At 31.9% G+C, this 60700-nt stretch overlaps 3 protein-coding genes across 4 annotated transcripts; 2 read left to right on the forward strand and 1 right to left on the reverse strand.

Moving 5' to 3' along the window:
* Positions 1-10868: 10868 nt before the first annotated feature.
* On the reverse strand, positions 10869-35618 carry LOC134681620 (PR domain zinc finger protein 14-like). Of its 2 annotated transcripts, none has more exons than XM_063541274.1 (11): positions 35569-35618; positions 25256-25494; positions 24576-24674; positions 22502-22662; positions 20222-20370; positions 19791-19915; positions 15642-15771; positions 14071-14197; positions 12654-12764; positions 11678-11828; positions 10869-11046 (listed from the first exon to the last, which is right to left on the reverse strand). In XM_063541274.1, exons 1-11 carry the CDS (start codon positions 35583-35585, stop codon positions 10985-10987), a joined length of 1371 nt encoding a protein of 456 aa, XP_063397344.1. In that variant the 5' UTR covers positions 35586-35618; the 3' UTR covers positions 10869-10984. The 2 variants fall into 2 exon arrangements, with proteins under 2 accessions (XP_063397344.1, XP_063397343.1); XM_063541273.1 differs by having other exon boundaries at positions 25235-25494.
* A 12402-nt stretch (positions 35619-48020) lies between these two features.
* On the forward strand, positions 48021-49721 carry LOC134681555 (uncharacterized). The gene is made up of 3 exons (XM_063541200.1): positions 48021-48351; positions 49288-49458; positions 49594-49721. The coding sequence occupies exons 1-3, from the start codon at positions 48021-48023 to the stop codon at positions 49719-49721; spliced, it is 630 nt and encodes a 209-aa protein (XP_063397270.1).
* Positions 49722-58528: 8807 nt separating this feature from the next.
* On the forward strand, positions 58529-59859 carry LOC134681556 (complement C1q-like protein 3). Its single transcript, XM_063541201.1, has 2 exons — positions 58529-58793; positions 59393-59859. The coding sequence occupies exons 1-2, from the start codon at positions 58529-58531 to the stop codon at positions 59857-59859; spliced, it is 732 nt and encodes a 243-aa protein (XP_063397271.1).
* Positions 59860-60700: the final 841 nt, after the last annotated feature.

Below are 60700 nucleotides of genomic sequence, written 5' to 3' on the forward strand. Positions count from 1 at the left end.
TGCCCTTTTATCTGTTTATTTTGAAAAGCAAAGAGTACGCTTGACGTTTGTGTAAATAACTATTTACTGCCCCCCCCCCCCCCCCCCCCCAAGATTTTTTTTAAAAATAAAACAACAGTAAAATGATTTTGTGGTCAGAAAGTCATCAATACAATTCAATTAAAAAAATAAAGATTTTGAATCACTAGTCATCTTCATGTTTATATTTATATTTATCTTCTTGCTGTCATTGAAGACTTAATCCTTTATTGTTATTCGTATACTATAGCACTAGTTTTATCTTTAAACAATATAAAAAGGAGGCAGCAGGTGCTACCTGATAAGTCCTGGAAGGTTATTGGTGCTACTGCATGCTTTTATACTGGTCATACATTAAATTTATAAACAGGTTTTGAAAAAATGTAGGGAATCGTATCATGCACCTATTTATCTAGAAAATACAAATTCGTCGAAAATCGATGGCTTTTTTATTGATGGTTGAGTAAGTTGAAATTCTACACACAAAAAACACATCTACATTGCAACAAACAACAACAAAACACATTATTTAACAAGTTTCCGACATGTTGGAAAAGCCCTATAGCATTAAAATGCGTAAACAATATAGATCAAAATCAATCCTTCTACATTTATTCATCATTCGGGAGCATAATAATAAAAAAAAAATAGATACCGAAAATAGAATATAGATGCGTTTATACCGAATTAGCTTAGAGCTTTTGGAAATGCATACTCACGTAAAAAAAAATCGAATCATCCAGATACCATGTGTATGCGTTTTACTTTATATTTTGGTAATCTGATATAAAAAAAAATGCGGGAAAGAGTATGCTCCTTTATAATGTTTTAGGAACAATTTAAAAATCCCCTCCCCAAAAAACAATTACTAAAAACATGAAAGTTTTGCGCATGTTTTTTCACTACCTTAGTGGTATCAAGGATTTGAACTATACAAATCCTTGCTGCCACCTAAAAAAACGCAAAACAAAAAAAGTGTGCAGCACAATATTATTTAGTCTGAAATTTCTACTATTATAATTTAAGAGTAAAATTATCTGAAAATGTAATATTGGCTATACTGGATTTGGCAAACAACAATTTTAAAAACTTTATAGAATAGTTTGTTAGTCTCTAATGGTTTTGACGTCAACTACGTGTACCCCATGTTTTATTGAAATTTAAATTTACTTTGTTGACAAAGCAAGAGGTCAGAGACGACTGTCGTACGAGAATCGAAAACAAAATTTGGTATGTATTGTTGTTCTTATAAATAACTCCTCAAGTATTCATATTTCAAACAATTGAGAGTATTGAAATGAATGACCATGCAACCTTATGATTTGTAAAACATCTTTAAGATATATTCCGGAGGTCATCGGCTAAGATAAGTTTAAATACAAGTAACACCAGTTTTTCAACTAATAATGCATTTCCCTGCTGTGTGCAATATACCATGTTGCCGATGATGCACAGACTACGGGTTGAAAGAAATATTATAACCTTTATTACTACTGTTATGAGGACGGTTTGGGGATACATCATAACCTTAATAACTACATGTGTGGGGACATTTGGAAACTAACTAACCTTTAAGTGGTAAAAAAACCAAACGTGCAGTGGCAACATTTCCTTAAGTGTATAGGTGGTAACGAAATAAACATACAATGGCAACCTTATCTGTAGGTTGTGAAGAAACAAACGTGCAATGGCAACATTATCTGTAGGTGGTAACGAAATAAACATACAATGGCCACCTTATCTATAGGTTGTGAAGAAACAAACGTGCAATGGCAACATTATCTGTAGGTGGCAACGAAATAAACATACAATGGCAACATTACCTGTAGGTTGTAAAGAAATAAACATACAATGGCAACATTGTCTGTAAGTTGTAAAGAAACAAACGTGCAATGACAACATTATCTGTAGGTGGTTAAGAAACAAACATGCAATGGCAACATTATCTGTAGGTGTTAAAGAAACAAACATACAATGGCAACATAACATGTAGGTGGTAAAGAAACAACATGCAATGGCAACATTACCTGTAGGTGGTAACGAAATAAACATACAATGGCAACCTTATCTATAGGTTGTGAAGAAACAAACATACAATGGCAACATTGTCTGTAAGTTGTAAAGAAACAAACATACAATGGCAACATTATCTGTCGGTGGTAACGAAATAAACATACAATGGCAACATTACCTGTAGGTTGTAAAGAAATAAACATACAATGGCAACATTGTCTGTAAGTTGTAAAGTAACAAACATACAATGGCAACATTATCTGTCGGTGGTAACGAAATAAACATACAATGGCAACCTCATCTGTAGGTTGTAAAGAAACAAACGTCCAATGGCAGTATTATTTGTAGGTTGTAAAGAAACAAACGTGCAATGGCAACTTTACCTGTAGGTTGTAAAGAATCAAATGTACAATGGCAACATTACCTGTAGGTGGTAACGAAATAAACATACAATGGCAACATTACCTGTAGGTTGTAAAGAAATAAACATACAATGGCAACATTGTCTGTAAGTTGTAAAGAAACAAACATACAATGGCAACATTATCTGTCGGTGGTAACTAAATAAACATACAATGGCAACCTCATCTGTAGGTTGTAAAGAAACAAACGTCCAATGGCAGTATTATTTGTAGGTTGTTAAGAAACAAACGTGCAATGGCAACTTTACCTGTAGGTTGAAAGAAATAAACGTGCAATGACAACTTTACCTGTAGAATGTAAAGAAACAAACGTGCAATGGCAACATTAGCGGTTGGTGGTCACCAAATAAATGTTTAATGACAACAGAATCTGAAGCAGGTAAAGAAACAAACGTGCAATGGCAACATCACATATAGATGAACAAGAAACAAATGTGCAATTGCGAAATTATTTGGTGGTAGTAAAGAAATATACATGAAATGCAACATTATCTGTAGGATGTAAAGACATAATTTTGCAATGACAACATAATATGTAGGTGGCAACGAAATAGACGTGCAATGACAACATTAACTTAAGTTGGTTACGAAACAAACGTGCAATGGCAACATTATCTGTAGGTTGTAAAGAAATTAAAAGTGCAATGGCAACAATAACTGTAGGTGGTTTCGATACACACATCAAGAGGTTACATTATCTGTAGATTTTTAAGACTCAAACGTGCACTGGCAACATCATATGTAGGCGGTGCAGAAACTAATGACCAATGGCAACATTATATGTAGGTGGTGCAGAAACTAATGACCAATGGCAACATTATATGTAGGTGGTGCAGAAACTAATGACCAATGGCAACATTATATGTAGGTGGTGCAGAAATAGACGTGCAATGACAACAATGCATGTAGGTTATAAAGAAACAAATGAGCAGTGGCAACACTATATGTAAGTGGTGAATAAGCAAATGCGCAAAGGCAACACCACCTCAAAGTAGAAAAGAAATAAATGTGCAATGGCAACAGTTGCACATATTAATGGTATCATTACTTGTAGGTTGTAAAGAAACAAACTTCAAATGGTAGTATTTTCTGTAGGTGGTAACTGCTTATTCGTGTACTAAATATGAACAGTTGCAATTTTGTATTATTCAAATCATGCACAAATCGTTTCGCTCGTGTAATCATTGCTACGAGAGACTGCGTTCAATGTGTGATTAGCTGAACGATGAATTTCACGAAAATGCTTATCGTGATTAGTGACCAGCCCTTATACTAGCATGTTTGAAAATCAAAACAGAGCTAGATAGCCTTGGTGCAGTTGATACGTAAAGAAAGACAGGCGTTATAGGATGGGTTTTAGATATAGTGTGTTTTTACAGTTCAGCTTTAAAAATATCTTGATTCAATAGAGTTATTGCTCTTAGAATACTTTATCAAATACTTTGCTGTTTCCCGACGAACGAATTAAATCTTTCATGTTTCCTGAGTATTAAAAACAATTTCACCGAACCTGAGACTACAATAACACAGACCGAAGTATAAATACCAATTACCTAAAATAAAATAGGATAAACAACATAATAAATAAATCGTCGTTAACAAATTCAATATTGTTGGTTTAGTTCATATCTACCAATGTTATATAATTATTTCGTTTGTTTCCTTATTTTTCTTGATTACTTTTTTTAAGGTAGCGAATACGCTTTATATAAAACTCAATTGGTAAATATAAAAGGTAGCTACATCAAATTAGAATATATGATAATTCTATGAGGTATCAACTTGTCATGTAAAGTTAAATATGTAGAATAGTGGCTAAAGATACCAGAGAAACATTCAAACTCATAGATCGAAAATAAACTGACAACGCAACTCCGGAAGGGTAAGCAGATCCTGCTCCACATGTGGCATCCGTCGTGTTTCTCATTTTATTACAAACCCTGTAAGTAGTCTTATTCGGTAGGTCACATTCGCGAAAAAGGAACGGGATTGTAGTTACGACATACTGAACATATCCGATATTATCTGTGAAACGGATTTCCCATAATGTCAACTATATAACTCGTGATGGCGTCCGTAAAATTTACGAACGGGATGTTTTCAACTTCATCATTCGGTTTAATAGCTTTTTTTGTGTGCAGGATATGAAATACAAGCCCACAGGATACGTTGTATGCAGAAGCTGGTGGAAAGTTGCTACATAGAAATGGCTATTTCACAATTGGATAGCTGAAATCATCTCTTTTGTCGTAAAGCTTTGTTTTAACCAAATAACTGAACGTAATCATGTATCCCTCTAATCATGTTATTTGCTGACAAAAAAAGCATAAACATAGATGAAAGTCATTTCTAAATGATGTGGTATGATTGCCAATGAGACTCTCCATCCAAGTCACAATTTGTAAAAGTAAACCATTATATGTCAAAGTACGGTCTTCAAAACGAAGCAATGGCTTACACCGAACAGCAAGTTATTTAGGGCCCCAAACATTACTAGTGTAAAACCATTCAAACTGGCAAACCATGCAACGGTCTAATCTACATAAAAACGAAATACGAGAAACACGTATTAACCATATACATAGATGTTTCTAAAATACTATGGTCTAGCTCGATAAGTGTCTGTTTAAATGATATAAAATACGTTCAAAAACATCTTAAAAGTATCTGAATTCCATGGTTAACCATGGAATTCAGATATACAAAATGTCTATAAAAACTACAACACAACAATGTAACTAAAGACCGATAGACGAGGTTTCTGGAATAGGACAGGTGTTTTTGGACTTAGGAAAAACTTATTAAAGACCAACGTGCGTAGGACTAGCGTATAGGTGGTTTATGACAGTCGTATTAATGCCGAAGGACAGACATTTTAATAACTTTAATTGGACAGCCATTTCAAAAAAAAAAAAAAAAAGACAGGCGTGTTAACGGCTTATGATAGACGTAGGTCGATTTAGTATAGGCTTAGGACATGCTAATTTTAGTGTTAATAGTGAATATACAATATTAGATAGTATATCGTAACTCTTTTTAGAGTGCCCCTTGTATGTTCTATTGTGTTGTTTCATTAACTATTTGTATGTTTTATTAAATGAAGAGGTAAGACTTAAATGAAATATTGTATTGTCTATATTTGCCGATATTTTACTGGTCTTCCTAGCTATATGAATATACCTTAAACGTATATCTCTTCGGATTAGCTAAAAATATTGCATCTTGACATAAAAAAAACCGTTTTATATCTTTTCCCTTTCAGTTTGATACGTACATTAGAGAGGTCTGACTTGCAGACAAGAGGAAAATAGAAAACCAAGCTGGAAAAAATTAAAATTCAGTGTGTTCTTACTTCATGCCTTGCAGCCACAGGAACTCGACGAAGTGTCATCAATGTTTCTGAAATAGTTTAAACTTCATTGTGTATAATACAAACGGATTTAATTGCAAGCTCGTGTAGTATGATCTCGGAACAATATTCAAGTGGCTGATCCATGTAGAGGAAATTTCTTGGGTGAAAACCCTTCCTTTTTTTTGGAAAATCAATGCATTTGAAAGGGGACATATGGTTGGACCCCCCCTTTTTTTCTACGTTGGTAACGCCCTTTTGAAAATGACTGGAGCCGCCCCTTTTATTCTCCTTATAAATGCAATTTCATATACTGCGAGGGACACTATTCCTCTTGTTAGCGCAATAACACCAGTGTAAAATGGATCTATCGGCATCTAAAATATTTTGGTATATTCCATTGCAAGAAGTATTGATATAGGAATCGAGAATAATATGTACCGGCGTACATTTATATATTCCATAATACACAAAAAAAAACCAAGAATGTGTCCCAAGTATACGGATGCCTTATTCGCACTATTATTTTTTTTATGTTCAGTGGACCATGGAAATGGGATAAAATCTCCAATTAGGCATTTAAATTAGAAAAATTACATCATAAAGAACATGTTTACTAAAAGTTTTAAGTTGATTGGACTTCAACTTCATCAAAAACTACCTCGACCAAAAACTTTGACCTGAAGCTGGACAGACGGATGGACGAACGAACGAACAATGAACGAACGAACGAACCAGAAAGACGGACGAACGGTCGCACATACCAGAAAACATAATGCCCATAAATCGGGCATAAAAATGTTCGAAGCATCGGTAGAAACAGGGAAGTGACGACACTATATATATATATATATATATATGTTATTCTTTTTTTTTTAGTATTCTAGTATTGCAAATTGTATATAAAATGATAGAAAATACATATTAAAGGTGATCAGTGATAACAAATATCATTCGCAATATGTACTTAATAGCTTTTGGAATCTGTCATGAAATATTTCTTATTTAAATAGGCATCTGTGAGATTTAATAAATTACCTCACAACAATAAGAGATCATCTGCTTGGAGAAAATCCATATTGTGTTAGAACAAATCTACAATAAAACTAGACGTTTATGTGTGAATTCTGATTTCTAAATTAGACGAGTTATTTTCTAAAAGGCAGTTCGCAACAAAACATCTCGCACTAAATAGTCAATATAGTCGACATATTGTCACAAAAAGCAAGATCATTTATGGGTTTTACGTATTTTTCCGCCATTAATAACCGCCTTGGGGATAAATGAAGTTCGTTTGAATTATCCGATTCCGTTTAGGTTCCTTGGTTAGGTGTAAAGAAGAGTCAATAATCTGTTTAAGGTGATTCTAAACGTCTGAAATCTTAGTCCCATTGGATATATAAATCATAGCTAAAGTATTCACATTCCCTCCTTACAAAACATAGTTTGAAAAAGTGTCAAATGTTGATTTCTTTCAACACGCACCACACCAAATAGGTATTAGGAACTAAAAAATCAGCTTAGATTCTTTACAATTATTTTAAGCTCTCTACAGCCGTCTTCAGACGGATTTAGTCGATCTCATTTGCCACTGTGATTTTTAATTTTCGCTAGCATGACCATGTCGGTACATTTCAAAGGAAGTCTTTAAAGTAGAGTAAAAGGGGTTTTATTAACTACTTTGAGGCATCCAATTTCGTGTAAATCTGCGTAAATTTTCATCATGAAGAAAATACTGCTAGACAAGAAATGTATAGATACCTTTAAATTGAAATATCATAACATGTTTTGGATATGAAGCCTACGAAACTCTGCTCCAGTTATAAACGTGACATACCAAATTAGACTTATCACCTAGTTTGTACTTACATGTGCAACATTCACTACGGGAACATCACGCACAACCTTCTAGACCTCCTGAGACTCTCCCATGTCCCCGGATTTTGATTAGGTTCGTGTTGCTCGGTCTTTAACGTTAACTTTGTCTTTTCGACGATTTTCGCTTTTGTCATGACATTGCCAGTTTGTTTTTGACTTAAAAGTTTGAATAACCCGTTGGTATCTTTCACTTCTCTTTTAATGTATAAAGTTGCTCTCGGGCGAATCCACAAGATGGAATCAATTGTTCTGAGTATAACGTGAACAACATATTAGCAAAACGAACACTTCAAAACAGATAAAACATGCATTATTTAAACCATCGAGTATAATTTTACAATGTGTAATGTTGTGTTTTTGTGTTTACGATGAGGATGGACAACACTAACTTTTAATGACCATAAATTAGTGTGTTTTTGTGAATCTTAGTTATAAAGGATGTTCTTATGTGAAAATTCAAAAATCAAGAAATTAAAATTGTTAATACAAGTTGAAAGAAAATCAGTTAAGGTGGTACCCAACACTTTCACTAAAAATTAATTTTGATAGTTTAATTTTTATAAAATTTTGTCAAATTATTTACTTTGACCCTTTAACAAAAATGTAAAAATTTCAAAAATTTGAACCAACCGTTTTGTCAGAAAAATTACACTGGTTATATACAATGTAGCATTTTGACAAACACCAATTTTAATCATTGAGAAGATTAATATTCCCTTTACAACACAACGTAATTAAAACGTTAAGCTGACATTACAGAGTTATCTCCCTGTAGTGGTAGGTACCACCAAAGGAAGAAAATATGCCTAAAATATTGATGCTCGATTTTGAGATATTTGAGTTTAAAAAAAAAGGCTGGATAAGCTGACTCGGACTTTTAAATTACCTTACATTTGATTTGGTTATATTTGAGTAAAATCGAAAGAAAAAAAGTTAAAATCTGCTTAAATTTTGGAAAATAAATTTTATTGAGCTATTGAAATCTTTTATGATAAGACAAATGGGTGTTACGGGATGAAATATTTTACCCTATATCATTTGAAAACATTCAAAAAGTCCGAACATCTGACACAAATTTCCAAAACCTTTCTTAAGTACATCCTTCAATGATTACGAGAATATTATTGTTTACATTTGAATGATTGTTACATTTCTATATATTTTTGTAACTGTGCAATCATGACTCTTTGTGCAAGGGTTGTTTCAGAGAACAAAACAAAATTTTAAAAAGAAATTTTTGGCTGCCATTTCTTTTATTACGTTTTTTTTTTATGTTAACTTCTTATCTGATTTTTTGCTCAATTATCAGACTTTTTTAAAACTAAAGTTAAGCTAAATCTATAAACAATATGGCCATCGGCAGAACACTACGGGTTTTTAAGTGGATCATTTAATGAAATTTTGATAGCAATTGACAATTGTTTTGATTAAGGAACGAATCCGAACATGTTTGGTAGCTCAGTGCAGTTAATCGTCATTTGAATACTTGTCCAAAATTTAATCTTCTATACAATCTTACAGAACATACATGGAATTTGTATTTGAATTTATCATTAATTTTGCTCATACATCTTACAAGTTTCTTGCAATAGCGTCCTCTTTTGTTAATCATTTGATACTAACTTTTTATAAGTTGTTTTGAATTGGCGAAGAAGTTGTTAAGAAGAATTTTCATGGAGATATATACAATTGAATGCTTATAAGAAGACATGGTCAAACGGTTTGTTCCCTCCTCTCCATCTTCTGATATGAGCAAGCTTAAGTTTTTCCAATTGTCTTTAAGAATAAAAACAACAGACGTAATGAAAAACACATTTAATAATTGAGTTCTCTAACAACAATATAATCTTAACTCTTTAAAATATGCTAACCAACATATATATATATATATGAATTTGTTAAATGCAAATATAATGAACAAAACATACCATGAAAAGACAATAAATCGAAGACTTTAATTTATTCTGTTAAAAATGTATGATCAATTATAAAACAAAACATCCAATGTATTGATGATTAAGGACAGAAGGAATCTTTTTGTTGGCACACAAAGCAATATAAATTTTGATGGAAATATTTGAATATCAATTTAAGGATGTATTCTTCTGACTTTTCAGTCTCGTTCAGTCTCGTTGAAATCTCGTTCTTAAATTATTTCCAAAACATATGATAGAAGTGGAAAATATCAATGAATTTTAAAAATATTATAATCAAACATAACTCTGTGAAAAAATTGTGTATTTACCATGAACGGTTTTTGAATAATCCAGTTTTCAAATTTTACGACCATTCAAGTCAGTATTTTTAGTCAAAATTTTGAGAAAATGGGTGAGGGATACAAAAAATGAGTTTACAAGAATAATATACATCCCATCTCATTTTGGTCTTTTCCAATTTCTTAGATATGTATTTTTTCAATCATTTATAACAAAAAAGTTGAATTAATATTCATTTTGTTCTTTAAAATGAGAAAAATCATAAAAATACAAAATTGGCAGTATGGTAAATTTTACACCAAAAAGCATCAAAATATGATAAAACTTTCTTATATTAACACCTACCTATAGTTTTTGTAAGTTAAATTTATTCAGATTGGTCCACTTCATCTTTATGGAAAGTATGAAAAAAAGTTTAATTGTGGAACTGTGATTTTTTTCACGATAATAGCCCAAAAATAGGTAAAAATCGATGAAAAGTGAGAAAATCATCAAAATTGGGCATTTTCAAAGGGCCGTAGCAAAAAAAGAAGCACACCACCATATGATTTTTTCTTCACCAATTGTTTTGTTACAGTCTTATAAACCTAAAAATCAGGTTAAGAAAAAAAGTTTAATTCTAGAAATTTTTGGCTCCTCAGAGGTGTACATCCTTAAATGTCCTTTGTGCAAATATAAAATTCTTAAAGCGGTGAATTTGAGCTATCGTAGGACAAGTTCAAGTTTACTTCAGAAATATAGAACTTTCTGATTTCGCTTTATGCATACGTATTGAACTTGTGCGTTTAACATGTGCACTGCCTTCAGTATAACATTAATTTACTACACTTTACATAATATAACGTTTTAGGTCGACTATAACGTCATTTAATGAAGTCAAATAACTCAAATGTATTCCACTAATATGATAAAACAGGTTAACAGTAAAGAATATCGATCAAATACGATGTCCTAATGTTCTTTCTTTCTTGTTCAATAATGGCGTCATTGATTAACACAACACGCCCATTTCGCTTCTCGTTGATGAAATTTACATTTGATTGGATAACAGCTATTTGAATCTATATGAGTTTCCATTGGATCGTTTTCTACACTAAGCCAATCATATTTTTTTGAATTTCCTGTGTCTTCCATCCATTAAATGGTGTTTCTAAAATAACGAAGATGGAAAAATGAAAGTAACTTAGATATTTTATACACATTATTATATTTATACATTATTAAACAAAATACCACATAATGCCATTGTTTTATAAGAAATGCGTGAAAAAGGATAATCTATTATATATCTTTTATATCTTTAAGGTAAAAATGCAAATTGCACTTGAATTATCATTTTGACCATTTTCCAGTTGTCAGTGCAAACGTTTTCGGTTTGTTTAGACGATTATTTTATGTTTCAAAAACGGATCGAAAGTAATTCTGAAGCATGTAAATGTTGTTCTTACTTAAATCTGTATCACACGTTTCTAATGCACGAGGAACTAAATCCTTCGGGATTAATAGAAACAAGTAATTTTTTTGTTATTTGGATTGTCGAAAAGCGAAAAACAATTGTGTCATGACTTGTGTGGAAAAGCAAGATACTTTCATACACGCTTGTGTCTTTCAAAGTTGAAAATATCTTTCTGTCAATTAATTATAGATTGGAATTAATAACATTCGTCAGAAAATAAACGATGTATAAAATATATACTTGTATTTGTAGCTTTTTTATATATGGATCGGAGTATTCAATTCGGGTTTCAAACATTTGCATGTTTCTATAATATAAAACTTACCATGCGTTTTACTATGAAGTCGTTGTTCTATTTCATTTTTGAACTCAAGACCACAAATTCCACATTTACTCGATTTATCACGTGTATGCGTTCGTCTCACGTGACTGTCATGTGCAGCATGAGATGCAAATGCCTTTCCACAATACTTGCACTGTTATAAATTGATAAAATATGTGAGTCAAACATGATATTAAATACAATGGAACTTTTGAAAATCAGTTCAGTTACCCGTGTGCTCAAATATCATATTTAAAAAACAAGTAAATGTGATCATATGTAATTGCATGTATAGTAAAGCAGGATTAACAGCACCATTGTTTTTGTCGCCTTTGTCGAGTTCATTTACGATCTATAAGTATCTAATTGCAAACGTTCCATGTTAAGGCTAATAGACCATTATTGAAGATCGTTTTCTGTCAGACCAAATCCATGATCTTTTATGTATCCGTACATGTTGATCTCATATCCAGGTTTGTTTTTATGTTGATAGCAATATGTACACAAATGTCCTCTTTCTTTCTTTTGAATGTGTACAGGTGAGTGTGTATAATTTCTTGCTAAAACGTAGCATACACCCTTGACATTTTCGGACAATACACTTTTCATATTTCTCTATTTGGAGTTCTTGTTGCTTAGTCTTTAGTTTTATATGTTGTGATTTGCATAATGTTGTTTTTCGTTTAGTCCTTTTCTTTGTATTTTTGACATGACGTTTTCAGTTTATTTTCTACTTATGAGTTTGAATGTCCCGTATGTATCTTTTCCCATCCTTTGGCTTTCAAATAATTTTCAACACGGTTTTTTTTAGCAAATAAAGACAACAGTAGTATACCGCTGTTAAATAGTCATGAATCATTCAGCGAAAACAAATCCGGATTAATGATGTTTAAGTTACAATGCTATACACATATTCTTATATTGAATTGCCATGCTCAATCTATTGCGTCATATGAATTATGCTTTATTTGGTGCATACCTTAAATGGTCTCTCGCCAGAATGTTGACGTATGTGAGTTCGTAGAATACTTGATGCTGTGAACGATTTACTACAGTAAACACACTTATAAGGTCTTTCACCACTATGTACCTAGAAATGGAATAAAAACAATAAGGAAGTAAGAAGATGTGGTATGAATGCCAATAATACAACTCTCCATCCAAGTAACAATGGATAATTAGTTAACAATTATAGGTCAAAGTACGATCCTCAACACATAATCTTGACCCACACCGAACAGCAAGTTATAAAGAACCCCCAAAGCGACCAATGTAAAATAATTCAAACAGGAAAACCAATGGTATCATCTATATAAAAAACGAGAAACGACAACCACCGAAGAACAGGCCCAGTATGGACAGTTAACGAATTATCATTGCTAATCCTACCACACATAATTTATTTCTGAAATCTATTAGAACATGTAATTTTCTTATGATTGTTACGAGCCAACATTTTAATATTAATTGAAAAGCAACTTTTTGATCAAAATCTGGAAGGTATTTTTTATCAAACGTTTGATACTACTTATGATATTTAGCAAATTACTTTCATTTTTGTATTTAAATCGTTTCGTTGGTATTGAAAGGTAAATTAGACAGTTATGTTTCAATTTTGTTTACCATTGTATTTATATGAATTTATCTGCATCTGGAAAATGTATACTTTATACGGTATGTACTATCAATGACTTCAACTTGTTCTGTCGGCGTCATTGTCAAAGTTACAATTTTTTTGTTGGCGTCTTTGCTCAATCAATTTATATGTTTGTGTTGAATTCAGTAGTGTTTTTATATGTCTGTGATCTATGTTGTCTACTTTTTAGGCGGCTGGATTCCAATTATTTTTACATTGACCCATCATAACTGTTTGAGTTGTTCATTCAATTTTGTTGATATAACGAATCTATAAACAATTATCATACACGTGTGAGGTCCAGCTAGCTATATAACCCGGTATAAGCCATCTTTTTTTCCCTAAAATGCATTTACAGTTTAATAGGAAAGTGGCAGTTGTAAGCCACTTGTTCCGTTAATCGATAGCGTTTGATGTTAACAGTTTTTACAGACTTTCACTTTTTTAAATGCCATGGAGTTCGGTATTTTTCTTATATCTTTTATACCATTAAAGTTTCTCACCAGAATAGTTTTAACAAAAAGATATTATTCTTGTTTATATCAAAAATAGGATATAATTGTTTGCACAACCACGAAAATGTCTTTCAAGTCTTACAACACGATAAAGGCATGTATTATATGATTGTAACAATGGAATCATCTTATCAACAAATAGTGTTACGATTTGGAGTGTCAATGTTTTGAACATTCTGATTGGTCCATACCTCATTACGTTGCATTCGGAACAATAACAGAAGCTGGAACGATAGTAAACTTACCCTCATATGTTTGTTCAGACTAGAACTTTGACTGAAGCTTTTTGCACAAACAGAGCATTTATGTGGTCGGTGTTTTTCATGTACATGAAGAATATGAATGCGTAATCTGTCTCTCTTTTCAAATGACCTAAAATATAGATGTAAATCGAAATTGTGATTGCGTAAGTATTGTTATTTGAGATTGAGCAAAATATAGGCACGCAAGTCAAAAATTTGTTCCTTTTAAACTACAATAAAAAAGAAATAAAAACAGAAAAACAAAGAAAATGAAGAAAGTCTTACTTTATTTATATAATTTCACTCTCCAGTTTTGTTTTTAAACTCTCCAGTGTTTGTTCAAAAGAGCAACACATTGCAGAATGATTCTATAGATTTGTCACAATCAAAATTTGGAGGTGTCTGACATGAGTCTTCACAAAATACGTGTTGTTAAGTTATTTATGTTTCAGTAAACAAAAGACTAGCATGAAATTAACACGTGTCTAGGTATGTACCTATATGCATGCAATAATACATATATTAGTACATATAAGAGGCAACGAAAGTTTCCCAATATTTAAAACTTTGATATTTTCAAACGCAAAAATTATCAATGATACCAGGGTTATAATCTTTGAGCATGTTTTATATAAATGCAAACATTCGTAACCTATTGAACAATATACTTCGAAACCGTTCTTTGTTTTTGGTCCACTCATGTGGGATATTCCTGGTCCAATGCATTTTGAACTTAAATGAAACTCAGTTTCGTAGATATTTTCCGTTTATATACTTTTATTAAATGAAACATTAATTATTCTTTTCCATTTGTTGTTCTTATTCTTTTCCATTGGTTGTTATACTTATTTATAAGTCCAGATCCTATCATATGTCAGATGTTACAAATGAGACGGCAAAAGTGACAAAATTTGAATATGCAGGCTACTCATTTTGTTGTGGCATATACTAGACACCAACACTATTTGCCGAGCTCACTATTGATTTGATAGAGTATATATAGTTATACTTTGCAAGTAGATATGTTATTTTACAATAATAGTATGATCTTGGAGTATTTTGACTCTGAAAGATGACCAAAATCAGCCACTTTGGACATGAGGCTAAATGAGACATATTGAAACGGTTAGATTATACATACACTTAATAGACAGCATTGTTATTTCTATTCATTCTTACACTTCATGTGATGTATTACTAGGAACAACTATCAAACATTTATAAATGTTGCCGCTTGCTGGCGTTTATAAAAAAAATCCAGAACGGTTCAATATTTCCCAAAAACATTTTATGTGGTTATTAATATCAACAAGGTGCACCAATTTGCCAAATATGAACTCATTTGGCCAATGTGGCATGGTTTTCTGGCAGATTGGCTCTTAAGACATTGACATTGTATACCACGTACAGTTATAATTTTTTTTCCCTAAACATCTCTACAAATCTCGTACAGAGTGAACATGGATATTTTCTGTCTCCTTGATTTACACATTTCGTTTATTTTACCTGCTTTATACCTTGTATAAAGGATACAGTGATTTTTCTGTTCCCTTGATCTACACATTTTTACATACCTCGTACACAGTGTACATGGATATTTTCTGTCTCCTTGATCTACACATTTTGTATACTTCAGATGTTTGTCTCTATAATACTGATATGCGAATACTTTTCCACATCTTTCACATGTGAATCCTTCCTTACCTAAAATGGTCAAAATTGAATAATTAAGAATGGACTATTTTGTTGCTAAGATTGTATACAGCGTCAAGTAAGCCTTTAAATAGATTTTCAGTTCTATTTCTTCTTATCAATTTCACAAACATATTTATATGAAAAACCTGAAGGTTCTATGAAATGTGATTGCCAGGACGATCCGTACTCTACGGGCGTCCACTCGGCTTTAATGGTATACATATATGACGGAGCAACATGTTTTCTTTCTTAGATAAGTCGATTAATTGCATGTATTAAATTTATCAAATGAACATTTGTGAGTTCACTTAGAGTTTGCTCTTCTAGAAAATGGACATAAAACACTTTTTTCGCATTTGACATCCCTTCACCTTATCCGATTAAATCTCAACCAATGATAACATACTGAAAATATGTATAAAGGTAAAAGCAATCACAAATCAAACCTGATACTTGTATGTACATGTTACTCCTGTTTTGATTTTCTAAATTTGATAAGATTTTTTACTGCCTCCGTAAATACCGTACTATCCTCAAACACTTTCATTTTGGTGTTTTCGATTAAATCATGTCTAAACTTTTTTCTGTCAATGTGGGACTTTGGAATCATTTGTTTGACTTTAAATAGTAGTAGAAAATTTCGAAATAATGTGCTTTAAATCAAAAGTAAACACTTTTCATATTGGTAGCGCAGTTAATAAAATGTATTGTAAATTTCAATTATTGGACAATGCCAAAGTCGCATTTCTAATTTACAATACTAAAACAATGAAAATGAAAAATAAAAGCTGAAAAATTATGCCGTTCTATTAAATGATTTGAGTGCTAATTTGATTTTGAAATACGCTGCTTTTGTATAAAAGAGGGACGAAAGACACCAAAGGGACAGTCAAACTCGTAAATCTAAAACAAACTGACAACGCCATGGCTAAAAATGAAAAAGACAAACAGAAAAACAATAGTACACATGACACAACATAGAAAACTAAAGAATAAACAACACGAACCCCACCAAAAACTAGGGGTGATCTCAGGTGCTCCGGAAGGGTAAGCAGATCCTACTCCACATGCGGCACCCGTCGTGTTGCTTATGTGATTACAAATCCGGTAAATAGTCTAATTCGGTAGGTCAAATTCATGAAAGGGAAGGGGATTGTAGTTACGACGTAAGGAACATATCCGATATCATTTGTGAAACGGTTATTCCATAACGGTCAACCAACTCGTGATGGCGTCCGTAAAATTTACGAAGGGATGATTTCAACTTCACCATTTGGAACTCTTGGTTTAATAGTTTCCTTGTGAGCAGTAACCCTCTATCAAGAAAATCATGATAGGAAATGCAAGCACGGGAATATCGTATCAATTGAGAGAAAGGTTACAGATACCAACGGGATAATTAAACTCATAAGTCCAAATCAAACCATTATACAAATGAGTATAATGTTTTGCATTATTGTGCATAACGGTGCGGATTATAATATGCAATAGCTTGGTAAATGGAACATAAAGATTATGTTGTTTTCTATTCTTATCTGTTTGACAAACATTGATGGGAGAGTTTAATGTAAAATAGACGCATTTTCTTGTTGTATTTAACCCTATAAAATACTTATGGTCGTAAAGAACTGAAAACCTGTCGAGTTCTATGATCTTTCGTAAAATTAAAGACTTCAGTTGTAGTATGATACACGATTTTATAACATTTATGTGTCTATATGTTATAAAACTATACATTTACAAGACTAATCCTGACATCCTTCTACCTCAGATTAACTTTTAGACACTGTCAGGAACTTAAAGATAAAATACATCACGCCAGTGGCAATTTTAATATTGTAACTTTTCCTAAGTTTGTCAAAGATGCGAAATAAAAGAATTATGTTTCTAAGGAACACAGGATGACTTTGAGGTATTTAAAGGGAGAATAAGAAAACTAAAACACGCGAAAATATTCTCTAATATTTAGATAAATGTTTAATGACTTTTACGCTTCATTCTATCCGATTTACTTAGAAATGGATGTATTTAAGCGAGGTGCAAAACGATTAAATTTCTAATACATAGCAATGCACCCAGAAATGTCTACATTGCATGATCTTTAATTCCTTGTTGATACATCATTATCATTCACTAATTCCCTTGTTTCAATCTGTAATCCGGCTTTTAATATTCGTTGTCGACATACAGCAGAAACCATCAGAGACTCATAAAAGCACGAGGATGCGCAATCGCCTTAAGATAGCAATGATTTTATTGAGATTTTATTACAAGCCATTACGATACACGACTTTACAATCTATTTAGAAGAGCAAATGCTTAATTTTCATCCAATTAGTACCAATTAGGGACGAACGATAGATTATATCCACAGGATTTATTTGCGGGATGGGTGAAGCAAAAAGGGCTTAAGGGGCTATAATGGCGGATTAAAGACAGATCGCATGCGGTATTGCTGGAAATGAACTACAAAATGTCATTAAATTTCAGTCATGATCTTTTTCACCAAAATATCATCTTAATCGCCAATGATCACCATTAGCAATATAATACATCATCAAATTATTTGTATTATAGAACTATATAACAGTATCAGAATCTAAAACTATCGCCTGAGAATGAGAATCATATGACTTATGTACCAATCCTGAACTGGTACCTTACTTACTCTCAGTTTGACTTTTATTATTTCATTTTGTTGGATACATGCATTAACCATCATTATCTATATTTTGTGATTATTTTTCTTTAATATTTCTTTTGTGATTATGTTTCATATCATGCTTCTAACTTGAGCTTGAACAGTATACTAATGGTGTAGTTAGACGATCAAGCAAAACAACCAAACTTTAGATAAGAAAATGAATAAGAATTTTAAGGAATGATCACTTTAACGTCATCATTTTATTTTCTTATTTGCCGTCATAATATATTTTTGACAACGAATTATATTTCCAGTCAATTGATTTCTTTTAGTTTGTGAGATTCAAAAAATATATTTCTTCAGGTTATTCTAATAAATCACATGCTCGACGCTGTATTTAAAACGGACAAACTTATCCTTAAACAAGGAAATTATTGACTTATGATTGCTCTGTCGACAGCTTTACCAGTGAACCGTTTGTTCTCAGAGTTAAATCAAATCCGAAACTTTTTCATTTATTTTAAAACATTTACAGTTTGCAAATTTTTAGGTTGCAGTATCTTAATAAACTTTTTTTTTCTCACAAAATCACTAGGAGGAGGAGATACCAAAGGAAAAACCAAATCAAGTGTTTGTTATTTCCTTTTCGTACACAAGAACGATAATGCCTTAAACGCACGTCTGGCGTATATATTTTTTAACCTGGTACCTTTTGATGGCTTTTATTCGTGTGTTTCTCTGTCCCATTTTTTTTCACAATTTTTAATTGTAGTCGTGTCGTGTTATGTTGTCGTTTAATGTTAAAATTAACATTGCCATTAAAGCGGGAGATATGGCATGCCACAGAACCACACCTTTTTGTCTTAAAATGCCCTGTACCTAGTCAGGAAAATTGTCATTGTTACATTATAGTTCGTTTCTGTGTGTGTAACATGTTGGTGTTGTGTCGTAGTTCTCTTATATTTGAAACGTTTCCCTCAGTTTTAGTTTGTAACCCTGATTTTTTTTTCTCTATCGATTTATTAATTTCGAACAGCGGTAAACTACTGTTGCCTTTATTTGATACAATTGGTTTGTTACAGATTGTTTTAGAAGAGGGGTTCTAAATAAATGATTAGGTGTACTCTGTTGAAAATACTAATTATAATGCATTTTAGATTCTGAAATGATGAATAACAACTTTCTTTTACAAACGTTATGTTATAGTTTAAACAGCCAATTATAATGTGGATTATTTTGATTTTTTTTAAAACACCGTGTTTTGTCTATAAGTAAATGCATTCATCTGTCCACACCTGTAATGTCCCGCTAAGTTATCACATGTTCAATTGTATTACAATGAAGTATTGGAAGGTTTCATAAATTTGATAAAAGTAAGTCTTACTTTCATGTTCAATCGGTGTTTTCGGTACATCCTCATTTCCATCTTTCAACGTCAGGGGTATTCCCATGAATTGTGAGTACGAATCTCCATACCAAACTAATAGTTCAGTTCCGACAGGTATATCTCTGCAAGTGTACATAATAAACAACAATTAAGCGTATTTATAAAAAATAAAGCATAGTAGTGATTTTTCTTTTCTTTTTTCTTTATTGCTTTACTTTTTTAGGGATGAATAGTTTTAGTAACGCGTATTAAAAGCGAATGGAAGACAACTTCATAAAAATTGAGAATAAAACAAAAAAGCTATATAGTCATTCAAAAATTTAACTAAATAAGATTCGGAACATTTATCTCAGAAAACGTAAAATCTAAAAGTAAAAATCCCATCCTGAAGTCACATTAAATATACAATATAAAGGTAAAAGTCCTACCTTGAGGTTTCATAAAAAATATTATCACCATCTTGAATCACTACGATATTCTGTTCTGCTGCGTGTCTAGCACAGTTCACATAGGACATCCAACTACCTGTACTTCCACGACCATCAACAAAATGACTTAGTTGACCATTCTGGAAAATCTACGATATAAATAGTTCAAATTCGTAAGATGACATTCTAAAAATGATTTTTTGGAAATATCAAATATGAAAGAAAAATGCATTGGGCAAACTTGCAAGTATGTATTATAATCTAAGTTTAAAGAAATACATTCATATTGATCTAGCATTAAAAAGAATAATTACAAAAATACCGAACTTCAATTCGGAAAGTCCCTTATCAAGTGGCAAAAGAACAAACACATCATTCGAATGGAAAGTAACTGTTCTTTCTTTTACAGGCATTTTCTTGTGTAGAAAGGGGTATATTCAACCTAGTTTTATTGCTAGCTTATTTGAAACCTCTCACAACTTCTGCGCTGACATGAATTATCATTGATATGGCCATATTTATGAATTAACGGTTCACCAAAAAACTGATTCTTCGAAATACTAAGGCTTTTCTACCTCGGGAATAGATTACCTAAGCTGTATTTGGCAAACAATTTAGGAACTTTGGTAACCAATGCTCTTCAACTTCGTTCTTTATTTGGCGCCTTTTTAAAAAAAAAATGGATTCGAGCATCACTGATGAGTCTTGTAGACGAAACGTGAGCCTGGCGTAAATACAACATTTAATCCTGATATAAATGATGAGTTTATTTTGTGTGATAGTCGCTTAAAAGATATTAAGAATGTATGTATTAATGAAATTATTTTAAGAATGTATGTTTTAACTAAATTATAATCCTGGTACCTTTGATAACTAACAAGTAATGTATTCGTTTTAATTCTATAGCTAGTCACCACTTCAGTTTAATCATGTATATCTATCATAAAGTCATTTTATCAAAATTTACTGTTTGCAAAACTATGTATTATTCTTGATAATAATGATGTTTTTGTCCCAGGCGGATAATCCTGGCCTCACAACATTTTTGGAACGTTTGGTCCTCGACCTTTGTTGATGTTATGGCTTTCAAACTTTTTACATCTGAACATAGTTTTGTGTGGACGTAGCGCGCGTCTGGGGTATAACAATATTTTTTGACCTGTAACCCTGTGTAATGTTGTTGTTTTAATGTTATAATTAACACTGCCATTAAAGCGGGAGGTTTGGCATGCCACAAAACCAGGTTCAACCAACCATTTTTTCTTAGTCAGGAAAACGGCCATTGTTACATCATAGTTCGCTTCTGTGTGTGTTACATTTCGGTGTTGTGTTTCTGTTGTGTCGTAGTTCTCTTATATTTGATACATTTCCCTGAGTTTTACTTTGTAACCCGGATTTTTTTTCTCTATCGATTTATGGATTTTGAACAGCGATATACTACTGTTGCCTTTATCTATCATCAAACGATCTTAAATGACCTGTCACATAGTTGATGTCAATTGATTATACCAATACCCCACTTATTGTACGTGTTGCTCTCCAGTGCTCTGTTGTTTTCCGATTATAGTTGATGTGTTTCCTCGGTTTTAGTTTATAACCCGGATTTGTTTTCTCTCAATCGACTTATAAACAACGGTATACTACTGTTGGCCTTATTTATAACTGTTATCTTCAAACGGTTTCAAATGCCTTTCCAATTTAAAATATTTTATAGGCAAAAGTATAATCACAAAAATACTGAACTGAGGAAAAATCAATCGTAAAGTTCCTAATCAAATGGCAAAATCAAATGTCAAAACACACCAAACGAATGGACAACAACTGTCATATTCCTGACTTCGTACAGGCATTTTCAAATGTAGAAAATAGTGGATTGAATCTGGTTTTATAGCGCTAAACCTCTCACTTATATGACAGTTCCATCAATTTTTGTTATATTTACAATGGTGCGTGAAAAAAACCAAGACATTATAAAAAAAAAGTCAAAGTATGGGTACAACAGTCACCCCTGTGTTTCAAATGATATGAACTTACCTCCCACATAAAGCTGCTATCGTCAAATGATGTTAACTTACCTCCCACATATAACTGTTATCGTCAAATGATTTGAACTTACCTCCCACATATAACTGTTATCGTCAAATGATGCTTACTTACCTCCCACATATAACTGTTATCGTCAAATGATGTTAACTTACCTCCCACATATAACTGTTATCGTCAAATGATGTTAACTTACCTCCCACATATAACTGTTATCGTCAAATGATGTTAACTTACCTCCCACATATAACTGTTATCGTCAAATGATTTGATTTCACTTGTGTTCACCACTTTTCCTTTGAATGGCCCATACTTTGTTTCTTTTTTAATCAAATGTTGTCTGCTGAAAACACCGTAATGGACAATACCATTGAACGTATTAGGACATATACAAAGTTCTGAAATATATAGAGACACGTTAAACAAGCTTTTAACATACGTCACTTTTTGTTGCGTTGATGCATTCGAGTTATACGCAGTTCACACGTCGTTTGTGGTATCCTGGTGTACTGACTTTTAAAAAATCATTGGAATTTAATCCTGGTATCTATGATGAGTTTATAAGCATGTTTTGATGCACTATTATATTGTTTTATTGCCGAATTTTTCTTTTCTGAATGTTCAGTTGTGCGTTTTGTTGTACTGAATTCTCTTCAGGCAATGTTGGGGTATTTTAGCATGCCTGATAAGCGGGAGGGTTGGTTAGCCATGAAACCAAAGCAACCCAGCATTTTCTTCTTAAAATAGCCCGAACGAAGTCAGGAATATTGCAGTTGTTATCACATAAATCTATGACTATTGATCAGTGGTATACTACTGTTGCATTTATTTACGTAAGACATCTATAATGTATATTTAAATAGTCCCTAAAAGAGACAATCTAATTATACCAAACCATTTTTTAACTCCCCCTCTCCCCCTAAAAAAAGGGGAGGAAGGAAAATTGAAGTACGTTACGGAAATATGAAGTAATAATTAGCATAATATTCTATGTTTTAATACAATTATATTTACTCTACGGGAATGAGTTGGAATGTAATGAGAATATAAATAATTATAAAATTAAGAAAGTCGTTACTTTTTAATCAGACCATCCTTTCTGCAGGATTAAGAGATTGTCTTATTGCTATAGACGTCCATCAATTGTTGACGACTGCTCGATAATGTTTGGCTAAACGATAATGTTGAGCTTGTGTCCCATTGACATATAGCTCATGTTTCCTTTAATTCAGACCCTTTTATTTTATCTCGGGGATATTTCACTTTTTGTCAGCGGCTGTTTTTTTTAAATGATGTCGAAACACTTACAAGGCAGAAATGATTTCAACTTGATTTTTTATATCCTATACAATTTTACTTATCTTAAAAAAGCGAATGTAACATTTTGAAATATTACAACTGTATATATACTCCGAATACGTTTGTTTCGTGCCATATAAATTTCACAAAATACCCGAATGTCATCAATAATTAGCTTCGTGTTTTAAATACATTTGACACTTCGAAATTTATTAGAAAAACAATGAATACAACCAAGAAACTGACTTCAATTCAACTATTATTAAGAAACTTTGTATTAAATCGAGGGCAAGTTTTGTGGTGTAGAGAATTGATTAGGGTATTTACGTAGTCTGAACTGCTTCTACACTTTAAAGTTCATCTAACATTGGAATAATCAACCATTGCCTTGTCTGACAATTAAATTGTAATAACTAATTTGTCAAATATTTCATAAAAGAGCATTTGTATCATTATTAGAAAATTTTATTTCTAAAATTTCTAATTGTACTTAAGGGAACGTCGTTAAGATTAGAAAAAAAGCAAATTTAAGACACAATCTGAAGAATTAAAAGTCATTAAAATTTGAAAAAAATCCACTAATACTATTTTAATGAGATGTAAACAAGTAATAATGACAACAGTAGAACACTTCACTGAGTTATATGCGTACAGTAATTGGATGGTAGTATCGTTAGACTTTCTACACAATTACCTCGAAAAATTGTCATACTCAACAGAAATCCTGCAGACGGGGGATTAAAACATTGATACTGTCGTGGGATGGCCATGATTTCTAGTATTTACATATACTAGTCCCCCGTTCGGATTAAGTAGAAAAGAGAAAACTTAAAGAAGTTTGTTATGATCAGCAGTTTTATTTTTGGTCTCTGAAAGGATGGTTTTCTCACTTCCAATCATACCATATTTCGTTCTTTTGTAAGTAAATGAAGGATAGGTTATGTCTAAATGTTGTGTAGTGCGCATTTCGAGAAATTTGAAAAAGGCAAAAAATATATATATATAAACTTACCTTCCGGGAGATCATGAGGAGGTGGTTCAGATCTATTAAGTTTCCATGACGATACGGGTAACGATCTGGCTGGTGAATGAGATAAAAGTCTGTCTATACCTAATTAACAAAGAAACACAAAAAAAAATGAATAACCATGTAACTATCTCGTACATCAATGTCTTTAAGCTTTTTCTACTCTATTTGGTGAAAACACAATTGAAACTGTCTTACACGATAAGTTAATATGTCCGAAATGAAGAGTTTGTTCGTCTTTTCTTGTACAGTAAATTTTATAGTTTAGTATGTATCTATAGTTTTATGTGTCATTGTAAACTTATTGTTATTGTTTTACTCTCACATTAATTGTTTTGTAAATGTCAATATGTTTCCGAATGTATCATTTAACAATATGAACATCCAACGAGGCGCGCGTTGCCTTTTTATTGATAAAACCATAGAAAACACCATAATCAATTATAAAAAAGAAATGTATTATCCATCGGACTGGCAGGACTATAATACTGTATGAATATTCTCTGTTGCTACCATGGTTTTGTCATGTTATTTAAATTTTCTGTATTTTGTTCCCCAATATCTCGGGTTTTTATGGGTCAATAATATTTTATCATTTGAAATAAATCATTTTTCTCTATCTTTATAAATACAACTCATATTACCGTTCTTCTTAAAAAACGCACCATGACTAATCTCGCCAATTTTTAAACCACTCAGCGCATGTGCTGGAGTTCCATTTGACGAATAACCAAATAACACAAAGTCAAGATCTTCTTGTGTGAAAAAGTATGTTGATGCTCTTTGAACTTGGTGTCCTGGATACAATCGGTTTGAAATCTCAGCAAAATTTCGGTATTGTTGCATCATAGGATAATATTGTTGAAGATATTCCGAAGACATCATTGTAGGCTGAACAAATAACCTATAAATAGAGATATTCAGAAGACATGAATTTACCGAACAAAAGAACTATATAAAGCACATGCTGTATGTTTACTTTTTCGTCATAGATCAACGTCATATCCCAAAAAAAAGATTGAAAATTAAATTGTCATGAACTCAATAAAAGAGTCTATAAAAAGGTAAAATCACCAATTTTCCAAGGAAAATTCAAAACGGAAAGTTCTTAATCAAATGGCAAAATCAAAAGCTCAAACACATCAAACGAAAAGATAACAACTGTCATATTCCTAACTTGGTATAGGCATTTTCTTATGTAGACAATGGTGGATTGATCATGGTTTTATAGCTAGCTAAACATCTCAATTGTATGACAGTCGCATCAAATCCTTTATATTGACAACGATGAATGATTACAATAAACAGACATAACAGGTAAAAATTTCAAAAATAGGGACACCCTAGTTTTGGTTGGGTTCGTGTTGTTTATTCTTTAGTTTTCTATGTTGTGTCATGTGTACTATTGTTTGTCTGTTACTCCTTTTCTTTTTTCAGCCATGACGTTGTCAGTTTATTTTCGATTTATGAGTTTGACTGTCCCTCTGGTATCTTTCGTCCCTCTTTAAGTTACCTTTTTATTTAATATATATTTTGATTAATAAGCATTTTCTTTGAAACTTCCAAATTTGGAGATCATTTTGTAAAAAGTATCGATTTTATAATTTCTATTTGTCTGTTTAATTTTTATTTTTATTAATTTGGGGTTATATTCACTGTGCAACATTTACAAGCTGTTGTTGTTTTTGGTGATGATTAAGCAAAATAACTTATACGCATGAAATAATATCGTGCAACTGTCAGATTTATCATCCTTGAAATATAGCAAAATTGTGGTTTCCTGAACAGTTAATTGATATGTTACAAACGAAGTTCTCGTTTGATCAAATGAAACTTTTAAATGCAAAGTTTAATTATGTTTTAATCTGAGGAGTTTATTAACGTCATGAATGCGTCTGCATTTGAGTCAAACTAAAATGTCTAACAGTCATATTAAACATTTAAAAAAATGTAAAATGGTTTAGTACATGAAGATAACAAGTGTATGACAAACAAAAAGGCATATGAAGTAAAAATGTTCAGACACAAAATATCATCATATCTACAATCTGTCAATGTTAAACAGCTTAGATGAACTTATAAATTATTGTTATTTATTTCACATGGTTTTATCAGTTTTCAAATGTTTCTATTAATACTAGATGATTCTAGGCATACACGTGTTTAAAAATTTTATCAAAGAAAACTGAAGGTGCTTCTTGCAAATAACATCATTGTATATACTATATAATGCCCCATCCACATATGCATATCAACGTCATAGTACAGACTATATAGCATGTAGCATGTATATCAAAGTGTTTGGATATCAATTTACAACATGTATATGACTATTTTGTACATATTATACAATAAATTATAACAATTATTGTACATGCTATATAGTGAATGAATATGTTTGTTCAAGCTATAAAGTATTTGAATATCATTGTACAGACTGTACAGTGTATAATAAGTTTTGTGCAGTCTAAACAGTTTATGAACATGTTTTATAGACTATACATTGCACACACATTAGTGTATAGCTACACAATATATAAACATGATTATATGGACTAAACAGTTTATAAACATGAATGTACAGACTAAACAGAAATAATCTTAATTAATTTACTGGTTTATGAAGGATATCGTTTAAAAGAATCGTAAAGACGAACAATGGTTCTTCTGTCTCATTTCTGTGTGTCATGTGTACTGTTATTTGTCTGTTTGTCTTTTCCCCTGTTAGTCATGGTGTTGTCAGTATATTTTCGATTTATGAGTTAGGTTGTCCCTCTGGTATCTGTCGCTCCTCTTTTAGATTTATATCTCAAATTTGACATAAGCGGCCATCTCAGTATTAGAATCAATGACAAACGAGACTATTTCAATTTGAAATTATCAATTCCCCACACCTTACTTATTATACGTCAGAAAATGGGATACACATTTCCCCAACTCATTCGGTATTCAAGCACTTTCAGCTGCGTATCAGACTTTGTAAAACGTTACCAATGTCTGATCAGAAAGTTGATAGACCAGGGGTATGACTAAAAACGTCTCGTACTTTTTCTAAAGAGAAGTCCATCGGAAGATACCAAGACTTTGTTGATAAATATCCCGTATCAACTTCACAAATAACACACGATGGTCTTGATGTGTATATTATAGATTCTGACGTTTGTTATGATCCTAATATATATAACGTGTTATAGTATTCTTTTATGTGTCTGTGTAAATTATTACATTAACTGTTATCCTAGTTTTGGCATCATCCATTTGACGTGGTTAAGTACTTGTACATCCCGTCATTGTGTTGTAGTGCTATTGTAAATTTTGAATTCTTGTCTTTCGTTTTTGCTATATTAATGTGCTTTGTCTTTGTCTATATACCTTTTTGTTTGTTTTTATTGACATATTTTCTTTCTGTTTGTAGTGATTAGAATTATAACACAATCATGACCGCTGAACCTCTATTTTTCACATTTTAACCCATTATGTCTGTTTGTTTTGTTCACACATCATTGTTAATATAAAAGAATTGTAAGCCACTGTCATACAAGTGAGAGGCTTAGCTAGCTATAAAACCAGGTTCAATTCACCATTTTTCACAAAGGAAAATGCATGTACCATTTCAGGAATATGACAGTTATTATCCATTTCTTTGAAGTGTTTGAGCTTTTGATTTTGCCATTTGCCTACTGTTTTTCGGTTTAGAATTTTCCTCGGAGTTCGTTATTCTACATTTTTGTACAAATTGACAAACACAAGTGGATGCTAAATACAATACAACACCTGCTTTTTCGATTATAGGCGAATGGTGACGTAGGTTGATTTTTTTTTAATTCGAGACAAGAAGTTAATTGGATTACAAATAAATTTAAAAAAAAATGCAAATCGTGCTTTCCTATTCTATTTTTATCTGAAAATTCTTAAAATCACTTGAAAGATCAAGACCCATTTAACATTACTATAAAGAATTAAAATCAAAGAGACACGCGTTATAGTTTGAATATGCCTTAATTATTAATAAATCACACGTTTCACTGAGAATCGTTATGGTTCCGTTATTTTACGGTTCACAGAATAGTTTTTTTTATCAATTATACTGCAAACTATATATAGCCGCACACTCATTATTATTAATTTTTTGACCAACAGTTTAATATCATCATTTTATATTACCTCTTCAAAACGGATATTATGTGAGGAGTATGATTTTTTGATTGAGTTAAGTCTGCCAATTGATATTTTATCGTATGTTTTTCTATGTTGTGATGTTATGCTATTGTTTCAGAAAAAGGGAGAAGGTTTGGATCCATTAAAACGTTTAATCCCACTGCAAATGTTTGCACCTGTCCTAAGTCAGGAATCTGATGTACAGTAGTTGTCGTTTGTTTATGTAATATATACGTGTTTCTCGTTTCTCGTTTTGTTTATATAGATTAGACCGTTTGTTTTCCCGTTTGAATGGTTTTACACTAGTAATTTTGGGGCCCTTTATAGCTTGTTGTTCGGTGTGAGCCAAGGCTCCGTGTTGAAGGCCGTACTTTAACCTATAATGGTTTAATTTTTAAATTGTTATTTGGATGGAGAGTTGTCTCATTGGCACTCACACCACATCTTCCTATATCTATGAAGCAGTATATAAAAAGGGGAGGGACACAAACCTATTCACGAACAAGGACAGACAAAAACCGAAGCCAAAAATGTTTTTTTAATATTTTTTTTAATTTATTTGTTCATTGTTTAAATAATTTTACTATTTATTTTATGTGTTCTTTTTTTCATTATTTGATGATCAAAGAAGAAAATTTAAAAGATTTTATAAACTCGTCTCGAAATGCCTTGTAATTCCAGCTTTCTACATGCAAATATACAGTCCGCAATTTTCAGATATTTTTTGTTTTTGTTTGCTTTTTAATTTAATAATGAATTCAAAATACCATTTATATTATTTCTTATTCTATCTGTTGTGCAGTGACGCTGCTTTTAATCAGAACAAACCAATTTACAAGAAGAAAAAAATCAAATAGTTTTTCATGATTCTCCATAATTGTAATAATTTTGTAGACTATACATAGTAAAGACTTAAATCTAAGGATTTTTTTTTATCATTTTAATTATTTATTTGCTTGTTTGTTTTTAATTTTCTTTTTTTCATTTTTCACAACCAATTGTCCATTTTAACCTTTAACGGTTATGGCCAAAATCAAGACCTACAGTGACTAGAGATATAATAGACAGGAGACACGCGTCGTGGTTTACACGCTTATAAATACTTAATTTCTCCGAATGCTTGATTAACGGTTGAAATAAGTTAGTGCATTTTAAGTCTGATGTAGAATTGAACGGTAGATGTAAGAAAGATCAAAGAAAAGTAGACTATTACAACCCATCATTAAAGTCACTTTCCAGTTTACCTGGAAAAACGTCATAAAAATCACAATAATTATATAGCTACCTTCATAAAACAACAATAAATTCTTTATAAACACTTAAATGAATGTCCTTTGATTCCAAGTTTTCTTTTAAAGAGTTGATGATACGGAGGGAAATTGTCACTAAAAACAAAGGCTTTTATCTCTTGGGGTTACACCCATCATAACACGATCTGTTAATATCAATATTTAATAACAATTACTGTTAGCTTTGATGAACCAGATTGCGCTTTAAGATACTTGTTCAGATTTTATAATTAAGTAATAGATGGAAATTAGATGCTCACTAAAAGCAATCTTTGCCGCCTTTTTTATTTTTAGTAAAACTGCATTTTAAAGATCGAAATACCATTAAACATTTATAACTATCTAAGTTTAAGAGGTTTCAACCCCTTATAGAATTTAAACATGTTATTTGTTGTCCCATAGAGTTTAAATATTTACGTGATGTCTTTTATTATAATACTTTGGCTATACTTCGATATATGTATAATAAAAGTACTGTTTATGTTTTTCATAACTGCCTTATCTTTATCAATTGTTGTTGGAGATCCGTAATTCATTCACAACACAAAACCGAATTGTAACCGGCATGACAAAATGTGAAACTATTTAAACGAGACAATCGAAGGTATGCAAAAACAAAAAAAATACCTACAAATATGACAAACAATAACCAAATTTAACAACTGAAAAACAGGCTCCTGATGTTGATGTTGGACAGGCATATGCAGAATGTAATTGGGATCTGTACACATGAACTTTAACATAATCAAGCGTTGTAGGATGTGTGCTGTTTTAAAGTACTTTAAGAACCAAAATTGCTTTTATGTGTCCTCAAATGTAAAATGGGCATCTATTGCAGCTCTCCAAGAAATATGTATGACGATGTCATTATTACTATTGCGTTCATTTGAAATAATTCGTGCAGCCGGTTTTGTTTTTAGCTTTCAAATCCCATCACTATAATCAACAATAAGTAACATGCGCAAAATTTTTGAATTCCGATTTCTATTAAATTTGGAATTATTTTCTTACTAGGGCGTGTAATGAAATCAAGCCTTTAATATCATCTTGTATGGATTTTATCATTTATTATTATTATTACATTGAAACTTTATTTTGCGTTATTTATATGTTTCATCAAGTTTCAATTTAATTTGGCGCAAATTAGATCACTAAAAATAAATTATAATTGGCGCAAAAGGAAGAGAGCAATTTTTATGATCTTATAAATAATGGTCTATACTAAGAAAAATGTCTTTGTTGGTTGCGCGATTTGATACACATTTTATTTTTTTTATTTTTCAGTCAATGCAGTAGTTTTATTGTATGTTAAACGCAATGTTTTGCCATCTTATAAAAAATCTGATAATCAAAATGGAATATAAAACAAACGTCTAGAACAAAAATGGAAAAGGGGGGGGGGGGGGGGGGGGGTGTCAAAGGGACAACGAACGGTAAATGAGGAAACAGATCAATGTCATCAACGGAAATCACAGACCCGGAGGTGACCTTCTCTGACCCCTAAACAATAAAGTATATTACTTCAGAGACATGGATGCTACATTAAACTCTGAAACATGCATCTTGAATTCCGCTCGCCGGTGTTAGGGGCAGTTAGGGGCATATGAATTTAAAATTGTAACTTTCCAATATGAAAAAAAACGCCCCTATAATCTTAATCCCTCCCCCCCCCCCCCCCCCTATTCTCCGTTTCAAAGTCTCTGGGTTAGCCTCAAGATGTCTTTTGGTTATTTGTACTGTTGACTTTTTGCCAATTTGTTTTTTTTTAAACCACATTTTCTATTATTAAGATGTAAATTTAGTTACGAGAGAATTATACACTGAATGCATGTGCACGAAGTGCATACATAAATATTTAATCACATGCAGGACATTTCTGTCACATTTGAAAACATGAGTAATGCTATTTTTAATATTTAGCCATTATAACAAGGGAATTTTGATCTTATTTTTTAAACTTGTCGATAGAATGAAATTATTTTTACTATTTTCATTAAAAACAAATTTTAACAGATAATGAAATTGAACATGATCTACCGACCACTTTCGAGTTCATCCGTCACCGGAAAAAACTCGTCAATTATACGCGTCTTTATCATCGTCATTTGTGCGTTTAGGGGCGTCGTCACTTCTTTCCAATGTTGAGCGAGTGGTTGGAAAACTATATTTCTATATTGTACGAATTATTCGGCAAATTGAATTCTCAAAATTGACAATCAACTCTGCTGTCATTAGGGAAATGTCAGTAAGTACCTACAGAGCAACCATTATTTCTAGTTTATCCTGCACAAAGACGATCACTAAGACGCTTGATGAACGTAAATAGTGCAGGGATACAGGCGAGCCCCTCTATCTGGTAAATGACGTCATAAAGGCGTGTATAATTGACGAGTTTTTGCCGGTGACGGATGAACTCGAAAGTGGTCTGACTGATAGATTATTTTGAAAAATACATAAAAGAGAAAAAGTTATAATAAACGTTATCAACGTGTTTATAATATTTATGCCTTATTTTTAAACATTCAGCAAAAGTGAAAGCCTATCTGAAAAAAGTCAAGTATTTATATAAATGAATGGAACACTATAGTTGCGAGTTCTAAACTAGTCACCGATTCTCTGAAATGGTTCATTTATACTCTATCCTATCTTAAAATGTAAAAGAAAAACAAAAAAGTGACAGTAAAAGTGGAAAAAATATATTTGCATAAAGTCTATAACTGCAGTATTGTTCATTTATCTATAAAGAATGTTTTCATTATCTATTTGTTTTATTTTTCACGAGCGCACATTTTCGTAAATGTATGCGACGAATAATTTGTCTGATGTATATGGCATCTCTTCTTCTGTGTGTAACATAGTAGTCAAAAATATTAACTATTAAGTCATAAGTTTAGCAGTTAGCGAAATCTTTATTCTTTAAAGCGGGAAAACTATCCTACTTCAAGAGGTATTTGCACTAATAAGGATTCAGCAATATACATGTTAATTGAAATGTACGATATTTACAATGAATTCTCATGATAATCGCGTATTTTCATACTGTATTTCATATTTTTTAATGTGTTAATTCAATTATAAAATTATGAAGCTTTTAACAATAAATAACCCATTTCGATTTTAATCATTTTTTTAGTTTATTTATTTGTTAAATCAATTTTGTAAAGGTAAAAGCATGTCCAGCGGGGTAATCAATCTTTCACGATTAAGAACACCCGAGTGAGACCATTAAGGACAGGTCATGTAAATGGAAAGCGAACAGATGTAAGATACCAGGGCGGATATTCATACAAGATTTGTTCCGAACGGACGGATTTTTCTATATGTCTTACGATAAATTAGCACTACGATTAGGGTGTTAGGCATATTAGCCCAAGTCGATTAGACCGTTATCTGACATTTATTGCAGAATAATGATCAATTTTATTTAAATAAATGGATATCTAAGAAGAAAAAAAAACTATAAACACACAACACGTACCTTACACGATATAATTGATACGTCGGATTATAAACTAAATTGACAAACTTAAAAAAAAACAAAAAAAACTTTGACGCTGATGGCCCCGAAGCTATATCAAGCCCATTAACTGACCAATGGTGTCTCGGATAATGGTCATAATACGGCAGATTATAAACTAACTTGACAAACCTTAAAAAATAAAATTTAAAACTTTGACGCATCTTGTCCTGAAGCAAGCCCATTAACCTGTCCATCGAAGTCTTGGATGATGGTCCTGCAATTTGAGATTTTATATCATTTACATTAAGATTAATATTCCGCAATTACGTCATGCGAGAACGATTAAATAGAATTTCTAAAGTATAATTGTTTTTGATTTGCCACTGGACGTTAAGCAACAATCAATCAATCAAATACTATATATCCGTATGTATATTTATCAAAAACAGAGTTATTAACATTTTGGGCAATAAAAAGGGAAAAAAGGAAAACTGAAAGGTATTTTTTGGCATATTGTTTAGGTAAATTTTTCGATTTTTGTCAAATTCATATATAAAAAATTTCAACAAACATATTTACAAATTTCTACAGTTGTTATCTTTTTAAATGACCGTGAATTATAGACATAAAAACAAATATTATCGTTCACCAGATTGTCTTTAACTTTCATGGCAATAAAAAAACAAGAGTACTTTTTCTAGCAATTAAGGTAAAGGGAACATAAAGAAATAATTTGCCCGAACATTTTCTTTTATATTTGCATGATTACACGATAGTAACCTTTTTTATATTTTCAATTTTGATTTTTTTTGATTTTTTAAATGGATTTTAATTGATCCACAGTAAATCATTTCTTTATTAATGTTCTGATGGAGGAATTATACGCACCATTTTATTATTAACCGCGAAAATATGTTCTTGATCAAGAGTTTATTGAGCTGTATCTATAATTTATTTAAGATTTTTTAACTTCTATTTGATTAAAATATCATATTTTAATTTTGTTTTTCTCAAAAGTGCATTTAAAGAGGTTGCGGGATGTTTCTCCTGTTCAACAAATTATATTCATTTTGTACTATTAAGTATTTGCCAGTTCATTCTGATTAAAAAGGTCATACATGTTGTATTATGTCACTTGTCAAGTTGTTATAGTAGCAATTTAAAAGAAAAAGAAAAAAGAAACAGTTACTATTTGAAATGAATTATAACTGCATTACTTCAAGTGTTAAAAAAGTTTAAATGATGTAAACTTTTTAATTATTTAATTTACCTTCACTTCAAAAACAAATATTAAACGAGAAAAAATGTGACATTGTTGAATGTATACAGAGGACAATTTCCATAATATAAATGTTACAAATTTACCTAAAACATATATAGAAATCTTTGAATTAACTTCATGAATTTCATCAAAAATGTTTTTGTACTACTGTTGCTATTTTAATAGGTAAATTAATCAGATTTCGAGAAATAAATTGATATTTAACAGCATAATTTGACCTGCAAACGACATTTTCAACCAGAATACTCGTAAAATGAGAATAGAAATGGTGAATGTACCAAAGAGACAACAACCCGACAAAAGAGTAAAAACAAAATGTCACCAATGGGTCTACACCACAGCACGAAAACACCGCAACTGGAGGCGGACTTCAGCTGGCCCCCTAAACTAAAGAGCATTCCTATGAATTTGAAAAGGTTGTTATGTTATAGAATTCCTTGTCTATTTACTGGGACTAACACCGGATTTGTTTTAATATATTGGTCCATATTTTTGCAGTAAATCTTGACATGAGTGAGCCAGCTTTTTAACTTTATGATATTATGATTATTTTTAATTCTCCCTTGTCAATTTATACAGTTCACGTTTGCAAGAGTTATGGTCCTTTGAAGTTAAAATAACCAACTGCTTGATTTATTATTAAAAATGCAAAAGTATTTGTATTTTATTTTTTTCAAAATGAGAAAAAAAACCATATTGTAAATATGACTTTGTGATAACAAATTATTTGAAATACAAAAAGCGCAAAAGAATTTAATTTACAAGCTTATACCATTATTTTTAACGTACCCCTGAAAATCTGTCATGTCCGGTGGTGAAAAATAATTAACTTGCAACTGATTATCCATTGCAAAATATAATATTGATACTTTTCTAAGATTTTTAAGTTAAATACCAAATATGCGCTAAATTTACTGTTAATATCTGAACCAATCATAGAGCAGTATTAATCAAGTAATAGATATAACGCATGCGTTAATGATTTCCTTGCTGATTAGTTTTCCGCGCCTGTAAAATCACGCACTGTCTATCCATTTCAGACATTAACATTCATTAATAATGTAGCAATGAATGTTTTATGGTCTTCTAACACACGAGGCGGTAATTTTATGGTCTTGGAATAACTAGTTGATTAGAAGGAGAGTATTATCACAGAAAGGCATTTAATATGACAGGAAATGTATGGAAGCGTTGATCTTTTAATCTATCTCATATATGGGAAACAAATCGAAATTTATATAGTCTGTAAAATGGTAAACTATTAAGATTTAAATATGGTATCAATCTATTTATTTTTACCGCTTTGCTTTCTATGATTATATTTTTCATGTTAACTTTGATAAGAAAAAAATATAAAAATAAAATAAAATGGACAAGCATTACACATGAATCATTTTTCTTTTTACAGCTTTGCTCTATAGCAAACAAAATGTAATGTTAAATTTGATAAGAAAAAGTAAGAAAATAGAATTGGAAACCATTAAGCATGATAAAATTTGAACAAAAACCCTACAAAATAAACGGAGATTTGATAAAATTTCTCAAACCAGAAAGTAGTTTGGCCTCTACTATCGTCCACTGTCGCGATAACATTAATTTCGTTTCTGTTATTTTTTAAAGTGACTAAACAAAATTGAAATATTAATTTATGTATTATTCAATTAAAATGTAAAATATTCTTACATATGGTGCTTTATTCTTGGTAAACGTGTTTTTTTTTTTAAATTTCTATTGATTCCTTTTATTATAGTTTGTACCAATTTTGTATTTTCATCGTTTCGATATAACTAAAAATATTTGAAATTCAAAATATTGTGACATCAATACAGATTCATTGGTTAATAATATGCGCATTTATTTAAATGTATTCTTCGATATATTAGTTCAAAACTAAATATTGTAAATCTAAAAATGTTGTAGGGCAATAACTTGGCAAAAACAAATGTCAAAAACATTTGGAGCTAAACGAGATAGAATATACATGTTCATCGGAGAGAAAAACCCGGCTTAAATTATAACAAATTTAACATCTTTTTGGCAATTGGAATATTAACAAGTCTATAGCTCTTTATCAAAGCAGTAACCAAAACAGTAATATTGACCTAGTGGCAGTAGAACAAAATTACATATATCAAACATTATGTACAATATGTCTATTATCATGAACTATTTGTTTTATTAAAATTTTGTCTTTATCTGAAATAACCAGGCTTTAGCGGGAATGCTCACTTCTTCTTCCGAATACGGGAGTAGACTCCTAGGTAGGAGTGTAAAACTTCCCGGAACTTGTGTGCTATGTACATATGGACTTAATTAAAAAATTAATATAACAAAGAAAAATCGTTATCAATAACATATATACATTATGTACAGTGGCTTTAAAGTTTAATAAGTTGCTGTGGATCCTTCAAATGTTAAAGTGGATATGCCACTTTTGAAGGATTCCAGGGTGTCAGACATACCTATTGCTTCAGGTAGTGAGTTCCAGTCCGAAATGGTGCGAGGATAAAATGAAAATTTATAGAAATCTTTATTTGTTGATATTTGCCTAAATTTATGTTTCCCCCTAGTGCGTCTATCAGATATTGTTAAGTTGTCCTTAGGAACTTCAACTAACCCCCAATTTATTTTATACAGCATAGTTAATCTAGCTTTTTTCCTTCTTAATTCTAAATTTTCCCATTCCAATGATTTTATTAAATTTGAAACTGCTCCAGGTGATCTGTCTTTATAATCATTGAAGACAAACCTGGCTGCCTTACGCTGTACCTGCTCAACCTGAGTGATGTGTGTTTTTTTTGTATGGATCCCAGACAGGGGAAGACTCCTCGTCTCACTCCTCGACCTCTCCCAAACAATAGGAAACAGAGAGGTCTAAATACTTGACAAGCTGTATAAATAGAAAGTACAGAGAAGGAAACATAATAAATTTCACAGGCTGTGTTTTTATAAAATAGACAATACTAAAAAAACTAGTGGGGCTGAATTTTTCATGTAATAAATGTAAAACTGTCTTTAACGTGAACAGCCTTTTTCGTATTAACAGAGATTCAAAATTCTCACAGTGTCTAAAGGCGGAGTCATCATGGGACTCATATGCCTATTTCTTTTTAATAAAAATTTAAACATAATCTAGAGCACTTATTTGACATTAAATGAGAAAATTTATAGTAATACTTCTCGAATCTGTTGTTGTCCTTTTTTTTTTTTTTAAAGATTTTAAACAAGCGTTATAATGATAAAAAAAATCATACGTCAATAAAACATGCAAGGTGTTTTTGATGAATACAAGTTGCAATTTCTGTAATGGTTTGTTTACGGCAGTGTAGGTTCTACTTAACTTTACTCTCTGCTTTACTATGTTGAGTGTTCAGGTAACATTAATTTTATTGAAGTGTTGTGTCAAGTTAAATTGTTAAATATTTTTTTAAAAGGTGTTATTTCCTGGTATTTTGACACTGAATGTGCTTTATACGAGTTAATAGTTAGTTGTGCTAGTACATACTACTTTTTGAAAGCTATGAGTTCGATTTTATGGCTACATGACCACTTCTAATGGATATGTTAGTATTCAAACTATTGGCATGTACTAGTCCCTCTCAGAACGATATAATAGTCATCTTGAATGAAGATATAAAAAAGAAGATGTGGTATGATTGCCAATGAGACTACTGTCCACAAGAGACCACAATGACACAGACATTAACAACTATAGGTCACCGTACGGCCTTTAACAATGAACAAAGCCCATACTGCATAGTCAGCTATAAAGGGCCCCGATAAGACAATGTAAAACAATTCAAACAAGAAAACTAACGGCCTTATTTATAATAAAAAATGAACGAAAAACAAATATGTAATGAAGATAATCTATTTAAATGGCTAAATGTTTCTTATCAATATCAACATGACGGATTCACTGATCTACCCAAATATTCTATGAAATGTTTTATGGACAGTTTCGGTTTGTTTATGCCATGCCATTATCTGTATGTCCTTCATAAAACTTCGATGCTGGTTGGTACAATAGGTAGGTCCTCATACAACCTATTGTGCCAGTCTTAAACAAATATTTTTTACATAAATAAGGCCGTTAGTTTTCGCGTTTGAATTGTTTTACATTGTCTTATCGGGGCCTTTTATAGCTGACTTCATTGTTGAGACCGTACGGTGACCTATAGTTGTTAATTTCTGTGTCATTTTGGTCTTTTGTGGACAGTTGTCTCATTGACAATCATGCCATATCTTCTTTTTTATATTTAACAAATAGTATGAATAAACTCATTCATCACTGAAGAGAAAATGCATCTCCTGCAGAAAAGAAGGTACCGTTATTAGTATATACTTTATACATTGCTTCTTACTTTCACTCCACTTAATATTATGGGAAAACTAAACTTTATTATTGATTTTAGAAAACGCTGAATTTAACCATTTTAGTACAAATACAAATAAAGTGAAACAAATATTGCAACGTAGAATTATTTTATTTCAATATTGTTTCTAATGCAGTCTCTTGGTACCTGTTACCTTCTTAATCTATACACACAAGGCTACGGATCAACAATCAATTAATTTCTTAAGACATGAAATGCGTGAATATCTTCAGAGATAAATAATGAGTTGATGCTTTCTTTATTTTATGGTTTGAGGGGACAATTCGTAGATTAGAAGAAAGCTCTGATTGTTATCAGTGTGATTTTCTGAAATGATGCATTAACCTAATAGGGGGAAATCCTCTGGTGGATAGGTAATACAGAGATCATTTTCTTATAGCAATAAACGTGTTCTTTTTAGATTTCTTATCAATTCAAGTACGTCGTAAAAAGCATCGGGCTGATTACTTTCTGAACAAAAACAAATCATGCAATATGATAGATGGTTTCATATCATTGCATACTACTTGGTATTACAATGATTTCATAGGAATATCAATGCCCAAATTTTGAAAGGGCACAAAAAAGGCAACGCAATGAGTGGCAACTATAAAAAGTCTATTCAATACATATACATAGCGAAAACAAATCATGCAATATAATAGATGGTTTCATATCATTACATACTACTTGGTATGACAATGTGTACATATTAAACCAATGTCCAGATTTGAAGGGACACCAACAAGGCAACGCAATTAGTGGTACTTGTAAAATATCTATGCAATAACCATAAACAGATATTCTCTGAAGCATTTGGTTCTAAGTGCACCCTTCTATTACCAATTATGGTTGCCTTGTTTTTATTCAGATAAGTTCAGTTGAAGTGTCCCTAACATGATAATCCAAAAATGGATATCATGAATTACAGAAACCAGACCATATAAATAAACTCATCATAGATACTAGGATAAACATCGATTCGTTAGTCCTCCGACAAAATACTAGCAGGTGTACTCACAAAATAATTGTCAAAGGTACAAGCTAGGCTTATTATTTAATACGCCAGACGCGCGTTCCGTCTACATTAGAATCACCAGTGACGCTCAGATCAAAATAGTTAGAAAGCCAAACAAGTAGAAAATTGAAGAGCATTGGGGATCCAAAAATTCCAAAAAGTTGTGCCAAATACGGCTAAGGTCATACTAAAACGAACAGATGGTCCAGATAGCCTGACCTGGTATATGTAAAATATTGTAAACATATAAAAAGAATTAAAGGTGTCATAAAGATGGTCAAATTTGATATAAAACAAAGAGATCAGACGGGTAGAAAACAGTGCAAACGAGTCCAGCCGTCTGGTTTTCATGTTATTAATAAGTCGATGGGGCAAATTTTTAAAATAAAACTTGTCCTTGAATATATAATGATCGAATGCCGATTTTGACAAATACTAGGCAATCTTCCTTTATATTAGTTTTACCAATATTGATGTTACGTTGCTAACATTTTACTCTCTTGTTGTTTCTAGAGGGAATTCCCGTTTTAAAGAACAAATATTTTAGAAGCTCTGATCGGGAAAGATTACATTAAATTTTAATTAAATAGTCTTTTTTAATATTTTCATTTAATTTTGCTCTTCAAAGAAGAGCAAAAATATCAAAGGTTCTTTCAAGTTTAAATTTCATTTTTTCGATACAATTTGAATGCCCTCAACTTGTTGGGTGTATATTTTAATATTGATTCTTTTTTTTTTATTAGAAATTAGCTCTAATTCAAGGCGACAGTAGTTTACCGTAATTTAGGTATCAAGAGAAAAAACACAGATTGAATCGCACGAGCTCTAACAGGAACGAGACTGGGTGCGTCGATAACGTCTCTTGCTATAAACCAACTTCCGAACCAAGGTTGTATGCTCTCCGGACATTCCCGAAGTCCTGCGTTTAAATATTGATTGCAGAGTTTATGAGCTTCGGTCCTTGCTCGAAATTTCATAATCGTCAATCGGAAACAATCGATTAAATAACATATCAAATTGTAAAATCACAAAAATACTGAACTCCAAGGAAAATTCAAAACGGAAAGTCCCAAATCAAATAGAAAAATTAAAAGCGCAAACGCATCAAACGAATGGACAGAAACTTGCATATTTCTGACTTGGTACAGGCATTTTCTAATGTAGAGAATTGTGAATAAACCTGTGGACCAAACGACATGTTTCTATAGATATGTTGCTAATGAGTTGAGACGACTTCACATCGAATCGGTCGAAGTCCAGATACATTAACGAATCTGTCTAGTCTGAAAATACGGCGAATAACATATTTACGGTATTATAGATTATACAAAATGTAAGCCTTTTTAACACAATCATGAGCTCCATGACTAGATGAAAACCTTTGCATTTTAATTTGTGATTATTTTATTTGTAGAGCATGATACGTCCCTTTCTAGAGCATCTGATCTCTCTCCCGTTTTTATTTTTTTTTCTTTGGGGGGGGGGGGGGGGGGGCGGGGTTGGTCTATGTTGTTTTTTTCTTTCAACGGGTGTATATCTTTTGGTCGTTTCTTTTTCCATTCCATAGGCAGTTGGATTTCGACTGAAGTTTTATTGTCCCTTTGGTGACTTAAACCTCAATCTAACTGCGCTGGTTAAGTATTGTTTTGTATCATTTATTTAGTATGTTCTGAACTGCACCAATACAAATTCGAAATCTGACAAAAGCAACTTATTCTTAAAATATTTATCTTGATAAAGGTTAATTATATGCACAGATAAACAGCCTCATGATCTTAGGATATTTATGATATTGGAAATATGTTAGAGATGTTTGCCGCCATTAAATTAACTATCAAATTGAATAGAAACAGCGTATCTTCCGGGAGCATTTGTATTCGTATCTGTTTCTCTATCTGTATATTGATGAAATTGACCTCGGTATGTTACTCATTTGGTAGAGAGCGTAAATTCAAAATAATAACACACCCGCATGGGCACTGATTTGAAAGCATCGATGGCAAGCTATTTTCTCTCTCTACTGCTGGTTCAAGTCGTCACGGAAATGATTAACTGTATAACTGAGAACAGTTCAGTTTCGGAATTATTGCACTCTTGACTGTCCTGAATATTTGTAATTTTACAATATTCTCAGATTTTTGGTTTTATAGTTCCTCTGTATAAACTTTATCTCTTGATCTTATTTGTACCGGTTCTAGATTTGTTTATGCCGCTGTTTTATATTGTTTCGTTTTACTGGATATTTAGACAATGCCATTTACTTCGTTCTAACCCTCTATGTGTTGAAATCTTCAACGGTTCTATTCTTTAACATTTTCAATTTTCTCCAATTAACCAAGTTTATTCTTTCCTAAAGGTGTGCCAATTTGTTTTGAATTACCGGTTATTAAGGTCGGCTCCGATATTGTAATGATCATTATGAAGACCAAACTGTAACGACAAATGACAGTAACTAGCGTGATCCAATGATATTGATGTTCTTAGTAACACACCTTTTCACAGCTCTTTACAAAACATCCCGTGTTGAATAATCAAATGTTAGGATCTTATTATTCTTTAAATTGCTAACTCAATAACTAAAATGAAAGGCGCTAACAAAAAGTTATTTAATGATGAGATGAGATATGTTAACGCCATCTTTAAAGCGTTTTTGGGATTGAACTTTACTGACGCTGCGATTTGTTGCTATGAATCTGTCACAGAAATGTGCGAATGAGAACTTTAAAGTCAGTGAAGGTGTTAAAAACGTTTGAAAGGTCTCGACATATGTTTGTTCTGGGAGTTGTGTGGTAATTATCGTCTTGACATGTCACGACAGGTTAAAATTTAAATCTACATACTTAAACGCGAAGTAAAACGTAAAATCACAAAAATACTGAACTCGGAGGAAAATTCAAAACGGAAAGTCCCTAATCAAATGACAAGATGAAAAGCTCAAACGCATTAACCAAATAGATAACCGCTGTCATATTCCTGACTTGGTACATGCATTTGCATATGTAGAAAATGGTGGATTGTCCTGGTTTTATAGCATTGATATGAGGTTTATTTTCTTGCATTGACTTTGAACTATAAAAATATCGAAAATAACATTTAAATTTAACTTTTCTACTATTTTTTATCGTTTATTCTTACATTATGAATACATGTACAAATATTAAGGCCAAGATAGTATAAACAGATAAAAAAAAACATTTTTACAGATCAATCGATGAATGAAACATGTTTAAAATTATTAACAAAACTCTCTTTTTGGTAAACGCATTTTCTACGGTTATGGGCGGTACGAAACAGGTTAAAATCGTCAAAACGTTTGAGTCATAACAAAATAGTTATCAAAGGTACCAGGATTATAGTTTAGTACACCAGAAGCGCGTTTCGTCTACATAAGACTCATCGAATCAAAATAGTTATAAACCAAACAAATACAAAGTTGAAGAGCATTGAGGATCCAAAATTCCAAAAAGTTGTGCCAAATACGGCTAAGGTAATTTATGCCTGGGATAAGAAAATCCTTAGTCCATCGAAAAATTCAAATTTTGTAAACAGGAAATTTATAACAATGACCACATAATTGATATTCATGTCAATACCAAAGTGCTGACTACTGGGCTGTTGATACCCCCGGGGACGAAACGTCCACCAGCAAAGGCATCGACCTAGTGGTATGAATAATTATTAAAGGTACATGCAGGATTATGATTTAGTACACCAGACGCGCGTTTTGTCTACATAAGATTCATCAGTGACGCTCATATCAAAATAATTATATAAAACAATACAAAGTCGAAGAGAATTGAGGATCCAAATTCCAAAAAGTTGTGCCAAATACGACTAAGGTAATCTATGCCTGGGATAAGAAAATCCTTAGTTTTTCGAAAAACGTCGAAAAAGTCTGTACCAAATAAGGAATATCGCATTTGTGTTCCACTCATAGCGTTGCTTGATAAGATTTGATTTCGTCAGTTTATAGGGACTTCCGCTTTTTAAATTTACCTTGGATGTGTTTTTTATTAGTTATAATTTTTAACATAATACTGTAATTGATAGATTCCTGAAAGTGGTAGCGTATTAATATGTCCTATAGTTCGACATGTGCTCGATTCAAACCACGCCACGGAAAATACTTCCTAACATAATTCCTTTACGTTTTTTGTTAACAATTTAACGATATATTCCAATTATTATTTTTATCCTTTAGAAAGTCCACAAGTTAATACTATATCAATCTGTCTACTTTGTTCATCAATTTGTTGATGGAATAATATTGAGTCCTCTGAGATTAATTAAATAGAGCTCTATTCAATTGATAAGTCAATCATATAACAATTTATTACCGGTTCTACCTTCTTTAATGATATTACCTGCTAGAGGGCGTGATGTTATCATTAATGCGAAAGTTTACTAAGTTAGTTCATTCACGATAATGATTGTCCTTCGAAATTCAAGTGACATTGAATGTATTCGTCTAATGCAAGGTAATGGTGCGAGGTTCATCTTTCGATTAATTATTTTCGTTTGATAAAAGGGACGTGCAATTTTCGTTTTAATATATACAATATAATATTTAAGTCTTATAGTAAGAAAATAATAAGGCTTTTATACCTCAGGAATAGATCACCTTAGCAAAACTTTTAAGAGGTTTTGTCAAACATCGTTTTTTATTTGGCCGTTTTAAGGTGTTTTTTTTATTCGAGCGTCACTGATGATTCTTTTGTAGACGAAAAGCGCGTATGGCGTAAATGTTTTATTTAATTCTTGTATTTATGATGAGTTTATATACACTAGCTTAAACAGAAATTAAAATATATCATTGCCTGAAATTATATTCATATCTTTAAGTGTTTTTTTGTTTAACATAACGCACTTCTTAAAGGCTTAGTACTTGAAGATTTATTGAATTGTGCTATGAAAAATTACTACAGGAATTAAAAGAAAAAAACATAAGAACAATAGAAATATTTTCAATCCATGTTAGTATGTTGAACGTCAAATTATTGTAATTTTCATGGGAAACTTAGTCAGAAATATGGCAGTTGTTTTTTTTTTCACTCGTTTCGTTGGATGATAACATTGGATTTTGTCAGATATGAACTTACCTTGTATAAATTTGCCTTTGAGTGTGTTTTTTATTTAAAATTTGTATTTGTATACAACGTTTTGGAATTTTGTATCCTCACAGCTCCTCAACTTTGTATTTGTTTGGCTTTATAAATATTTTGATATGAGCGTCACCGATGAGACCCAGTGGTGTAATTAGTTATCAGTGGTACAAGGCTTATAATTTGATACGTAAGATACGTGTTCGTCTACATAAGACTCATGAGCGACGCTCAGATAAAAATAGTTAAAAAGCCAAACAAGTATAAAGTTGAGAAGTTTTGATGTTTTAAATCTGTATTTGTAATTAAATGGAGCAGACAATATCCGTGAAGTGGAAGGCACTGTGTTAAATATGTAGTTCAAACTTTCCGTGAATTATTCACCTTATCCATTCAATTTTAAGAAAATCAAACGAGCCAAATCAATTTTAGCTAAAGTGTTAGATACCACCTTAAAGTATCTTGCTTTTTTTAACAGACCATTAAAGAATAAATGCTAGAAATAGTATTAAATTACAAATGTAACATATGTTGCCAATGTTTTAGCATTTATCCCAAAAAATGTATAAGAAACACATTCTTAAATTATTCCACAATTCTGCTGAAAGTAAAGCTTTATGTTGTCAGAAGCACATACACTTATCTCTGCATATATTTTACCTATATGATCTACATAATTGATAAATAAGAAGCACTATTATATATACAAGAATATAAAAGTTCGAATAAATTGTTTATAGATATAGGAAGATGTGGTGTGAGTGCCAATGAGACAACTCTCCATCCAAATAACAATTTTAAAAAGTAAACCATTATAGGTCAATGTACAGCCTTCAACACGGGGCATTGGCTCACTTTTAGTATACATCGCCTAATAATAAATCAAATTATAAAAGTTGATGAGAGTTGAAGGTCTATAGAATCAAATCATTTTAAAGTTGGACAGAATTATACAAGATTACGAAATATATAATCCTAATAATATATAATTCAACATCGAAAAAGAATTACAGATTCATAAAAAAAATGCATGCCAATTTTCACTAATTTTTGTTTTAAATTAATATAATATCCACTATAAGGATTTTAATAGGAAATTAATTCATGTCTGGAAATATTTCCAAAAGACCATATGAGGTTAATATGCATGTGTTAACACTTGAAAAACAGCAACTTAATGTGTCACCGATTAACAATACGGTAACATTTATTTACAGACATAACATGCATGGGGAAAATTGTTGATTTTGACGTCTTTGCAGTTGAAATTCCGTCTACCGTATCTGATCATTTTATTCTTGATCTTGAATTTTTTTCTAGTCCCTGGAAGAGTGTATTAAAAAGCTTTATTATTTTTAAAGACCTACTTTGTAAAATAGAACACACGTTCATATTTTGTAAAATCTTTAATCTTTTATGCTTCGGTTATATCACTATAAAGTGTCTGACATAAAACCAGCACGTAAACCCACTCAGTCTTTTCTCAATTTTAATTTAAAAAAGAAACTTCAATTTTCTTTATACAAAAATAATATTATATGATTACATTACTCATTTAAAAAGTATAAGATCTAATGTCATGGACAATAAATCTTTTAAATGTCCAATTAATTTCGAATTAAAGATGACTGAAAGCTTCTTGTAATGATCATATAAACAGTTACACAAACCTGTCCCCTATAAACAGATGTTACTCGACTGGGAAAGAAGTAAGGAAGTAATTTAAGACATAAATATCTATTTAGCTATAAAATAAACATTGTGTCTACAACAGTCGCATCGTCCGTGGCTGACCAGATTACTCATGCTGGCAAATAAAGGCAACAGTAGTATACCGCTGTTCAAAAGTCATAAGTCGATCCTCTATTGGTATTGTTTTATACCTAGAACTGACCAACATGTAAATACGCATTTTTTAAAATTTCCTATTTACAAAACTTTGAATTTTTCGAAAAACTAAGGACTTTCTTGTCCCAGGAATATATTACCGTAGCCGTATTTGACACAATGTTTTGGAATTTTGGATCCTCAGTGCTCTTCAACTTTGTACTTGTTTGGCTTTTAAACTATTTCGATATGAGCTTCACCGATGAGTCTTATGTAGTCAAAAACGCGTCTTACGTATCAAATTATAAACCTTGCAGCTTTGATAACTATTCGCAAAGCCATTTCTAAGGATCCCACTTAAGAAACAGGATGTTGAGGTCAAATAAAGATGCAAATAAAGCACATTTAAGAAACATAATTGGAAAAATAAGAAAAATAAGACTTTATTTTTGTGAAAAGAAACATTATGTTTAATTCAAGAACTTTATGGTGGACTCACTGTTGCGCTAATACCATGCAATAACATTGTTTTCATACTGATTGTTTCTGGAAAAACTGTATTTACAAAGAATTGAAATGATCTGAAATGTATTATCGAGGAGTTCTAAACCTTTACAGACTTTTCATACTAGCATTGCATTCAATAAAACTTCTTTTTTCTATAAACACGTTTTACTGTAGAAATCATACGTTGCATTTGATATTCAACTTTGTATTCTGAACAAAATGTACCAACACTAATTTGTGTGCTATGCTCTCCGTATTTGAATCACAATTTACCTTAACCTATTTTTTTGTCATAAGTCGTCAAAGTTACTTATCATTTTAAGTTCAGCGGAATTTCCTGTCAACATTTCTACTTCTTATCTATTCATGTGCAATCTGTCTTGCATTTCTACCTTATGTACTAAGATCAAAATGTCTTACAAAGTTTTTCTAGTACTTTGTCTTATTATTACACTTACATTATCAAATGCTTCACTAGAAGAACTCGAGATTCAGATGCATGCCAAATTTAACAATATAGAATCACTATGGGAAGACCGTTTCCAAAAACTTGAGCAAATTGTTGGCAGACAGGAAGCGGAAATAAACAAACTTAAGGATGAATTGGATAAAGTCAAATTATCAGATGGCGAAAAGGAAAGACAACTTGCTGATTTGAAAGCATATATTTCAAATCTATTTTTGGGGTATTCCCCCAGAAAAAGAGTTGGTATTGTTCAGAGGGATGTTGAAGAAGGTGAAGGTGAGTAAAATAAAAATTATTTATGTATTTCTGCTTTCCCCTTTCGCCTGTACCAATTCAGAAATATGACAGTTGTTGTTCAATCGTTTGATGTATTTTAGCATTTTGATTTTGCAATTTGATGAGGGACTTTCCGTTTTGGATTTTCCTCTAAGTTTTTATAATTTTACTTTTTTGCCAGCCAAATAGTCTTTTTTTCTGTTCGGGAATATCTTTTTTGAGTCACTTATTTTTCATTACATTATTTTCCTTTTGTGATGTTACCATTGCTGCTGCGGGTAAAGATGTTCCTAAACTGAGCAGAACTTGTTGAATGGTCGATTAAGGTCGATTATCGTCCTTCAATATCGACCACGATAAAACGATTTTCGTTTCTTTCAGGATTTTTCATGAATATCATACAAGAGCATATACGATTTAACCCAAAACACCAGAGTGGTCGTAAGATTTCCCCAAAAAGACAAAATAAAGTACGAACATGTTACCAACGCTTGCGGTGTTTCTGTATTTCTTGGCTACACACACTCAGCCCGTGCTTCCTTCTGATGTTTTTTTTAAGTGGACGTTAGTAATAATCACTGTTTTCTATGATTATTTCCAGTTAAAGATTATTCAGAGTCTTACATCCTTGTCTGTAAATTAGTGGATGTCGTTGATTGCTGTCTATCATATTTGTGGGTTGTTTTTTTTTTGTATCTAACATCATCATCAGGCTGGTGTTTTTTTCTCTTTTAAGTTGGAAGCCTTCTGTCATGTTTGTGCCTTTCATAGCTTTCTGTATTATTATACGTATATTTGATAACATTAGAACCATGCTTATCTGTCTGTAGTAAATATTTGTTTCGTTAGCAATCATACCACGTCTACTTATTTTCGTATTTTATCTTTTCTTTTATTAGAAAATAAACTGGTACATATCTTGTTATTTACTTTCAGAAAGACAAAGAAAAGTTCGAGCTGCACAAGAAACAACTGCTTTTTACGCCTACATGAGTCATGTAGAATGGCATCCCAGCCCACATCATACATTACTATTTGATGTCTCTATTACCAATGTAAATGGAGGATATAGTGAATATACTGGTATCTTCACAGCGCCGTATAATGGTGTGTACGGTTTTACCTTTAGCATACGAGTTGAATGTCACGCATATGGTTCGTATCAACTTGTCAAAAATGCAGACGTACAAGGCACGGTCTTCGGAAATTTTAAGACTATATGCTCTACTGATTATTTAACAGGTACTTTCGTAATATCAGCCAATTCAGGGGATAAGATTTTTGTTAGAACTCATTCCACACTTGATCACGCTGGAGACATTGGGAGTGATGACAATGGTAGAACATGGTTCGCTGGATGGCTTATTTAAAGTGCAAAAAGTTTGAAAATTAAATACTTCACTTTACATGTGAAAGAATTGATTATATAAAAAAAAGAAGATGTGGTATGATTGCCACTGACACAACTATTCACAAAAGACCAAAATGACACAAACATTAACTACTATAGGTCACCGTACGGCCTACAACAATGAGCAAAGCCCATACCGCATAGTCAGCTATAAAAGGCCCCGATAAGACAATGCAAAACAATTCAAACGAGAAAACAAATGGCCTTATTTTTGTACAAAAATGAACGAAAAACAAATATGTAACACATAAACAAACGACAACCACTGAATTACAGGCTCCTGACTTGGGACAGGCACATACATACAATATGTGGCGGAGTTAAACATGTTAGTGGGATCCCAACCCTCCCCTAACCTGGGACAGTGGTATAACAGTACAACATAAGAGCGAACTATCAAAATCAGTTGAAAAAGGCTTAACTCATCAGATAGACAAAAAATACAAGTGGGCGTGGCCGTGTATGTTCTTAGCCTGAAAATGAATGTCTAGTGCTTACCTCGTCCTGTTTTTTTTCTTTTTGCCAAAAGATATAAGGGGATGTGGTATGGATTGCAATGAGACAATTCTCTACCAGACACCAAATGACGTAAATATATACTTTCCTCGACCCAGTCCTGCATCACATTTTGCTAACTTGATTGAAAATCTGGACCTTAGATATTCTGTTTTTCAAAATCCAAGATGGCGAACGACAATCATACCACCTCAACGGTTTATAAAATAAATTACGGCTGCTTTTAGTATTGAAAACACTAATTCAGAGAAGAAATAAGCTTACACTTATTAACTCATTTAATAAAAGACGATTCTAAGACATCTTGTTGGTTCTGTAAAGGAAATATCTGAAAATGGATATGTACTTAATATAAGCTTTAGATTTTGAGAATTAATTTTGACAGACAAAATCATAGATTTTATTTCTTATCTACAATGATGTTTCGTAAAAGAAAAGAATTGATATGGGGTGCTCATCTATGAGACAAAAATAATCAGTATGTGTAAGTAAAAAAACCACAAAAAGCAATGTAATGGTTCATATATTGCTATTATTCATCTAACAGTCACAGTAAGGCCTTAAACACGGGACATCGTAACTCCAACCTCATAGCGAGTTTGAGACGATACTAACACTTGTAACATTGTTTGTTTGAAATTGTATCACAGTGATGACTACTGTATCCATATTTGTACTATTCTATTTGTTGTGTCTGTTTTGTTACGCACCGTTGTAAATATAACAGAATTTGATGAGACTGGCGTAACAAAGAGAGTTTCAGCGCTATAAAACCAGGTTCAATCCACCATTTTCAACATTTGAAAATGCCTGTACCAAGTCAGGATTATGACAGTTGTTATTTATTCGTTTGATGTGTTTTGTCATTTGATATTGCCATATGATTAGAGACTTTCCGTTTTGAATTTTCTTCGGAACTCCGATTTTTTGTGATTTTCCTTTTTTTGTATCTGCAAAAGTTTATTGAATGGTTTCAGTCCTCTGCATTAATCAGTTTATGTTGTGTCATCCTCGCATTCAAATATAAGTTTGATATGAGATGATAACCACAGATGAGTTACTGTATCTATCACAACTTAATTAACGGTATATGCATAAGATACATTCTTACGAATACAGTTAAACAGTTCATTATTGCTAAAATTACAAAAAGTAGTGAACCCAGCAGTTGACCATACTAACCAATAGCTGACACATTGTTAATCGTTGCCCTATAGTTCGCGCCAAACTAATTGCAAAAAACACTTTTACATTTAAATTAAATCACTAGAGAAAGTCAAACAGATTGTTCTCTTGATATATTCTCACCTTTATGTACCCTTTTAGTTTGATTTACATCAATTTCGACATTTAAATGATCACTTTTAACTGCCCATCAAACCTTTAATTTGTTTAATTTTGAAAATATAACTTTGTTGAGTGCAAAATGTCATAATCGACGGTGTATTATAAGACGCCCAAACTGTTTCAATAAACATATTTAATGCCTGTGACATTAAATTATCATTGTTCCATTTTTTGTTATTGATCTTGAATTTCAAAGAAAATTTAGACTTAAATGAGACCATCAGGTTGGATATATTACCTATTAGCAACCAATCGCCATATTCAATTGTCACATGGTATAATAACAGAATGACACGCAGCTTGATCTTGATAGTCTTCTAGATGATGTTGAAGTTCTACATACCTATATGAACGACAAGTGTAACTATAAAGCATTTAATGGACCAGAATTATCGTATGCAGAATTTAAAACAATTTGTTAGGAGACCAGCGGAAATTCACGACAAAGGAGTGAAGAGATTTATATTTAAATAAAAACATACTTTGAAAAATTATCATTAATTATCGGCTATACTAGTTGATATCGAAGTGCATACTTATCAGATACTAATTGACAAATTAAAATTATTTAACATGATTATTGTACTGTATTCATACTGCACAGTTTAGTTAAACTTGTGTGCAAAATATTGAAGATCAAATACAGTGCAATCTGTACCATATACCTGCTGAACATATTTTTTAATTAGGTATTTTTTTTCAGAAAGGCATATTGATACACGCATAACATATTTATTGTATATCTTGATACAAAACTCACATAATAGACACGTTAACACAGCGCCAAGTGCGATCTGGTTTCACTGCTTATCATTATTTTCATTATTCAAAAATCAAACGTCACTTCATGCATTTAAGTTGCATTCAAATTTTCAAAGAATTTATTTGTGAACATCCACTTTATCCAACAACTGCGATAGGTAGCAATCATGTAGCAGTAATGACAATATTAATACACAGCAAAATGTGCCTTTTACTTTATTCCAGAAATTAAATTTGCTGACAATGATCTATATTTGCTGGATGGTTGTTTTCGAGCTTATAATATATATGAAGGTCTAAAAGTATCAATGACAATAACATGGTTCCTTATAATGTTTTGAGTATTTAAGTGTCTCTGTTGGCATGATAGTTTTTAAAAATATGTAACAGCTAAGAAGGAGTAAGACATTGTATACGGATGGTGGTACAGTAAGTCTACATATCAATTCAATTTATTGAATGAGTAAAGATACTTTTTGCTAATTCGAGAAAAATCCCCACTTTAATTATCAAATTATCATATAGAAGTACTCATTAGTGGGGACTGGAGAATGAAATTTTGGAAATTCGTCTTAATGAGGAGACACTGAGATATAATGCAATGACAAGACTTGATTCAAGCTTGCTTTTTTTTTTTTTTATCTTATCTTATCTTCAAAAGACATTAATGTGCTTTTTCTTGAAGTTAAAAAGATTATAGCATTCTAGTTATAAAATTCCAATCCACTCTATCAATTTTGTTGGATTATACAAAACAGAAACATGAATAAGGTATTTTTACACCAAAAATTATTATGCCAGTTTCTTTCACAAGCTGCACTTTGAAGGTATTCATTTAAGTTCATTAAGTAATGAAGCTTTGAAATGTCAAATAAGATTGGCTTATTAGAATTCGTGTACTGTTTGAAAGTAAAAACAGTATAAGTTATAAACAAATCAGTACCATTTTTTTACTACGCGTATTTGGTTTGTCAACTAAAGCTCCAACGCTACTGATAATCTTCAAATAAGTACCTATTGACAGAACCTTATATCTCAAATCTTATCAATTTGCAAATCTTACAATTCCTGTGTACCGAAAATGCTCCCATTGCCATAAAGGTTCATTTACGTCATTTTGATCTTTGTCGATAGTAAGTTCGTTGGCAATCATACCAAATCGCCTTGTTTATCAATATGTGGAAAACTATATGTTCGTTAGGTTTCTTGCTTATAATGATATGCCACTCGAGTGCTTCTGTGGACGAACAAGAAAATCGAATGAACGTTAGATTCCAACATATTGACGCATTGTTACGAGAACAGAATGAAAGAATCCGTTATCTGGAGAATACCGTGAATATTCAAAAAGTGAAAATAAACGAGCTAACTGGTCAACTTGGGAATGTCAAAATTGAAAACCGCGAAAACCAAATCGAAATTGTTAAAATTAAGAAAACAATATCAATCCTCTTCCACAATTGTGGCGTTAAAAATGATAATAATAATGTGGATATAAGTGGCGGGAAAGACGATGAGTTGACAATTAATATAATGAAGAATATCAGTATGTATATTACAATAATTGTGGGATGGTGTTTTTTGTTGTTTTATATTTGAGTTCAATTGTCTCCTGCCTACCTCCTTGGATCCAAATTGAAAATGGTTTGTTACGTCAGATTTAAGGTCAAGCAATCACCAATGAGATTATGGTATAGTAAACTCATCAATAACTAAACAAAGCATATAGGGTACAGCGCACCGTGATAACTGAATTTAAGTACAAGACTTTTAAAAGTTCTCTTGTATGCACATTTGACAAAGGTAGTTTTCCAATTTTTTGGTAAGATTGTGATATGATAATAGTTATGAAAATCCCATGCTTATAATTTAATACGCCAGACGGGCGTTTCGTTTACATACGTCTCATCAGTAACACTCAGATCAAAATAGTTATCCAGCCAAACAAGTACAAAGTTGAAGAGCATTGATGATCCCTAATTCCAAAATATTGTGCCAAATTCGGCTAAGGTAATCAATGCCTGGGATAAGAAAACCCTCAGTATTTCGATAAATTAATACTTTTGTAAACAGGAAATCAATACATATTACCATATAATTGATTTATTCATGTCAACACCGAGTGCTAACAAGATAACACTGGTCAGTGAAATCATTTGTAATTTAGGATTGTCAAATTGAGGGGACAGTGAATAGTATATTGAAGTTAAAATCTTGTACAGCGAGTAAAAATAGTCAAATCAAAGTAACCATTAACTCATTATAAATAACCGCATTGAAATTATATATTTGCACCAGACGCGCGTTTCGTCTACAAAAGACTTAGTATGTCGCTTTTGATTTGAGACTCCGACATGTCTTATCGTTCAACTATTTCGTATTGGTGACTGTTAAACTTATGTTGTGTCGATATCTGTTGATTGGAGTAATACTCATTTTTCATATCAGATATTCGAAATTTTGACACTGTTTGATTGTGATACAAATAGTTACCAATTACATTTCATTAATGGCTTATAACAGAAATGTATTGTTTTCAATACAATTAGGATAAGAATTGGCCAGTATGATGTCCAATATGACTGACCTAGTATACATATCTGTTTAGGGCAAGCAGAAGCACGCCTTCTGGTGCGAAATGTTCTCGCTGCATTTAAGACCAATTAGTGGCCTTCGGCTGTCATCTGTTATCTGTTCTTTGGTTGGGATGTTGTTCCTTTGACACATTCCCAATTTCCATTCTCAATTTTCTCAGTAACTAATCGATATTTTTTTTAATTTGCTATCATTACCTTTGTTTACTTTTTTGAAAAACCTCAATGATATCCTGTTTCAAATACGGCAGATACATTTGTTGAAAATTTAAACACCTTTTGCCGGATGAATTACGCATAACTAATGATTGTAACATATCACCTTGCACTAAAAAAAGTTAACTCAAATTACTAGAAATTCATAAAGCTGACACAACTCATCGATCAACTAATAAAACAAACGGAACAACTTGCATCCAACTGAGTTCTTAACTTGCTACAGACATTTTCCTCTCCGACGAATGTGATTGTATTGCAGTTGTTAACAGTTCTAATGTTGAGCAATACAAACAGACACTAATGTCCTAAGTAGGTGTTATCCGACCAGTGTTAAATCTTAAATGAAACCTTTGAAACGTAATACATATTCTGTTTTTATTAAATATAAACGCCTGCTGCCAAGCAATATTTCTCCTACTCCAAGCAGTTCACAAAAAGTAGCATTTTATGCACAAATGAGAAGAACGGACAGTACCCTGGGTCAACATCAAACCTTAGTATTTGACGCCGTGAAAACGAACATAAATGGAGGTAATGGTGGTTACAGTGCCTTTTCTGGGATTTTCACAGTTCCGGTCGATGGCATTTATGTCTTCACAATAAGTATACGTATCAAATCTCTTTCATTCGGATCATACGTTATTACTAAAAATGGTGATTCTGAAGGCACGTTCGTTGGAATATTGGAAGGGAAGAACGTACACGGCATGGTGGCTGGGACCATTGTTATTGCAGCAAACCAAGAAAATATAGTTTTCGTAAAAACCCATCCCACATTGAGTCACAAAGGAGAAGTCGTTAATGATGAACATGGACAGTCAACTTTCGCTGGATGGTTAATCTAAAATAAACTATTGCAACTCAAATATTTATTCAATTATAGAAAAACGAACAGTTGAAAGAAAACAGCTTGCACACACTACATAAAAACTAAGACTTAAAAGTAGTATTTCGCTAAAAGGAAAATTATTCACAAAAATATCAAACACTGAGGAAAATTCAAAACTGCAGTCAACATTGTGTTATTATCTTAATCACTATAAAAACAATTAGCACACATTTATCATTGCACAATAACACAATAACGGGAGGTATAAGAACAGATCCTCGTAATATAAATAACGAAACACAAAAAGGCATATATATAGACCATATTAGCTGAAATGTAAGATAAGAATACAAAAATTATTCTAGAACAATACCACAATGACAGGATGTATAAGTACAGAACCACATCATATGTAACAAAGAAGCACAAATGACATAAATACAAAGCATAGCACATAAAGACAAGAATACAAAAAAATATCGTAGAACAATATGTCTCTTTTTTTTTAGTGTAAATTCACATTGCGGTACTTGTGTATTCCAAATTCATGTATTTGGTTTTGATGTTATATATATGTTATATTTGTTATTCTCGATCGTTGGATTTTGTCTTTGTGTGTTACATTTTAGTGTTATGTCGTTGTTTTCCTCTTATATTTAATGCGTTTCCCTCGGTTTTAGTTTGTTACCCCGATTTTGTTTTTTGTCCATGGATTTATGAGTTTTGTATACAGCGGTATACTACTGTTGCCTTTATTTACATTGACGGGATGTATAAATACAGAACCATGTCAAAACAGACTAAACAGTAAAAGTATTATTCATAAGGACAAATCAAATAATACTATAACACCTAATTTAGATGATAAAGCATATGAAAATCATTATGATAAAATATATTTAATTTCATGTCCTTGATTAAAACAGAAAAGGGTAATTCCCAACAGAACTGATATTATAAAATTTCATGTGATTTATCTTAATATCAATCGACACCAAATACGGTGTAAATGCACCATATTCGAATGAAAGTTGAAGTGTTATTCTCAAGTCAATAATGATAAATTTATCATATGTAATATATACTTCGAGAATATAAGTAAAAAATGTGTTATTTTCATCTAGATTAGTTCCAAATTTGGCACTCACTAGTACCTTCTTTAAGAAATTACTAAGAAACGAAGGTCCGAACTCCCTGGAAAAAGGTTTACCTCATCTGAATATGGCCATTATTTATCGGTAAATAAAGGCAACAGTAGTATACCGCTGTTCAAAACTCATAAATCCATGGACAAAAAACAAAATCGGGGTAACAAACCAAAACCGAGCGAAACGCATTAAATATAAGAGGAGAACAACGACACAACACCGAAACGCAACGGACCAAACATCAGACAAAACACCACGAGAATAACAAATATAACATGAAAACCAAATACATGAATTTGGGATAGACAAGTACCGTGCCACGTCTTATCTCAATATCTCAAAAATAAGAGGAAACACAAACCACTCAACGTTATAATGCAACGCACAGAGAAACGAACAATAATATAACAATGACCATCTTATAAAATATTTAATAACGTTGCTCCCCTCCATAGACGTTGCTACGTATCTACACACCAGTGCTTGGAAATGTTGTGTTCATCCTAGTGACGGAAAATCCTGAATAATGCATCGGACGTATCAAAAAGTGTCCATTTTACTAGTAACCCAATTAGTTCACGTATGGCAGCATCTAACGTATTTGTGAGTGAGAAAGGAAGCAAATGAGGTAAACCTTAATATTTGGTATTGTAAAAACGAAGATATTTTTAGGTAATAGTAGATATATTGTCTTTTCTGGAATTTTCACAGGTCAATATACTTGCGCTTGTGTTTCTTCAATATATATACGTGTTCAATCTTGTATATTTGGTTCATACGAAATAACCAATCTGCTATTTCTTTATGTATGTTCGTTGCCGTAGTGGAATATACCGTCGCACAAGAACAAAACCACAAAAAAAAAATTGCAAACAAAGAAGATAGGGTTTTTGTCAAAAATCCTCCAAATTTGACTAAGAAGGGAATATAGTCACCGATAATCGCTAGATAGTAACTTTCGATATTATTTTTAAAAAAAAGAGGATGATATTGAACTGTATTATACAATACGGTTGACGGAAAGTGCTTCAATTCGTAATCAATTAAATCATTAGAAGTATTATGAAATTTAGATATGTATATAATTTACAAGTTATAATGTTTTGCGTTACGTTGACCACGTTACTTATAATCTGTAATACGTGTAATTTGTACTAGTTAAAGGACCGTTTATCTTGTGTACCAAATTTCTTATACCTTATCTATTTGCAAATCTCACAATACCTGTGTACGGAATAGGCCAAATATGTACGAAAAAATGAGTTCGATAGTTTTGTTGCTTATTATGATATGCTACTCTAATGCGTCATTGGACGAACTTGAAAGTCGAATGAACGTCAAATTCCAAAACATGGCGTCATTATTACGAGAACAAAATGAGAAAATCCGTAATCTGGAGAATATAGTGAAAGTTCAAAAAGAGGAAATAAATGTGTTAACAGATGAATTTAGTATTGTCAAAATTCAGAATCGTGAAAATGAGCATGAAATTGTAAAAATGAAAGAAACAATATCGAAACTCTTGCAAAAATGTAACGATCAGAATGGAGGTCTTAATGCGGATACTAATGAAGGGAAAGACGATAACATGGCGATTGTCGAAAGAAAGAATAACGGTATGTTATTAATTTGTTTTATTAAACAGTGAAGAATATAGTTTTTTTTCGTTATCTTGTCGTGGGGTTTGGGTTGGTTCCATCCCCTATAGCACTCTGTGATTTATCGAATAAGTAATGCACACACGTCTTCTCTTCTTGAAGCCTTCAATGTTTTAATTATAAATATTGCGATATATGACTTTTGTAACCGATTATCACTTAAAACAAGAAATGTATTCTGTACGCATGCTGTCCACGGAAATTCCAATTTTGAATCATAATTTTGATCGAAAATATCTGTCATGTGCCAGATATTATTCTTATCTGCGGATGAGAATAATACAAAGCCAAAACAAAATTCCAATATGTTGAATTTCATATTTTCATGTCGCGGCCTTTTTTTATACGATATCACGATATAGATGTCCTATCGCTGCAGGTCATACGGTGGCATATAACATGCTTTTTGTTACTTCATTTTATTTTTATCGATAGTTGTATAATTAATTCATAATATCATTCAACATGTCCTCATTTAAATAGACATTATATTATCATCTTAATTCGTACTTAAATACGTTCAATGATTTCTTTTTTTAAATATATATATATTTCAGGTAAGAGACTTTTAGAAGGAAGCATAACACCGACTCCTACTCCCACTCGTCCTACAGCTTTTTATGCCCACATGAGTCACAATGAAGTCAATGCTGGTAAACATCGTACTTTGATATTTGATGTCATAAAGACAAATATCAACAACGATTACAGTCCATATTCCGGAATTTTCACAGTGCCAGCCGATGGTGTGTATGTATTTACGTTGAGTTTGAGAATAGAGACTGGTACGACTGGTGCATTTGAAATCGTTAAAAATAATGATGTCCAAGGTTCTGCAATAGGGGTCATCAATTCTGACAGTGGACATGACATTCAATTACAAGTTTCCGAGACAATCGTCATTTCTGCTACCAAAGGCGACAACGTTTTCGTAAGAACGCATTCTCAATATGGTCATACCGGTTATATACTTGCCGATGGTAATGGCAGATCGATGTTTGCTGGTTGGTCAATTTTGAATTAAAGATACTTCTCTTCTACAATTTCATTAGTTACTGATTGAACCATAAATGTATCTCAACCCTCCCCTATACTTCTAGCCAATGTAGAAAAACAAACACACAACAATACGCACAGTATTGTTTGACCAGGGTATAGAAATAATTTCAATTCGGTCGTAAAAGCTATTATTGTGATGGTTGTTAATTTGACTGTACTAGATTAATAAATACGCAACGACACCCGTTAACAATGGGGACGTAACATATAATGCATCGTGAAACTTGTCAATTGGAAACGCTTTGGGTGTATTTTTAGGGATCTATATGCTGACATGAATTACACTTATGGTATCTTTGCACATTTTCGACTTTTGAAAGAAAGAACTACTTCTCCTATCTAATATGTTTTCTTCCTTCCTGTAACAGCCTCTCGTCCTTAGACCCATTTTACCATCTATATAATTATACTGTACTGATATTACGTGTCAGTTTTCAACTTGGCGCTAAGCGCTCAGCAATGGATGTATAATAACTCCTACCCAAAACATAATGTGACCAAAAACTTACGTTATGTATCAGGTGGGAATTATTTAATATTTTGAAAGTAGTAAAAAGCAAAATCACAAAAATATGGAACTCTGAGGAAAATTCCAAACGGAAAGTGTCTAATTAAATTGCATAAATCAAAACACATCAAACGAATGGATAACAACTGTAATATTCCTGACTTGGTACAGACATTTTTCTTATGTTGAAAATAGTGTATTAAACATGCGCTAAACTTCAAATTTGTTTGATAGTCAAATTCTATGATGAACTATAGTGAATTATAGTCGATGCCAAAACCTTTGTTAAAGGGTGTAA

This window comes from Mytilus trossulus, chromosome 8, assembly GCF_036588685.1.
Source record: "Mytilus trossulus isolate FHL-02 chromosome 8, PNRI_Mtr1.1.1.hap1, whole genome shotgun sequence".
NCBI lineage: Eukaryota > Metazoa > Mollusca > Bivalvia > Mytilida > Mytilidae > Mytilus > Mytilus trossulus.

Bases quoted from the DNA above. Each gene is read 5' to 3' on its own strand.
- LOC134681620 (XM_063541273.1), bottom strand. The intron at 15,772-19,790 runs GTAAGACTTACT...TGACCATTTTAG, and splicing joins AACACCGATTGAACATGAAA to GTAAGGAAGGATTCACATGT. The intron at 14,198-15,641 runs GTATGTAAAAAT...TCTATATTTTAG, and splicing joins CCATGTACACTGTGTACGAG to GTCATTTGAAAAGAGAGACA.
- LOC134681555 (XM_063541200.1), top strand. From the start codon at position 48,021: ATGTCTTACAAAGTTTTTCTAGTACTTTGTCTTATTATTACACTTACA. The intron at 48,352-49,287 runs GTGAGTAAAATA...ATTTACTTTCAG, and splicing joins GGATGTTGAAGAAGGTGAAG to AAAGACAAAGAAAAGTTCGA. The intron at 49,459-49,593 runs GTGTGTACGGTT...ATTATTTAACAG, and splicing joins CTTCACAGCGCCGTATAATG to GTACTTTCGTAATATCAGCC.
- LOC134681556 (XM_063541201.1), top strand. From the start codon at position 58,529: ATGGCGTCATTATTACGAGAACAAAATGAGAAAATCCGTAATCTGGAG. The intron at 58,794-59,392 runs GTATGTTATTAA...TATATATTTCAG, and splicing joins TGTCGAAAGAAAGAATAACG to GTAAGAGACTTTTAGAAGGA.